This window comes from Euleptes europaea, chromosome 17, assembly GCF_029931775.1.
Source record: "Euleptes europaea isolate rEulEur1 chromosome 17, rEulEur1.hap1, whole genome shotgun sequence".
Lineage (NCBI taxonomy): Eukaryota > Metazoa > Chordata > Lepidosauria > Squamata > Sphaerodactylidae > Euleptes > Euleptes europaea.
Genome location: NC_079328.1, coordinates 50,550,320 through 50,614,051, shown reverse-complemented (window position 1 = coordinate 50,614,051; position 63,732 = coordinate 50,550,320). Strand labels below are relative to the sequence as shown.

At 53.1% G+C, this 63,732-nt stretch overlaps 4 protein-coding genes across 5 annotated transcripts; 2 read left to right on the top strand and 2 right to left on the bottom strand.

Moving 5' to 3' along the window:
- Nucleotides 1-5,658: 5,658 nt before the first annotated feature.
- CHMP1A (charged multivesicular body protein 1A) lies at nucleotides 5,659-14,863 on the top strand. 2 transcript variants are annotated; one of them, XM_056862897.1, is made up of 7 exons: nucleotides 5,667-5,745; nucleotides 7,082-7,101; nucleotides 7,737-7,814; nucleotides 10,840-10,986; nucleotides 12,185-12,313; nucleotides 13,012-13,199; nucleotides 14,834-14,863. In XM_056862897.1, exons 1-7 carry the CDS (start codon nucleotides 5,739-5,741, stop codon nucleotides 14,853-14,855), a joined length of 591 nt encoding a protein of 196 aa, XP_056718875.1. In that variant the 5' UTR covers nucleotides 5,667-5,738; the 3' UTR covers nucleotides 14,856-14,863. The 2 variants fall into 2 exon arrangements, with proteins under 2 accessions (XP_056718874.1, XP_056718875.1); XM_056862896.1 differs by lacking the exon at nucleotides 7,082-7,101 and having other exon boundaries at nucleotides 5,659-5,745.
- A 4,631-nt stretch (nucleotides 14,864-19,494) lies between these two features.
- DPEP1 (dipeptidase 1) lies at nucleotides 19,495-32,215 on the bottom strand. The gene is made up of 12 exons (XM_056862401.1): nucleotides 31,970-32,215; nucleotides 30,717-30,738; nucleotides 28,976-29,042; nucleotides 26,891-27,023; nucleotides 25,776-25,908; nucleotides 24,719-24,869; nucleotides 24,308-24,377; nucleotides 22,695-22,871; nucleotides 21,382-21,466; nucleotides 21,222-21,297; nucleotides 20,206-20,341; nucleotides 19,495-19,665 (listed from the first exon to the last, which is right to left on the bottom strand). Exons 1-12 carry the CDS (start codon nucleotides 32,213-32,215, stop codon nucleotides 19,495-19,497), a joined length of 1,467 nt encoding a protein of 488 aa, XP_056718379.1.
- LOC130489159 (sulfotransferase 2B1-like) lies at nucleotides 32,214-42,613 on the top strand. The gene is made up of 6 exons (XM_056862894.1): nucleotides 32,214-32,352; nucleotides 34,725-34,933; nucleotides 35,365-35,491; nucleotides 38,337-38,431; nucleotides 39,854-40,034; nucleotides 42,498-42,613. Exons 1-6 carry the CDS (start codon nucleotides 32,214-32,216, stop codon nucleotides 42,611-42,613), a joined length of 867 nt encoding a protein of 288 aa, XP_056718872.1.
- A 4,292-nt stretch (nucleotides 42,614-46,905) lies between these two features.
- LOC130488762 (D(4) dopamine receptor-like) lies at nucleotides 46,906-49,129 on the bottom strand. The gene is made up of 2 exons (XM_056862400.1): nucleotides 48,055-49,129; nucleotides 46,906-47,210 (listed from the first exon to the last, which is right to left on the bottom strand). The coding sequence occupies exons 1-2, from the start codon at nucleotides 49,127-49,129 to the stop codon at nucleotides 46,906-46,908; spliced, it is 1,380 nt and encodes a 459-aa protein (XP_056718378.1).
- Nucleotides 49,130-63,732: the final 14,603 nt, after the last annotated feature.

Here is a 63,732-nt window from a genome sequence, read left to right as displayed (position 1 = left end):
CTGAGGAAATGAATGCTCAGGCAGACAGTCCCTAGAGGATTTTACAAGGTCAAATCCCCATCCACAGGATTGCTGCACGTATTTATTTATTTGGCTTTCTCCCCCGTGGGGACCCAAAGTGGCTTACACTGTACTCCTGTCCTCCATTTTATGTTCCCAACAGCCCTGTGAGTTAGGTTAGGGTGAGTATGTGACTGGCCAAAGGTCACCCAGCAAGCTTCCATGGCAGAGTGGCGATTTGAACCTAGGTGCTATACAACACTCAGAAATGTGTAAAGGTTTCTCAAGTACAGTGATCCCCAAAGTGGCACCCATTTGCTTCTTCCCAAAGCAAGATTTTGAGGTGCGAGTTGGGATTTTTGGGTGGGCACCTAAAATGTAGTTGTATGCATGCTGGGCTGGGCCTTATGCCTCAGAAATACCCCTGCCCCAACTTTATGAATGCATCCGTGAAAACACTGCTTTGTTATCAACAGGGAATCATAAAGCATTTACTAAACATATTTATTTGGAAGTGAATATCCTGCTCCCACATTTACATCTGGCTAAGCTCTGCCACCCCCCTCTTCTTCCACCTGCCTGTACAGCAGTAGTGGTGGGGACAGTTATACCAGGAAAGGATTCATTGGGATGGACTCCCATTTATTGAGAGGGGACGAGGACTGTGCTTCTAGTTTTCTTTGGCGGCGCCTGCCACCATCAGCATGGCCGACATTCTGGTGGGCTCTCTCACTGCTCTCCTGTGGCGGACTTATAAGCATCTATTGTGCTGGGTCTTGAGTGCACAGTATAGGGGCCATAGTCTTCTGAATCCCGGATGGTTCTAGTCTCAGGGAGTTCGTCACCAATGGTGGTTGTCAGCTGTTCGTTGGAGGGCGCACTGACCACGATTTTGGGAATAGGCCTTTTCTTCTTTCCAAGTTTATCAGCAGATGCTGCAAGAAAGGGAGAAAGGGAAATGTGCATCTGCCAACAGGGGAACAGAACCCGCTGGTTCTTGCCATCTCAGGAATCTAAGGCTGAAGATGGCTGTGAAGCCCTTCTTCTCATGCAAACAACCTTCCCATCTGATCCCACACGAGAGAACTGGATATAGGATACAGAAAGCAGCCTTATCCTGAATCAGACCCTTGGTCCATCAAGGTCAGTGTTGTCAATTCAGACTGGCAGCGGCTCTCCAGGGTCCCAGGCAGGGGTCCTTCACATCACCTACCATCTGATACTTTTAACTGGAGATGCAGGAGATTGAACCTGGAACCTTCTGCACATCAAGCAGATGCTCTACCACTGAGCTACAGCTCTCCCAAGCAATAACTCTATTTCATCAAATGCACAGAGGGCATTAAAAGTGTGTATGTGCGTGTGCTTGCGTAGAGCACTTTAGAACATGTGATTGACACATACCTTCTAAACTAGAATGTGGCAGCGACTTCCTTGGTTTGGACGTCGAGGGCTGGGCCATGCCCTGGTGGGTGTGTGCATTCTGCTCCGGTTTGACTTGTGGCTTGGAATCTTTAATCTTGCCAGTATCTATGCCTGTGTGAACATGCACACCTAAGAAAAAGAAAGAACAGAAAGAAGAGACAAGACTCTCTGTATTGTTGCAATAGCCTTTCCCAAGGACCAGCAGCCAGTTAGAATAGAAGAGCCCTGCTGCAGCAGACCAAGAGTTTCTCTAGAGAAGCCCTCAGGAAGCCCCCAAACCTTCCTTGTCACGTGGTCCCGGGGGGGGGGGGCTTGGTTGTTTATAGCCCTTTTCTCCATTGGTGGTGGCAGAAAGTGCTGTCAAGTCACAGGTGACTTACGGCAACCCCGTAGGATTTTCAAGGCAGGAGACATTCAGAGGTGGTTTGCCATTGCATCCCTTGGCATAGCAACCCTGGACTTGCTTGGTGGTCTCCCATCAAATTATTTATTAGGGCTGACCCTGCTTAGCTTCCAAAATTGGATGAGATTGGGCTAGCCTGAGCCATCCAGGTCAGGGCTTTCTCCATTAATCCTTTTTTAAAGGCCTAGTGTTAACTCATTGCCAGCCATGCTTTTAAGAATCTGCTCTGAACTCTTCGTATTTGCACACTTGTTTATTTTATGTAGTCTGTCAATAACATTCGAGGTACCCTTCATCATATAGAGGAAACTCCCTCACTTGTTAGAGGGCTTATGCAACTGATGGACTTGACAGAACTGAGGTGGTCAAAGGGTGACAGCTACGACTGCCAACTCCTGGACGAGAAATACCTGGAGATTTTGCAGGCACAGCCTGGGGAGGGTGTGGTATGGAGAGGGGTGGGACCTCAGTGTGGCATAATGCCATAGAGTCCGCCCTCCAAATCACCCATTTTCTTCGGGGGGGACTGGACAGTGTCGGTGCTTCCAGGTGGCCTCTTCTCACAGTGACGGTGGCACTGACTGGAAAGGGAGAAAAGAAAATGGCAGAAGGAGTTCTGAAGTCCCTGACTGGGTCTGTGCCACCAGCGCCAGCCTGGGTGATTTACCTGGCACAGCAGTTAGTAGCGACTGGCATGAGGATTGGCTGCACTGTGATGCAGCCAGGCACACTGAGCCTTAGTTCCCACAAAGAGACGGTGAAGTGATCCGCCTGTGACTGAGCTGTACCTCGTCAGAATGCTTGTGGGGGCTTGCAGGATGGAGCGCTGCACCATTAAAAGAAATCCTTCCACATACAAAGCTGGGTGCCAGGCAAAAGAATTCTGTTTTTCTATAGGCAGACATTCGGTGTTTGTTTTGTATGGAGGCACGTTTGTTTGGATGGGCCTGCTCCTGCCGTCTGAAGCAGTACCTATAAGAAGCTGCAATCATCCAGGAAGATGTTAATTATCTTTCTAATAAACATGTAACTTTATTCAGGAGAAATGAAGGGAGGAACACAAGGGCCTACAGGAGTCCTTCATAGCAGTTCCTCTAGCCAGCTTATCTATCTATTTAATTATATTTCTATCCCGCCCTCCAAAGCAGGGCTCAGGGCAGGTCACAATTCAGCAACAGCATATTACAATTCCAACAAACCAGCAACAATAATTTACAACCATAGTCTAAAATTGGATTACATTCCAAGTTCCGTAAATCGTATGTACAGATGGCGCAGCTGGTATACAATCTAGAAACATGAGTAAAACCTGGACTGCAGCTGCTCTAGATTCTGGTATCCTGGAACTAATATAGAACATGAAATGGATTGCCGAACATTACAGTACAGTCCACATGCAGGTTTACCATCAGCTCCCTTGCTTGAGATCTAGGCCCGATTCAGCGTACCTGACACTTGAAAAGCCTGCTGTCTGAAAGCTCCAAGCAGTACGGATGGTGAAAAGGAGAGAGCTATGCCAAAACTGATCTTCAGTAGGGACAACATAATTTAGAAAGGGCCCCAAATTCAAAGAAGTCTGAGAATTGTCTTTTGTCTCAGCCTCTCATGAGCCAGATGGGGAAAACCAGGCAGAGAGTATTAGCTGGGCTGGTGTGAATTTGTGTTGGGAGCCACCCCAAAAAGCTGCATCTCTGATATCCTGGTCTGCAGCATGTCTACCGAGAAGTCACTCCCCTTGAGCTCTGTGGGAAAGCATGCTCAGGATTTCAACCCGAGTCTCGCTTGGAGTGGATGCTGCTCAACAAACCCAAAGGCCCTGACTACTACCGTTTCCCCCTGGCTTGGCCTCATTCTGCTCATGGCAGCTTTATCTTTCCGCTGCATCACTTTGTTAAGAGGAATGAGAATGCTTTACCTCCTGCCCCTTCTTCATGCTTGCTGTGAGACCGCCCCATAGATGAGCCAACAGGCCTTACCCCCCCTACATTGGCCCTACTACATCTTGTTGCACTGCCTGGGTCCTTTTGTGACTCAGCACCAACCAGTGCCATCATCATCAAAGAAGAGGCACACCACATGCGACTGCCCAAGGAGGGACTTGGGCTCCAGAAAGACCCTGGACACACTCGCTCCTCTCTCTCCATCCGGAAAGTTGGTGGACCCTCAATGGTGAAAGACTGGAATGGTTTTGGGTGGGGGCTGGACTGTCCTGGGTCCCCTTTAGAGTCACGGGGCTCCTTCCCACAGAGTTAACTTGAACAGGGAAGAGCTGGACAGAGAAACAGAGCCAGTGAAATTTATTCTAAGCCATTACCAGTGCAGGGGATCCGCAGAATGGGTCATGTCATGTAACAGCTATTTCCTTTTCCTGCAGCTGTTTTAAGACTGGAAAATGGAAAGCTGAATCATATTAGCACTACCAGGCAGCCCTGGGCTTTCAGTTGTCAGAAAGTACAAGTTAGATTTATTTTGTCTGTTTATTCTCAGCTCAGTTCCTGTATATACCAATTTCAGCCCACCCCACCCCTGCCATCCAAAGGACTCAGGGTGGGTTTATATTAGACTTGTTTTATTGAGAGTTTGAGTTTTTAAACACAGTACCTACATCCTCCAAACCATCTCATAGACTAGACTGGACTGAGAGAAATTGAGCAGCTGAGGCCACCCTGTGAGATTCATAGCTAGGCAGAGACTGGTGATTTTTGGAGGTTTTGCACATGCCTGCCACAGGCCTTGGTTTAAAGTGTTCTTTAAGTGTTCTTTAAAAGTACCTTGAACTTTCTGGCATTCTTGTTAGAATGGCTTGGATGTTGCGAGCATGTTGGGGGAGACTCAAGAGGCCCACCGGGAGTCACGGAACAAGTCAGCGGACTTCCTGGCTTCCATAGCCCTTCTTTCCGAACTGCCAGTCAGTGGATTTCAGCTTCGAGTGCTGTGCATCAAAAAGCCCCCTGTAATTAGAAGACCCGCAGTCCCTCTCTTTGCCTTTTGTGCTGGTTTTCTACTCGCAGAAGGTGCTTGGCCCAGGGAACCTTCTGAGCCGAGGTCCTCCCCTCCAGCCCATTGTGCTGTGGCGCATTCCGCCACCTCGGCGTTCCACAAGGCCTCGGAGGTATTAACCAGGCGTGTTGTGAGGGCAGAACAGGGGAGATCCTCGGAGGAAGGAGGGCAGGGTGGAAAGGTAACGCGGGGACAGCGGTTTTGTCTGCCACCGGGTGTTTCGATTCCCTGCCCGTCTGGCTGGCGGTGCTTGAATGCGACTTTTTTGTTCTCATCCTTGATGCGCTGGAGTGTTCCCGACGGGGAAACCGTATTAGCCTGAAGCACACAACCAAACAGGAGTCGCCCGCAGCACCTCAGAGCGCCGGGGGCTGCTTCCTCTTTCGACCGGGCCTTGTTTTAAACCGGCCGGTCTTCGTCCCATCACCTTGCCGTTGTTTGCAGCTGTTAGGGTACACGTGTCTGCATACCTGCACGGACGCGTCCTGTGCAGGCCCGAAGCCAGCTCAGACCCAGGAAAGCTCGTGCTGGACTCGGGTTTAACGCTTAAGGCGCCGCGGGGCTCCTCTTTTATTCCTCATTGACGGGGGCTCATTTCTTCGATGGGTGGGAAAGGGGGGCTAAACGAAGGACTGGCGCCGGGCCTGGCGCATGCGCCGTCTGGCCTTATTCTCCCGGAACAAAACACACACGCGCCGGCGCCCCGCCCTGGACGCCTGACCGGCCCCTTTTCGGCCCCTCTGTTGCTATAGCGACCGCCAGAGGCCCGGCCCGCGACGGACGCCTTCCCGGACACGTGACCGTTCAGTAGAAGGCGACGGAAAGACGTCATGTTCGAGACGACCCGGAAGTGGCATGAACGGGAACCCGGAAGTCCTGGTAAGGGAAGCGGGCAGAGACTCCGGCCAGGATGGACGGTGAGGGAGCTCCTTGCGGGGCGGGGGCGACGTCCTGTGGTCCGGGGGGGCGGCGGCCCTGCGGCCAGCGGGTGGGGAGGGGAGAGGACTGGGGGGGTGAAGCTAGGCATTGGGGCTGCCCTCTTCCAGGTGGTGCCTGGGATCCCCCTGGAATGACAGCTGAGGCCCCCCCCCCGTCCGCCCGGAGGAAGCGGCGCCTCCGACACGTGAACTTGGTGGCCTCGCATCCCCCGCTGAGCTCCCTCCTGTTTCCAAACTCTGACCTTCGCGGGGTGCCCACATCTCCAGGGATTTCCCAAGCGGGAGTTGGCCTCCCCGCGGGTTGGGCGTGGCGCAGTGATGCCCGTCCCGCACCTGCCCGAGCCGGCGTGGCGTAGTGGCGAAGAGCGGTGGTTTGGCGCGGTGGGCTCTGATCTGGAGAGCCGGGTTGGATTCCCACAAACACTGGCCTGAGATCCTCGGAGGAAGGGCAGGATAAGATCAGCTGGATTCGGAGTCTTCAAAGGGGCCTCCCCCACCCCACTGTCATGGTGCGACACTTCCTGTTCCTGCGTGCCAGGCAGGTGACACCACCTGGAGCTATTCATCTGGGTGGCAGCCGTTCTGAAGGCAGGGCAGGGTTCTCGGGTCAAAGGTTGCCCTTTGACTGTACTAAGAAACAAAACTCTGGCTGGAGCTTTTGGTTTCAAGAGAGAAAAAGTGTGGCAGCATTTTGGAATCAGGCGAACTAGTCTCCTGAAGCCAGAGTTCCACGCTTGGGCTGGTAGTCTGTTGCCTGAGAAAACTATTGTTGCTAGTAGTAGTATTTGCATTTTTATTTTGCTGTTTTTTCAAGGCAATTAATTTATCAGTCCCTTGCCAATGTTATCCTCACATCCACCTTGTGAGGGAGAGGGAGAGGATTTGGACCTGGGGTCTTCCCAGTGTTAACTGGAATGACATACCGGCTCTCTTGGTTCATAACAGGCGCCAAAAGTTATCCTCCAGCATGGTGCAGCTGCTTTTCTGGAATGGTAGGGCTGGAAAAATATGCTGATTGTTCGCACCCAGTTTAATGTTTTCAGGAGTCTGCTTTCTGTATAGCACTGTGTGTGTTTCACAGTTCTACATTTTAGCACTGGGTTCTAAACTTGTCTGACACAGATTTTTCCAGATCTGTGGAAACTGTTACAGAAAGGCACACAGATTGGATCTCTTTGAGGCAGAAAGGTTGTGTGGGGGGGCATTTCATCCCCACCTCCCCACCTTAAGCAGGCTTCTTCCTGCAGAAACCAGAACACTCAGTTCCCTCTCTGTCCTGGCCGTCTTCTAACTGCCTTCTTCTTTCTCTTCACAGACACTCTCTTCCAGTTAAAGGTGAGTACAGGCCTGATTACTTGCCCTCTAGCTAGACCTGAATGCTGTGATCCCCCCCACACACATTGGGCTTGATGGGCTGCTGGCCAGGTTATTCCATCAGGGCTGTGAATAGGGCTCTGCTAGCAGAGTCTGGGGCCGGGGCCACCATGAGTGAGTGGGGGCTTTGTGGAGCCTGAGGGCCTTTCCATTGTGCAGTCACTCCCTGCAGGAGGCAAGTCTCTTCCCCTGCATGAAGGGTCATGGATCTGCAGAATATCACAACCACAGCATGGCCTTTCTGTGAGGTCTCCAGTGCACACAGGCAGCAGGAGTGTTGCTTGGGATTCTCAGCCCTCTGGCGGGGAGGCAATGGCCCCTTCTGCCACCAGTCTTTACCTGGAGGGCTATGCTCTCTGCCCCCACCCAAGTTAAAAAGGGAAACTGGCACTGTATAAAGTGCTTTTCCACCTGAGCCCTGTTAATGCCTGCAGTTGGATATGCCCCACAACCTGGTAATTGGGGGCTGTGCCCTCTGCAGCACCAGCTGCCTCTCTGTGTGTCGGCCTGGTGCAGGATGCTTGGTCTCTGGGGGCTGCGGGAAGGGAGGCTCTTCTGCAGACCTCCGTAACTGCTCACTGCATCCTTCTCTCCAGTTCACAGCCAAGCAGTTGGAGAAGCTTTCCAAGAAGGCGGAAAAGGACTCCAAGGCTGAGCAAGCCAAAGTCAAGAAGGTGATGGAACCTGACGCTGGGGAGGAGGGTTGCTGCCAGGGACTGTCCTGGAAGGCATCGGGATTGCTACTCTCTTTGAACCTCTCCGTGGCTCACCATTCCTTCCTGTGTCAATGTCAAGCTTCTAGTCCTTTGCATCTAAAATGTGCTGCTTTACCTTTCTGTATGCTTGTCGCGGTTCGGGCCGTTAAGTGCCTACACTCTTAGAATGTACCATTTACTGAGAAATGGAGTTATCTTATTCAGCGAGACACCACTAGACCGGAATCAACGGTTCCTAGAAACTTGTTATTGCTTCTAGGACATCTCTTGAACACGCCAATAAATTTATAATAATGGACAAGAGTAGAAGTATATAAAAAACACATTTATTTACATTATACAATATATGCTTTTTGGTTGCAAAGCCTTAAAATATCATATAAGGATAGACATCATTAGTCTTAAACATGTTTATGTAGCAAGTAATCATTCACATTCTCTATGCCTCCATAAAGGAGTATCTTAGTCAGAATATACTCATAAAGTATCCTTAGTGCAATGCACCTTCATTCAGAATATAAGGTTACAGAAATCCTGTCAAAATATGGTTAATTCTTTGGAGAAAGATTTGGTTAGAAACATCCTAACTTAAATCATTCAAAACATCATAACATTTCTGTACAGAAGACACACTATACCTTGCTGTGTCATCTGTGTCATCTGGAGTCCTTTAAGAGTCTAAGCTCTATGAGAACATATGAAGTTATCCCAGAGTATCTGTATTTGCTAAGTCTTGAATCCTTTAAAGACTTCTATTAATATTCTTAACTGATCATCATTAAGATCAGGCATTGTGTATGTACATGCTATGCATGCTCTTTCTAGTTTTAGACAGCAATGCTGAATATATAAATACTATGTGTTAGCTTAAAGCTATTTACAGTCTCTTTGACTGTGCCAATCTGTGTATGTGCATTGTGCATATCTCACAGAGTACAGAGAGTCTCCTTTCCCTTCTCTGGTCTCTTGCTCTGAGGAGGTTCAGAAGTCCCTCTGTTAAGTAGAGGACGTTCTGACACAATCTCAGAGGTCTAGCTATTAGCCCTGTATTCAGGATGCTTCTTAGCATTGGTAAGCCAAATAGGCTTAGTCTGTAAGAATCCATAAATCTGATGGACTCTCAGTGTTCCAATACATGGAAAGATCACTGCACTTAGATTCCTATTCAAAGAATAGGAATTCTAAGGGTCTCTATCCTCTTCTAGGAATAGAGCAGTCTCACAAGAAGACTGTAAGATATGTTGAAATATCCAGATCTTGATACTTCAAGATATCTCTGAGAACTGCTGTCCACGCAAGAACAGAGTTTCAATGTTTTACATCTCAAGCCTTTTGAGATGGAGGTGCTACACCAGACAGCTGCAGTCTGCCAGCCATAGAACTCTAAAGTGCCAGCTGTACTGTGGCTGGTATTTATACAATTTCTAGACCCATTAAGAGTGTTCCTTTATCCCCTCTTCCTTATCCTTCAAAAGGGTACCTTTATTCTCTCTTATCAGATACCAGGAGCTTAGTGGCATCTGCTCCTGTCTTATGTCCTTATATGGATTTCCTTTTCTTCCAGTCCTCTGTGCCTAAAGTATAAATACTCATTTCTGAGTTACATGATCACGTTACATATTTAATTTCTATACCATTCTCTTCGTTAGGACTATACACATTAAATGAGTCTACTTAGAAATCTGTAGCACAACATTTAACTATATAACTGATGAAACACAATTATTGTTTACATTTGTCACTTTGTAACATCTTTTAGTAACTGACAGCCTTGGGCAGATTACAAAAGACAAGAAAGCTTGTTACTCTTATCTTTGAGAGAACGTTAATGCCTTTAAGCTATATTAAGCACAATTTCAGCTATTAATGCACTCTTAGTACATTAAGATATCTTAAGACCTTGAAAAGGCCTTTGAGATTCTGACATCTGGCAGCTGAGTCAGAAAGGTAACTTTACGCTGCCCCTTCAAGGGAAGGTGCTCAGCTCTGCCCCTTCAAGGACAAAGCCAGAGTAACTTTAGTAGTTAGCTTTGATAGAGCTAACCTTGAGAGTAGTCTGTCAGCCTGACACAGAGCTAGCCTGTCAGCATGACACAGACTTTCATTTATACATTACACAATCCTCTATAGTGGCTCTATATGGAATTAATTCTGCACATGTTCACAGAAATACCATGATTATGTCATAGCCCGACACATGCTGAACTTGGGGTGCTTGGGTCTCCCCCTCCTCTTCCTGTCTCCCCCTTCCAAGGTCCATCTCTTGAGCCATTGCATTCCTCAAACAGCCCAGCCCTCCCTGTGCCCACTGTTGCCGTGTCACTCTCCCTCGAATCTCTGCTTCTCTTCTGTCTGCATCCTTTGGGCAGGGACCTGTCTAGATTCTCTGAGCACTCCTAATCACCATACAAGAGACAGCAGCAGAAAGATGGGGGTGCATACAGAACCCTTTCCATTTGTTCATGGGAAGGGCTGCCGGAAGGCCCCCTTGGGCAAGTCATGCTCTCTCAGCCTCACCTACCTCACAGGGTGTCTGTTGTGGGGAAGGGAAGTGATTGTAAGCCGGTTTGATTCTGCCTTAAGTGGTAGAGAAAGTTGGCATATAAAAACCAACTCTTCTTCTTCTTCTTCAAGCCCTCATTCCAGGTTGTTTCCTGAGGCCCAGGCAGTTATTCTCAGGTTTTTAGATGGGCTACTAGATACAGTGTGTGATATCTAAAGTTCCTTCCCAGGGATGGTGGACGGACACATTTGAAGCTGCCCAGTCTCAGCCTCTGCAGGTGCCACAGTGGAAGCATCTGCTCTGTCTTGCTCTCCGGGGGCCTGTTCCCTCTGGTTGGTGCATGAACAGTGAAGGCTTGGGCCAGAGGGCTGGTCCTGGCCCAGAGGGCTGAGCTGCATGTGCAGGGAACTTGCAGGTGGGCTCTTCTGGCTTGGAGCTGAAGGGGCTTATCCTGATCCTCTTTGCCTCGGTGCGCTTCAGGCTCTTCAGCAGAAGAACGTGGAATGTGCCCGTGTCTACGCAGAGAATGCCATCCGGAAAAAGAACGAAGGGGTCAACTGGCTGCGCATGGCTTCACGAGTAGACGCAGTAGCCTCCAAGGTTCAGACAGCGGTGACCATGAAAGGGGTAAGGAGATCTGTTCTGCAGCCACTGCATTTTCTTGCCTCCTTTGTGCTGGTAGATTTCGTCTCTCTCCTGCTCTGAAGGGCTGCAAGGAGTTGCCTTGTGCAGAATCAGGACAGTGTCCCATCTGGCTTCCCTTAGATGAACAGCTGCTCTCAAGCAGGTCTTTGGTTCATTGTCAGATAGAGCTCATGACCTCTGGGCACAATTGTAAGCATGTGCTGAACCCCTGAACTTTGCCATAGAATCATAGAGTTAGAAGGGACCACCAGGGTCATCTAGTCCAAACCCCTGCACAATGCAGAACAATCACAACTATTCCCCCCCCCCACATCCCCAGTGACCCCTACTCCATGCCAGAAGATGGCTGATGCCCTCCCTCTCATGATCTGCCTAAGGTTACAGAATCAGCATTGCTGACAGATGGCCTTCTAGCCTCTGCTTAAAAACCTCCAAGGAAAAAGAGCTACCACCTCCTGAGGAAGCCTGTTCTACTGAGGAACCCCTCTAACTGTTAGAAAATTCTTCCTAATGTCTAGACGGAAACTCTTTTGATTTAATTTCAACCCGTTGGTTCTGGTCCAACCTTCTGGGGCAACAGAAAACAACTTGGCAACATCCTCTACATGACAGCTCTTCAAGTACTTGAATAACAAGATGGTTATTATATCATTTTCTTAGGCTCCCGGGTCACTTATAGAACCCCCCTTCCCAGGTATGGGCAGACATTAGGACTGCCCCCCCTGTTTTTCTCCTTATTGATGTGGCAAAAAGAGAAGTTGGGAATGTGAGCAGAAAAGGCCCCTGGGCTCAGTGGCTAGAGCTGGGTCCTTGGTAGGCGGGTTGTGGTCTGCACCCCTGCTGTTGGCCATCCTGTCCTCATGGTTCACTGCAACCTTGTTTGACTGGTGGTTCATGAATCTTCCCTACATCTGGACTCCCAGGATTGGGCATGATTAGCTGATCCCAGCCTGGGGGGGGCGGGGCGGGCAAGGGCCCCCCGTGGGTGTGCCATGTGCCTCCACATCTATCTCGTTGTCTGCTTTTCTGGTTTCGTGCATGTTTCTAGCCACCTCCTGGCCTGCACAGCCACTCCTGTGGGCATGCTGCTTGAGTCAGCTTTGTGTGCCAGCTGCTGCTCTGCGTGGAGGAGCCCCTGGCTTCCATTGCGCAAAGTACATTGTGCAATTGTGTGCTGCAGGTGACGAAAAACATGGCCCAGGTGACCAAGGCCTTGGACAAAGCCCTCGGCGCCATGGACCTGCAGAAGGTCTCGGCTGTGATGGACAAATTTGAGCAGCAGGTGCAGAACTTGGACGTTCACACTTCGGTGAGTAGGCCTCAGGGGTGGGAGGAGGGGCTCGGCTGCACTTTGCTGACCTGGGTGAGCAGAGGGCCCCCTTCGTGCTGCCAAGCAAGACCCAAGCAGGCCCCTGCCAGAGGCGGTGCTCCCAACTCTCCCCTCCTGCGATCACCTCACTTGCTGCGAAGAGATCCAAACATCTGGAGTAGGAAATGGATGACGCCCACCTTCCCTCCTTTCTCCTTGTGCCACCCTTTCTACTGGACTTGCTTCCCCACAGCACCCATCTGGTGCCAGCTTTCTCTCGCTTCCTTTGCCAGCCACCTTTTCCACAGTGCTCTTGGCAGGGTCCTTCTGTCCTGCTCCCCTGCAATCTCATCTCCCTGCCCATTCCTTTTGCCCCCTCCTTCCCCACTTGGTTACTTCCTTTGTCTCAGTTTTTCAATTCTAAGGCACCCCACCTGCAGTAAACAGACCCTGTGAAAAGCCATGGGCATGTATGGTGCTGCAGAAAGGAAGCCACAGTTGCTGGCACCGTCTCCCTTCTCCTGGCCTTGGAGAAAGGGAAGTCTGTCTTCTCCACTTCTGTGCCAGAAGGTACACATGAAACCAGTCTGCTGCTGCCTTCTGGGAAAGCACAGCATGATGAGGGGGGCGGGGGACGGCTCTCCCCCAGGTTGGGGTTTGGCTGCATCTCGTCAGCCGCCATCTTGCTTCCCTCTCAGGTGATGGAGGACTCCATGAGCTCGGCCACGACGCTGACCACGCCCCAGGAGCAAGTGGACAGCCTGATTGTGCAGATCGCGGAGGAGAATGGCCTGGAGGTCATGGATCAGCTGAGCCAATTGCCCGAGGGTGCCTCGGCAGTAGCAGAGAGCTCCGTGCGTTCCCAGGAAGATCAGCTGTCACGAAGGTACCTCTGCTTGTCAAATATCAGCACATCTTTCCCCAAGAGAGGCGTGGCCTCCCATCCAAAGAGGAGGGACGTGGCCCAGCCACGGTGAGAGCCACTGTAGTGGAGTGCTTAGAGTGTTGGGCTGGTGTGGGAGAGACCTGGGTTTACCGCCCACTCTGCTATGAAGCTTGCTGGGTGACCTTGGTCCAGTCACATACTCTCAGCCTAACCTACCTCACAGGATTGTTGTGGGGAAGGGAGAGACAGGTACAACTTTCTTGGAGGAAGGGTGGGATGCATGTGTACTGGATGGATGGATTCTGATGCTGCCCTCTCCTGGCAGTCCTGGGCAGGCAAGAGTAGCCATGTGCCTTGTGTCTGACAAAGGCAGCTGTCCTGAAAGGGCACCTCATCTCAAGAAGAAAAAAGAAATTGGGTCTGGTCATCCACCAGAGCCAGAGGCTTTTAGATGGCTGTTAGCATTTTCCTCCCTCTGCCTGTAGCTGATCCTGCTGTGAGGGTTGAGTCCAAAGCGGGGGAGTTCACCAGTCAATCAATCAATCTTTATTTTACGGTCATTTAACCAAAAATAGAACACATCTAATCAAGTGTAACATAAATTTGTAATAAAACAGTATCAGTCAATCGAAAAGTCCACAAAATAAAATATATCAATAAAATCCCATGTCTAAAAAGGTAAGCAAGCTAGCTTCTAAAACGTTTATCTATCAGATTGTACCTATTTATACATTGCATCCTTTCGGACCTTATATATAGCAGCACAAAATTTGGCCACACATCTCGAAGTTTGTGTGTTACTATCTTCCAGTAGTCGTTGGATACAGATTTTTTCAGGTAGCCCTGTATTATTTCTTAGAGTTTCTTGAATAGTCTTAGATCTTAACTCATGATGGAGAGGGCAGTATAAAAAGACATGTTCACAGGTCTCAATTTCTTCACCATTGCACGGGCAGACTCTCGCGGAAAGAGGAATTTTTTTATATCTGCCTTCTAGGACGGCCGATGGCAAAGCTCCACATCTGGCTAATGTGAAAGCCCTTCTAAATTTGTTCACCTCCTGTGTCATCAGATATGGGGCTGCCGTCATCAGATGTCTGAACTTCAGTGAGGCTATAAAACCAGGGGACCTTGCGAGGTCATGCTGTCTCTCAATGTCTTCCACTCTCTGCCTTATTACTTTTTTAAACTGATCTCCGCTCAGTGTCAATAGATCCTGGGGTGAAGGAGTTCATCAGTCTCTGCTGTTCACACTCAGCGCCTGACAGTAGCAGATCTGTGCCACGGAATAGTTTTAACTGTCAGGATTAAAGGTACTCAAACTATTTAAATGACTGTCCATCCCACCTTCATGTGGTGGTGAGTTCCATATGTTAACAGGATCTTCAAGGAAGAAAGACCTTCTGATGCCTATCTGGAACCTGCCGGGTATCCCCAAGTTCTAGTATTATGGCAAAGAGATAAAAGTTCCTCTCTCCACTCCCTCTTTCTAGCATTCAGTATTTAACAAATCTCTCTGTGATGACCTCCAGCCTTTTCCTCCTCAGGCAAATACTGCAACCTGCTGGCGGTTTGGGTTGCCCCATTTAGTATCTGCTCCAACATTTAGTATCTGCCCTTTCCTTCCTCTGCAGGTTGGCTGCCTTGCGGAATTAACCCTCCCTGCTCCCATGGACTGCTGCTTCTGCCTTGGCCATGTATGATTTGTGGGGTCCCTGTGAGAGAGACCCCTGGCCTTCGGTTCCTTCTTCCTCCTCTTTGGACTGGTCCCCCATTCTGTGGGCGTGTTGTGAGACCCCCACTAAACGCTTCCTCCCATGGTGATGGTAGTGCAGCCGTCTCTTATGCAGCAGAGACTAGCGGCAGGCTTGCCTAGACTTGGGGGTGGGGGGCAACTTTGCTGGGTTGGATTTTCCCCGTAGAGATTCTCCTTTCACTGCTGGCTTCACGTCACGTTCTTCTGCGTGGGGGGTGGGAGGAACTGGATCCCAGAAACCTGTAAATGAATTCATGCACGGCCTTTGTGAGAGTGAGTGGGCATTCTTCAAAGGAACGGGGACCTGGTCCGCACAACTTGCCTGCATGTGTAGAGGCAGGCGTGGCACGTCTCTCCTCCTGTTGCTCCCACTGGTGGTGTGTGGGGGTCAGGCCACTTGTCGGTGGTGTGATATGCCCCCGCCCCCCTTTGCCGGCAGATCTGTTCCCTGCCTTGGATTTACACACACCGTTAAGTGACCTTTGCAAATGATTCTCATCCACTTGCTCATGCTCACGTACATGCTGCCTCTGCACGCTCCCCTCCCATAAGCTGGCATTTCAGCTGGGTCCTACATCCATTTTCCTTAACAAACATCTCTATGAGAGGGATGGGCAGCCCCCCCATACGCATCTCTGCTCTGGCCCTTTCCCTGGGGCCTCTGCTCTTAGAGAGGCTGGTCTGTCTCTTCCTGGACCTTTGTTCCCTGCTCTGGTCAAGAGGACTTGGTAGCTCTGAACAGAGGGAGGCTTGGTGGGCTTTGGGCACCAGCCCTGCACACAGCTGGGGTCTTTTCTGCCCAAGTGGCCATGAGAATCTCTTTGCTTGAGAGGTCAGCCAAGGCAGAAGGCTGGGCAGGAGGGGGGGATGAATGTATCAATCTGTTCTGTTGCTGGAAACTGGAAAGAGGCTCTTTTTGCTCCCCCCTCCCAGTTTCTCAAGGGCCTTGTGCCTTTCCTGCTCCTCTGTCTGCCCTTCCTTCTGTAAAGGTGTGGGGGGGCAGGTGTGTATCATAGCCTTTCTCAGTCAATGGAGTGGCATGTTCTCCAATTCTTGGGAAAGTGTTTGCCTTGGCCTCTTTCTTTTTTTTAAAGAATTAAACTGAGTACTGTCAATTCCTTGATGTTGTTTTAAATAAATGAATAGTCTCTGGAAATCACTGGTGGTGGAAAGGCTTATATATTGGGGGGAAACCCCCCCCCACACACACACACACACAAAAATCAGTTGAGAACTGGAGAGGGCAGGAGGGAACCCCGCACAGAGTATCAGGGATTCTTTTTAACTTGGTCCTCACCAGTCCAGAATCCATGTCCCAAACTGCAGTTCCCAGATAGGGCTGAAATTTAAGAGGCACCCGTGGAGCAAGCGAGAAGCAGTCCCTCTCATGGTGTATTGTCATAATGGATGTGCATCGTAGGATCCAGCCCATAAGCAAGGCGACATGGGTTGTGCTGACTCTTGCGCATTCCAAGACCAACCTGGGCAAATTCTTACCATTTGTGAAACAACCCTTCATCTGTTTAGGGGGCGGAGCGGTTGTAAGAGCAGCAAGTCGTTCCCCCCCCCCCCCCCGTCAAAGTCTGGACACGTTTTTTGCAGTAAGTGATTTGGCCACTGGAGGGCTCCTTCCCCCAACAATGCCATAAACAACCCTTTCATTACATGCCAGACCCAAATCACAGGTGCGCCTTGAAGAGCCTGGGAGACGGCAACACACCTGTCAGGCCACCTGCCTGTATGGCTGCTTCAGGTGCATTTTCAAGCCGCTTCCTGTTCTTTGCTCACAGCCACCTGCTGCAGGTATTATGGAACAAGTGTGACTTTGGCTCCCTGATGGTTTGCCCCAGGGTGCAGGAGCCTTGCACAGACACTGTGAAATACATCTGCCCAGAAGGCTGTCCTTGGGGGCTTGGGTGCACCAGGATCACATGAACACATGAAGCTGCCTTATAGTGAATCAGACCATTGGTCCATCAAAGTCAGTACTGCCTGCTCAGACCGGCAGCGGCTATTCAGTCTCAGGCGGAGGTCTTTCACATCACCTGCCTAGTCCCTTTAACTGGAGATGCCAGGGATTGAACCTAGGACCTTCTGCATGCCAAGCAGAAGCTTTACCACTGAGCTGCAGCCCCTCCTTAACAATGGCCTGGTCCTGGGGGTGGGGACTGACCCAGAACTCGGCCCATCAGGAAAAAGCCGGTCTGCACAGGCTGGCATCCATGAGGGGAATCCCACAGACGTGAATAACGCTGCTGCAGTTCTTTACGTGTTCCTACAGAAGCCCCAAACCCACCGCAGCAAGAAAATCCTGCTGGAAGCTGGTTTTCAAAGCACTGGAGTTCTTCTGGAGTAGATGTTTAGAAAGGGAAAAGGAGGGGCTGTAGGGAGGCCAGGCTCCTGAACCCCGGGTCTGCCAAGGCCTTTCGTCACAAGGAAACGAGGAAGAGCACAGAGCAGGGCTCAATGGGGAAATGAGGGAAGTAGTTGGGAATTTCCTGTGTTGTTCAGGGGGTTGGATTAGTTGACCCTGGAGGTCCTTTCCAGCTCTATGTTTCTGCAAAGCTAACACCGATACTTGGGGTGCCTGCGTTATAGCACCTCACCAAACAATCAGGCATGGCTGGAAAGGTCTTCTATCATGGTGCCTGTTGCTTCAGGTGAAAACGGTGGGTGGCCATCAAGTTTCCTGCCTATAGTACAGTGGGGGCTATCAGGAGGAGGTCTCTGACCTGGATAGCCCGGGCAAGCCCAATCTTGTCAGAACTCGGAAGCTAAGCAGGGTCGGCCATGCTTAGTACTTGGATGGGAGACCTCCAAGGAATACCAGGGTCATGCCTTGGAGGCAGGCAATGGCCAACCACCTCTGAACGTCTCTTGCCTTGAAAATTTGGCTGCAACTTGACAGCACTTTACATATGCGCGCGCACACACACGCATCAGGAGCAGTTTGGGCCCCGTTCCTTTCCAGCAGTTCCAAGAGCTGCTAACGTTTGTACCGCAAGGCCAGCCTGCTGTTGAACAAAGAACCTTCCTCTCTGCCCCCTTGCTGGTGGTCTCACAGCGCTTGCTAGAGGAGTTCAACCACATCTCTAATCCATCTTCTCCCCCACCCCACCCCTGGGACCGAACCTCTCCCATGCCAGGGCCTCTATGCCAGCCCGCTGGCAAGCACGACAGGAAGCTGGATCCCTCCCTGCCTGTTTGTGCAGGTGCCTTCTGCTGCCTGCACGGCAAAGACAGGCTGTTCCTGAAATGCCAGCACAAGCTGCTAATGAGCCACTTGATTAGCCAATTAATTAGCTAATGATGAATGCTTGGGCAAAGCCTGCGAAACGGGACACTCGGCTGGCATTCGGTGTCTCCATCTGTGCCTGGAGACGGGGCTCCTTGGCATCGCACCGCGAGGAGGAGGAGGAGGGCATTGGACTGGGGACCTGGCCTTGAAAGGCAGGCTTCTGCGCTTGGGCTGGCTGGGTCCCCTTCCTTCTGGAGAAGCGCTCTCTCCTGAGCCAGTGGGACTCCCTGCTCACAGCTTACCAGATCTCTGCACCCTGTGCTTGAGGTCAGGGGTGGATCTAGGTCTTGGAGGGCCCTCCTCTCACCACCAGGCCCCTTCCAGCATGTCCTTTCATGATCACCCACCTGCCCAGGTTCCTTTTGCCCACAAACCCTCCCACATGCCCTTCCTCCAGTGGCGCTGGGCAGTGCCACGGTCTGTTGTTTCCAAGAATGCCTCCACTCTGACCATCTGCACTCCCTTCCCCAATGATGTGGGGCGGTGCCTGTGTCAAAAAGCACAGGGTGGTGGCGTGCCCAGCAGAAGGCAGGGAGAAGGGCACACGGTCAGGTGGCCGGTCAGGAATGCAGTCCGCAGGTCAGCGGCAGTGGGCCCCACTGGACACTCGGGGCCCTGGCCTCTGCCCCCCTCCCTCCAGGTATGCTGGTGCAGGCTCTGCTTGAGGTGCCCCACAAGAGGCTTGGAAAAGGAGCCCTGCCTCTGCCCTCGGGGGCCTGCAAGGCAGCTCTTGCCCCCTACACTGGGTCTTGAGAGAGATTCCTTGATGAGAGGGAACATCCTTCTAGGGACAGTGGGTGCTACCTTAAAAGATTTGGAATGGGGAGAGACCTGGGTTCGCATTAAAACTCAGCCTTGATGCTCACTGGGTGGTTTGGGGCCAGTCACCTTCTCTCAGACCAGCCTACCTCACTGGGTGGCAGTGGGGATAAATGCGAGGAGGGATATTCTACCCACAGCTCCTTAGAGGAAGGGCAGGATAACAATGCAGTGGATATATCATAGACATGAAAATGATTTAATTTGGCTGTCAAAAATTTCTTTCGAACTTAAAAAAAAACACCCATCACAGCGCAATCAAAAATCCAGCAAAGAGGAACAGAAGAGCAGCTGGTTTTCCTGAATTTCCTCGCACAAGAAGTTATGGTGGCAAAAGTGTTGCAGTGCTGGCTGGAAGAAGAGATGCTGCCTTCACATCACAACCTGCTCGGCTGTTGCTCGGTGCATTGGGGGGGGGCCTTCTACAGGAGCCATCCAGCCAGGAGAAAGAGCGCCAGCAGAGCAGGCAGGGATCTGGGATGGTCTGCGCTGGCAGGGTACCCATAGCGGGTTCGGCATGGCCCCTGCAGCTCCTCAAACGTGATGGGCACGTCATCAGGTGGGACAGCTTCAGAAGACATGATGTCCCGCACCTGGGGAAGGAAAAGAGCCAGGTGATAAGCGGGGCTGGGGGAAGGGAGCCAGTGATGCGCAACCTGTGCTGCGTGCCTCTTCATTGGCAGGGGCTCAGCGCAGAGTCAAAGAGAAGAAGGGAACAGGAGGCTGCCTGGGCACGGGGGGTGGGGTGGGAGGCAGAGTAGAACCAGCCTTTGCGAACAATGGAAGATGAAGAGGAGGAGTTTTTTATATGCTGACTTTCTCTACCACTTAAGGCAGAATCAAACCAGCTTATAATCACCTTCCCCTCCCCTCCTACAACAGACACCCTATGATGTAGGTGGGGCTGAGAGAGCACTTAATAGAACCGTGACTAGCCCAAGGTCACCCAGCTGGCTTCGTGTGTAGGAGTGGGGAAACAAATCCAGTTCAGCAGATTAGTCTCCGCCGCTCATGTTGAGGAGTAGGGAATCAACCCCGGTTCTCCAGATCAGAGTCCACCGCTCCAATGGAAGCTCGCCAATCCCACCTTCTCCCCACTCCCTGCAGTTCGAATCTGCTGATCTCTGCCTCACCCGCTCCACTTCCCGGAGAACTCGCAACAGGTTGCCTGCCAGGGTGCCTCTCACGTCGCTCTCCGTCCAGTTCCTCCGCAGCAGCTCTGCGACCAAGTCGGGGTACTTAGAGACATCCTCCAAGCCAACCGGAACTCTGTGATTCCAGAGAGCAGCAAGGTGAACCCCGGGAGCGAGAGCCCAGTCTCCCTTCCCCTGCCCCAGGGAGCCCCAGGAGGAGGGAAGACCCCCTTGAGCACACCTGGCTTTCATCACAAAGATGGGACACTCAGCAGGGGACTGGCTGCACCAGTGGGCACTGATGGGGGTGCCAGGAAAGAGAGGCTGCTGGGAGTCCCTCCCCTGGCTCTTCGGTTCTGCCCCTGTTCCAGTTCTAATGCTCGCTGCGTTTGTTCATCTCAGTTTTTCGGAATACCACCGCACGGTTTGCCCGCTTATACTTATTATTTGACAACTCCTTGTCTTTCTAGAGCCTTCTGTTTAGCTAGACTGAATGCTAACCCCTCTGTGGTTATGCAGGGCAGAATTCTGAATATACCATACCCAGACAGGACCTGTCCTTGCTCTCCTGGCTCTATTGATTCATTAGCTCCTGCCCTCTTGGAAGGCCGCTTCTATGAGGAACTTTGATCACGTTATATCTCTCCCCTTTTAACATATAAAGCTAATGCCTCTGTGTCTGACATAATGGCTTTTTTATTAAGAGACAGGAATCCCAAGGCTACATTGTCAGTGGCAAGATTTATCTCAGTCCTTATATTCCTCAAACATTAGATTTCCGCTGCTCAAGATCAATGGATCAAGGAGCTTCTTAAGGGATAAAGGAAAGGAAAGTTCTAATGCACCTGTAAGCCCTGAGAACTACCTGTCCTTTGCTGGGCCTTCATCAGGCTGTCCTAGGGCTAAGTCTCCAGGCGACACAGCACCCTCTCCCAGGCCTGAGTGATCTCTCAGCACCAGCCTTGCCCAGGAGGGGTTGGCTATCTGACAGGGTTAATCCCCCCCCCCCCGGATACCTGCCAACGCCATCATAATCTCCTCCAAGTCCGACAGCCTCAGTCCCGGCAACGTGCTTGATGTAGTCCATGTGATCTGTTGGCAGGAGCAGCAGCAGTTCGAGGAGTCCATGGGGGTGCTTTGCCCCCCCCCGACCTCCTTCCCCACTCTCCGACTTACCAGCTACCTGAGAAAGGGTGGCCTCAGAGCTGCAGGACACATAGTCATTGTAGAAGTTGACCATCACGAGGCCGTGGGTCTCTCTCTAGGGGGAGAGGCAGAGGGGCAAGTTCAGGAAGAGGAGATGCCCAACAGGGGGCTGGCACCCTGAGTGCCACGGCACCCTTTCCCGCCCCTTCAAGGCACACGTTCTGGTTATGGTTATGGGGACCCAGCTCCACTTCCCATCCCGATTTCCACCCAGCCTGGCTGGTCCTTGAACAAGCTGCCATGCAGGGTTCAAAAGTTTTCCATATCAACCTAAATAGTGTAATGCCCAGATATAAGGGCTGGTATAAAATACTATGTACTCATATGCACACACATGGAAGCTTTGGGAGCGTTGGCATCCACGACTGTGGGTTGCCACCAGCTTACACTTGCTTGCCTGGTACTGCCTCGTACCAGTAGAGAGCTCTGAATTACCTCAATCCTCAGGAATGTGGTTTCTGGTTACTAAGCTCACAAGATCAAGCAATCACTTAGTGACGCCTTCGGGCAATATCTATAGGCTATGCTAATTAATGTGGAGTAGACACCTAATGTGCATTGGTGCTTTTGTGTATCAATCTGCTTGTCAGCAGCTATGGGGCTGCCCCATTCGAATGCATAAATGATACTGACTTCGTTGGGGAGTAACCCTGCATCTTATCTGTGGTTATTTCACCCCAGTTCTGTGTTTAGCTAAATAAAGAACTGTTGCTTTTAACTTAACCTCCTCCTTGTTGTCTATCATTGGCCACTATAAGACAACCAGGCATTTCATTAGGTCCGATTAAGAGAGCTTTATCTGCTTTGCATCATCCTTTCCTCCAGAGAAAGCGAGTTGTTCCTGGCCTTTGTGTGCTCTAAAAATAGGGTTGCCAGGTCCCGCTTCACCACTGGTGGGAGGTTTTGGGGGCAGAGCCTGAGGAGGATGGGGTTTGGAGAGGGGAGGGTCTTCAATGCCATAGAGTCCAATTGCCCAAGCGGCCATTTTCTCCAGGTGAGTTGATCTCTATCAGCTGGAGAGCAGTTGTAATAGCAGGAGATCTCCAGCTAGTATCTGGAGGTTGGCATCCCTATCTAATACTCAGTTGCAGGTCTGCAAATACAGGCTGGGAAAAGGAAGGAAATGGGTGGGCCAGGTGAAATCAAGCTGGGAGCGGCTCTGCAAGAAGAGAGCTGGGGGTTCTTTCTCATGGCGGGGAGGCTCCTATTCCTCTGAGCCCCTCCCACCTGTGCCTCTGGCACAAGCCCACCCCCACTCCCACCCCCACCCCAGCCTTGCTCACCACTCTGCGGAGCACATCGTCTGGTACATTGCGTCGGTGGGGGCAGATCGCATAGGCAGAAGAGTGGCTGAATATCACTGGTGCCCTGGAGACGTTCAAGGCGTCTTTCATGGTCTCCACGGAGACGTGAGCCAGGTCCACCATCATGCCCAAGCGGTTCATCTCCTTAACCACACGCTGTGCCAGAGAGGGAAAAGGGAGGACTGGGATGACCTTGCTGTAGGAAGCAGCACCCTCTGCCTAAGATTGTACTGGGGGGGGGGCTGCGTAAGGGTATTTATGTGGGTGCTTTTACAACTCACTCACAATATATACTTTTAAAGGCCAGCTTGAAAACTGGGTGGACTTGCCCTGAGCAATGCCATTTTGTGAACCCGCCCACTCTGTGTCAGTCAAGCATGATCCTGAGCAGGCAAACCAAGAGGGATACTGTGGAGATCTGGAGCAGGGGTCCTCAAACTACGGCCCGCGGGCTGGATCCGGCCCCCAGAGGGCTTTTGTCCGGCCCAGGGACCGAGAAAGCCAGTCCCCCCCCCTTGTCCCCTCCCCAGAGCTTTTCTGGGCTTCCTGGCCGCATGTGCCCAGCCAGAAGCCTCCCTCCCGCCCCAGTCGCCCCCTTCCCTGCTCCCTCTCCAGCCCAAAACCCCCTTTCCTGGGTGCATGAGGCGTCTTGCTGCCTCTCACACCTCCCAGTCGCCCCCTTTGACCTCTCCCTCCCTAGCCCAAAACCCCTTTCCTGGGCGCATGAGGCGTTGTGCCGCCCAGTCGCCCCCTTCGGCCTCTCCCTCCCACCGTCCCTGGCCCAAAACCCCCTTTCCTGGGCGCACGAGGCGTCTTACTGCCTCACTGCACCTGGTCCTTCGGGCCCTCCACGATGCAGCCCAACGTGGCCCTGGCGTTCCTGTTTTGGCCGCAGTCGGGCAGCGTTCTCACAGCTCGGGGCTCTCTCTCCTCCCAGGGGTATCCTTGTGGCCTGGAGGTAATTGTAGGGGCCCCTTGGGGGGGGGGGAACTGGGCATATCTCCAGGAGATATAGAAAAAGACTTGTGGCCATTTATGCACGGGAGGTTTTGCCTTGGATTTGCCGCTCTCCAGATGCACATTTTCCCCATCCGAATTCTCAGAACTCAAAAGTAAGCTCCCCCAACCCCCGGGCAGAGTTTGGAGAATTCGGATGGGGAAAATGTGCTTGGCCTGGGGGCCTCTAATGCAGTTAAGACGGCCCTGTCGACCCTGGCAAGTATTTGGATGGGAGCCCTCCAAGGCATACTAGAGTCATGATGCGGAGGCAGGCAATGGCACACCCCCTCCGAACTTCTCTTGCCTTGAAAACCCCACCTGGGGTTGCCATAAGTCCAATGTGACTCGATGGCAAAAGAAAAAAAATGTGTGGGGGGAGAGAAAGCGCTGTCCCCACGTCTGGTCCAGTGATTTTTCTCCCTAGGGAGCTCTGGAACTTCCATGTCGTTAGCGCAAGAGTGGAAGCCGAGCAGAGACTCCAAGCGGCAGAGCAGCCCTTCCTCCAGGGGCCCTTCTCCCAGCAGAGCAGGGCAGAGCTGCTTCTCCGCTGCCTGCCTGCCAATCTGCCTTCTTCCTTAGGGCCTCCAGCTCACCTTCCCAAAGTCAGACAGCCCGTGGTGCTCCGGTTCCTCAGCTTCTGTGTCCACCAGCCAGTTATCAGCCCTGCCAAAGGAAGCACACACCCTATAAGGAGGGAAAGAGGCGCAAAGGAGCGGCAGACCCTTCTGAATCTCCATCCTGAAGACACCCCACCCCTCTGCCTCCTCCTCTTCCCCCGAGGGCTGACCCATGCTCCCCTACCCTCGCCTCCAAGACCAAAAGCCCACGCACATGACTTGCGCACGGGGTGCAAACCTGCCTTGCCCCTTGGACATGGCTTTTCAGATGCACGCGGATGGGCTGCGCTTACTCTGTGGCAAGAGAACTGCACTCTGCACAGGCTCAGGGGCATGTGCATCCCTTCGCCACAAATAACCCCACAACTTAAACTGGCCTGGCCTTACCAGGGAGTGTTGCAACTGTGAGTGAGAGTCATGTAGCGGACCCCCAACTGGTAGAAGGTGCGCAGGACGCCCAAGCTGCTATCGATGGAGTGCCCGCCCTCCACGCCAATCAGGCTGGCCACCTGTCCGGTGCGGAAGGCTTCCTCAATCCCTGCAAAATCAAGTGTTTCCTGTGGGCACCAGACCAAGCCCAGTTGAGAGAAGGGGCAGGGCGGTGGGGGTGGGGGAGGGAGGCAAACCACTGTCTTCTTGCCTGGGCTCTGCCGCCCTCCCCCCATTGCTTGATTAATCATGGAAGAGGATGCTTGCCACGTCACTAGCGGATAGAAGTAGGGTTGCCAACCTCCAGGCGGGGCCTGGACATCTCCTGGGATTTCAACGGATCTTCAGGCAACAGAGATCAGTTCCCTTGGAGAAAATGGCTGCCTTGCAGTTGTGAACTCTATGGCATTCTACCCTGTTGAGATTCCCCCCTCCCCAAACCCCACCCTTCTCAGGCTCTGCCCCAAAAACCTCCTGCTGATGGCAAGGAGGGACCTGGCAGCTCTACCTCTGCCTCACCACTGGCCAGCGTGGTGTAGTGGTTAAGAGCGGTGATTTGGAGCGGTGAACTCTGATCTGGAGAATCGGGTTTGATTCCCCACTCCTCCACATGAGCGGCAGAGGCTAATCTGGTGAACTGGGTTCATTTCCCCACTCCTGCCAGCTGGGTGACCTTGGGCTAGTCACAGCTCTCTCAGCCCCGCCTACCTCACAGGGAGGGGAAGGGAAGGTGACTGTAAGTCGGTTTGAGTCTCCCTTAAGTGGTAGAGAAAGTCGGCATATAAAAACCAACTCTTCTTCTTCTATGAAAGGTGCCCTGTGCATAAACTGGCAGCACTGCCAACCTTTCACCTTCAGGGGGCACCCTCATCATAGTTGATATTGGCATAAAAGCCAGGCTTCCGGGTGTGTGGCCTTCTAAGTGGGCAGGAGGCGGTGTGGCAGTGTGTCTGAGATGGAGGAGCTGGCAGCCTGGGATGCCCTCCTTCCATCAGTGCCCCTCCCCCTCCCTTACCTGCACTGTCGGTGACACATGCAAGAGCTTCTGGGTATTGAAGACACATGCGATGGATGACGTCTATCTGTTCCAGGGTTCTTTTCACGGCATCTTTGTTCTGGGTCTCGCAGGGCACGTAGGCTGCCCAGAACTGGGCACAAGAAAGGGAAGCAAAAGGAGAGCCTCTGGGGTGAGCTACAAATGGGACTTTCTGCATGCCAAGCAGATGCTCTACCTCTGAGCCACAGCCCCTTAAACTTGTGAGGCTTAATCTCTAGAGAGCAGGACATCTAGATTAGTAGCAATTGTATTAGTTTGTGTGGTTTGGAAGTAGGCAATTGCAATGGTTTAGGAAAAAGAAATATCCCTGACCCGGATAGCTCCAGCCCAGCCTGATAAGCAGGTTCGACCCTCAGGACCGGCTTAATCCAAGGGCACACTACGCCGTTGCCCGGGGGCCCCACAAGCATAGGGGCCCCATGCTAATCTATGTATGCTGTGACTTGCTGTCAATGAATAAATACTGTATTAAACTATAAATATTATAAACTATAAATATAATTGGTTCTTGTAGGTTGTCTGGGCTGTGTAACCGTGGTCTTGGTATTTTCTTTCCTGACGTTTCGCCCGCAGCTGTGGCAGGCATCTTCAGAGGAGTAACACTGAAGGACAGTGTCTTTCAGCAACACACCTGGCTGGTGCTCGGCACCTGTGCGTGAGCTCCACAGCCATTGGGTTTGCTGATATGATGCCCTGGCATGACCATAAACATGCCCTCTGATCTGGGGGAGACGCTTGTCCTTTGGATGTTAACAAGTATTACAGTCAGCTTTGATTAAGAACAATCTGGCACATCTTGCAAAGACAGGAAAGTCTGTGCAATGGTTGAGGGCAGGAAGTAGACACACAGCAGATCTTGGCCTACAGAGTTATTCTTGCAGTGTGCCCTGACAGCCAGGAAACAGCCTGAATGCATAGCAAAAGTTTCCTTTCATTTCACTTTTTGAAATATGTTCTTAAAAGAGCATGTGTGGTTAAGAAACCTGCAAAATGTCTGATTCTGAAGAGTCCCATGTGCATCCCTTCTGTATTTCTGTGCCTCCCCTCTGTTACCCTTTAGGACTTCCCCCTACCTGTGCCCCCACATGCCCCGTCTTCAGCTTCGGGAGGTTGGTGTGGGTGCCTTCGAGCTGAGACAGGTTAGCTGCCGGCAAGGAGAGCTGGTTGTTGAATCTGCTGAGCATCTGCCAGGGTAAGTCGTTATGCCTAGAAGCAGCGAGGGTAAGAGGCTGAGCAAGAGCTGGGTGCTGGCTTGCCTCGCCTTCGGACAAATGGCAGCCCCCACTGGGTTGGGGACCATCAGCTGCTCCTGCAACTCATGATATATCAGACACCTGCCAAGTTATTCCAGAACAGAGGAGGTTGTGGTTCTGGTGTGTGGATCTAGATGCATCTCTCTTTGACATATATGCCTCTTGTGGTGGTGGGGTCTCAGGTAGAGGTCTTTCACATCACCTGCTGCCTGGTTCTTTTAACTGGAGATCCCGGGGATTGATCCTGGGACCATCTGCATGCCAAGCAGATGCTCTACCACTGAGCTACAGCCCCTCTCTTTCTGTCTAAGGAATGGATGGGCGACCACCAAGGAAGTCCAGGGTCACTATGCAGAGGCAGGCAATAACAACCACCTCTGTTAATTGCTTGCCTTGAAAACCCTACTGGGTTGCCATAAATCAGCTGTCACTTGACGGCAAAAAAGAAAAGTGGCATTTGGAAAAAGAGAGGGTAAACATTAAGCCTAATGATGGGCTCTTTTCTCCCCGTGATGTGAAGGCTGCTTCCTGTGTAGTCTGTGTGGCTTTTTACAGGTATAATTGGGTCCTTATGACCCTGTCTGCCGTGCTTTAGGACAATTAAGCTGTGCTAAAGTCTAATTAAACCTCTTGTCATATTGCCCCCCCACCTATAACCTTTGCATTTTGTTCTCTTCCCTTCCAGGCTCTTTCTTGGCTGCTGCTACTATTCTGGCACTCACTGGTTTGAACTGCTTGCTCAGAGAGGGCGATTTCCTTCAGGTCAGTGTCCTCTCTTGTAAATTAGCTTCCAAGAGGGTGGAGCCTGCCACAGTGGAGAACATGGCCCAAGATCTCTGCTTTTGGTGTCTGGGGGATACCAGGGCCCACTCCACGGACCCAAAGGAGAGGTCTTGGCTGCTCTCATCTCCCGGGGCTTCTCTCTCTCCATTTTGTATGCTGCCTTGCGAAGGGTGCGCTTGCTGAGTTTGCCCAAAGTCAAGACCCCTTCTGCCTCATCCCAGAGCCTGCAGGGAGGTTGCCAAGCACTGGATGATACCGTGGACAATCACCCAGTCCTTTCTGTCCAATGATTAACCTGCTGAGCAGATCCACCCTGGTGCAGTTGACAGCCAGCCAGAGCTAAGGAGCTGCAGAACCCAAGGGAGGAAGAGCGGCCGTGCTGGTCCAGACCCTGGGCGAGGTCCATCCAGCCCAGCCCCCGGTTCTCACAATGGCCACCCAGATGCAGACAAGCCCAAGGCTCACCCCGTTGTGGCCTCCTTCCCCCGCCCCAGCACTGGCATTCGGTGGGCTACTGCCTAGGCGGCTCATAGCCAAGTTGAGCAGGCTTGGCTTTGGGGGAGTCTGATCCAAGCAAGGGCTCTTTCAGATGGCCAAAGCCCCATGAATTGTAGAGTTGGTCACAAGAGCTCAGGACTCTGAGAATCTGGGGGACTGGCCATTCTAGCCCACGCCAAGTACCACCTGCACCTTCCCTTTCAGCTGGACTCCTGCTTCCTAGCAAAATAATTTCTCTCTGCCTCTGAAGAACAAGGATGGCTGGCCAAAGGAAACTCTGCTGAGGCGCCAGGCATGCTGGGACAGCTGGATTCGAGTCCAGCAGCACCTCAGAGACCAACAAGATTTTCGGGGTATACGCTTTCAAGAGTCAAAGCTCACTTCATCAGATACCAGGGGAGTTGGTGTGCCTTGGCTCAGCCTGGCCCACACTCACTGGGGCACAACGGTCATCTGGACAGCTGCCACCTGGGCCAGGTCTACATGACCTGGGCAGAGTCACACCCTGAAACTTGCCCCATGGGAAAGGATCCATTGTGTTGAAGCCACTCCCGACGCCGCACTCCCCAGTCACCCCGACCCACCCCTCATTCTGAGCGGAAGGCATGCCCGAGCCAGTCTTACCCGTCTATGGCAGGAGTTGTGTTCATGAGACTCTGGGCCTCCTGCCAGAACTGGTCTGCAGAGCAGAAGAAGAGGCCTGAGAAGAGCAGGCAGCTGAGCAGCAGCATTCTGGCGAGGGGCTGTTCCGAATGCGGGAGAACTCCGAGAGGTGATCAAACTTTTCCTGCAAGGAGATCCAGAAATGGAACTCCAAAGAATCTGCCTCCGGTTCAAAGTGTGATTGTTACCTTCAATTCCTGTCCCAAGCTCCACCATGCAGGTGTGGACTGTGGGCTGTGCATAACACCTGGAGGCCAATAAATAACTGCTTGGGAGGAGCCAGGATGCAATTTCAGCGGGCAGCATTCCCACCGCCTGGTATGCAAGGGTGAAAATGACGGATGGGGTTTTGGCCTCCTCCTCTTCAGAGGGGAATGTGCATTTCAAGGGCGGAGCCACAGCTTGCTTTTGGGGAGACAAGAACAAATGAAGCTGCCTTATCCTGAATCAGATCAAGGACAGTATTGTCTGCTCCAGCTGGTAGCTGCTCTCCAAGGTCTCAGGCAGAGGTCTTTCACATCACCTACTACCTTGTCCTTTCAACTGGAAAGGGACCTTCCTGGGACCTTCTGCATGCCAAGAGGATGCTCTACCACTGAGCCACAGCCCCCTGCCAAGATGTGAGCCAGGGCCCTGGACTTCTTTGCCAAGCACCGCTGCAGCTAGGCCAGAGTGTTTGGTGAAACAAAAGGAGGAGGAGACGGAGCATCTGTGGCGAGCAGGCTGCTAGCTGCAGAATGAGGAAGACACTTCCCAGAGAGACCCCAACAGCTGGCCTGGTCCTCCGACATCTCCTTCTCGCCTTCCTGCCTAGAGCGCAAGGGTTAGCGTGTGCGCGCCCTCCCTTCCTGTCCTGGCATTCCAACCCCCCTCTGCAGAGTCTGGCCCGAGAGGTTTAATGCTCCTGTTCCTGGACCCTCAAAGTGACTTCCAATCCACAGCGCATTTGAAACATAACTGTCAGCCATGAAAGCGTCGTGTTGGGTGCATGAACTCCAAGCCTCTGACAAAATGGACTCTTCTTCACAAGCATCTGCTACTATAAATGTGTTTTTCTTGAAGATGCCTCAAGAATCTTATGTTACGAAATGTTTGTGGTGCTGCCCACTGTAAAGCACTAATTTGTGCACTTGTTCACATCACACCAGAGGCTTCCATTTGTACAAGCCCAGCTGCCTGGCATGAATGACAACAGATCCCAGCAGCCAGGCAGGTCAGGTGCCAACCAAGCTGGCAGCTTACATCATCAAAAGAATCATAGAATCATAGAGCTGGAAGGGGTCACCAGGGTCATCTAGTCCAACCCCCCGCACAATGCAGGAAATTCACAACTACCTCCCCCCCACACACCCAGTGACCCATACATCATGCCCAGAAGATGGCCAAGACACCTACCCTCCCTCTCATGATCTGCCTAAGGTCATAGAATCAGCATTGCTGACAGATGGCCATCTAGCCTCTGCTTAAAAACCTCCAGGGAAGGAGAGCTCACCATCTCCTGAGGAAGCCTGTTCCACTGAGGAACAGCTCTGACTGTTAGAAAGAATGGATCAGACTGGTGGTCCATCTAGTCCAGGATCCTGCCTCACACAGCAGCCAACCAGTTCCTCTGGAGGGCCAACAATAGGGCACAGAGGCCCTAATGCTGCCTCCTGGCACTGGGATTCAGAGGGTGACTGCCTCTGAGCATGGAGGTTCCCTTTCGCCACCATGGGTTGTAGCCACTGATAGACCAGCCCTCCATGAACCCATCTAGTCCCCTTTCAAAGCCATCTATGTGTAAACGGCCCTGACCCGGGTAGCGCAGGACAGCTCGATCTCGTCAGATCTTGGAAGCTGAGCAGAGTCAGCCATGATCAGCACTTAGATGGGCGGCTGCCAAGGATGTCCAGGGTCACCACGCAGAGGAAGGCAATGGCAAACCACCTCTGGACATTTCTCTTCCCTTCTAGGTTGCTATAAATTGGTTGCAATTTATCGGCAAAAAAGGGGGGGGCAGTAAATGAACCACATACATGCTCATCTCAGAAGGGCACCTTACGAGCGCCTTTTCTTCCCTGGGCATCTGGATGGGGGGAGGAGTCATAGCTTGGAGTGATGCTTTGCAATCTGTCCCAGCAGGTGTCCGTTAAATAGCTGTCAAGAGGGGGTTGGGTGGCAAGACCCCTCTCTGCTTAAGGCCTTGAAGACCCATTGACAAGCAGAGGATACTGGACCAGAGTGACAGTTCTCCCCTTCTCTTGCTTCCAGACGGGTCAAAACCCTGTAGCTTTGCCCCAAACATCTTGCCACTTGCTGTCAGGCTGTGCTGTTCTCGGCTAGCCTTTTTCATTGTGGAATTATAAGGGGAAATGTGCAAGCATTTTCCCACAGGATCTTCTGGGAAGGAAGGAGGGAACGAAAGCGGCAAGGTTGCTGGAGTTGTCGGTTCATTTCACCTTCTCATCTGTTCTGTCCCACCTCCTTTTCTCCCTTTGCTTCTTTCTTGTTTGTGTCCCTTCTCTCTCATGTCCATGATGCCAAGAGAGAATACCGAGCAGGAAACTGGGAAGAGGTGGATTGTGTCTGCAGCCAGCCCGACGGCCAGGGCCCGGGCCGACCATTGGGCGAACGAGGCGGTCGCCTTGGGCGCAGACCTCAGAGGGGCGCAGAACTGGCCTGAGGGGCGCCGTTTTAAAAATACGAGTTTCTTGAAAAAAATGCAACGGACAATTTATATATTTTTTATTTTGAGATCAGCACCACAACAAGCGCTGTGGAATATAATTACGTACAACGTCTGATAAAAGTTTTTGCGTCTTTCTTTCTTTCTTTCTTTCTTTCTTTCTTTCTTTCTTTCTTTCTTTCTTTCTTTCTTTCTTTCTTTCTTTCTTTCTTTCTTTCTTTCTTTCCCGACGAGACACCTGTTCTTGACAACTGGTAAGCAAGGGAGGCGGCCCAAGCAGTCCGCCTTGCCCGGGGCGCCGACGGTTCTCGGGGGAGGCGACGTGCGGGGAAAGGAGCGCTCGGCGGCGGGGCGGGCAGCCGAAGGCGGGCGGGGCCCCCAGCCGCCCCGACGCCGCTCGGCTTCTGGCCCGGCGGGGCGTCCAGCTGCAGGAGGGGGCCCCGGCGAAGCAGAAGCCCCCCCGCGCGGCTCCTCCTCCTGGGCCGGGCCCCGGGGCGGGAGGAGGCCGGCGAGAGAAGCGCCCTGCGCCTGGCCATGGCCCGCCTGGGCGAGACGCAGCTGTTCGCCGGCCTCCGCCTGCCGGGCCACCTGCACACGCAGCAGTCCCTGCGCGCCGCCAGCGCCTTCCCCTTCCGCCCCTCCGACGTGCTGCTGGTCACCTACCCCAAGTCAGGTAGGGCAGCGCGGCGCCCCCGGGGCACAGGCGGGGGCTTCCCGACGGCGCCGGCCGCGGGGCGGGAGGGGGATGCTGGGGGGCCCCCGGGAAGAGAAGCCCCAGGGGCAGGGGGCGGACTGGCGCGCAAGGAGCCAGCCTGGGCGCTGTTGCCTCCTCTCGGGGCCAGCCCCGCTGCAGCCGCCTCTGCCCTCTAACGGGCAGCTGTGAACCCGCTGCCCTCGCCGCCAGCCCCCCCACCTCCTGCCCACAGTTTGGTTGGGCTGCTTGCCTCCGCATTTTCCCACGACCTGCCTATTTGATCATTGATGTCTCCCTTCATTCCACTGTAAAATAGTAGGATAGATGTAAAAAGAACCAGGAAACGTCTCCAGGTATATGAGGTGGACCCATATATGAAGCAGATCATGAGACGGAGGGCATCTTGGCCACCTTCTGGACATGTATGGGTCGCTGGGGGTAGGTGGGGGGGAGGTAGTTGTGAATTTCCTGCATTGTACAGGGCTTTGGACTAGATAGCCCTGGTGGTCCCTTCCAAATCTGTGATTGGATGATTCTACAACCCGTGGCTACACAGGTGCTGGCCAGTCTGTCCTGTGTACAGCCATCTTCTGCCACAAACTTGTGTGGTGAGGGCATTCTCTTTAAAAGCCCCAAAGGCTGTTTGGGCGGAGGCCCACTGCACCAACTTTGCCAGGACTGTGGCCCATTGCGGGGGAATCTGCCACAGGAAACACAGAAACTTCCACCCCAGCATCCCTTGTCCCCTAAAGGTGCGCCAGCACTGCATTTTCTCTGATGCTGAAATGCATCTTGGAGTGCACCTGCTGGGCCCCCTGTGGGGGGCAGAAAGGCTGGTTGGATTCCTGCTGCTCGCTGGCAGAGGGCAGTCAGGAAGAGTGTGCCCGCGTGCCCTTCATTTGCTGTGTCCTGCCCTGAGCTTGACCTTTGTTGGGGGAGGGCGGGGTCGAAATGGAATGGAAGCGGCTTCACTTCTTCAGAAGTTGGGAGCCGTCCTTCGCACCCTCTTATCTGGACAGGATCTTGGTGCTTCATTTGTGCCCTGCCAGATGATTGAAGGCTTTTGGGCCTCCGGCCTTGGAATGCAGACCCACCTTCTGCTGTGTGTCAGGCATAACTCTTCCACTTGAGTGTAAAACCTCACGCTGGGGGGTGGGGGGAGAGAAATGGCTCTAGTTCACAAAAAAACTCTGCCACCTTCAGCTCCCCGCCTCCCTTCTCAGACTTTGCCGTTTCTCTGGACAAAGCAGGCTCAGCACCGTTTTCCCCCTTCTTCTCAGCCCCCTTGCCTGGGTTGAGCTCAGCATTGCAGGTCACCACACCTGGAAAGCCGCCAAATCAAACAGGTTTGGAAGGAGCTGGGGCCAGCCTGGCCTGAGGCGAGGGAGCGGGTGGGAAGGGGAGAACTCTGCTGAGGCATCTCTGTGGCTCCCCGAGGCTCCCTGACAGCTACTACCCTCCCGGCTTTCTACCGATTCTTACAAGACAAAGAGCATTCCTGCTTGGTGTGTGTGTGTGTGTGTGTGTGTGTAGTGTGGGGTTTTTTTCCCCCATTGTTTGCAACAGGAAATTTCAGCAGTTGCAACTTTTCCTTCCCTGCTGCATGAAGGAGACACCTGGCAAAATCCCCTCTGAAAGATGCAGCAGCCCCGGAGGCATGTGGAGGGACTGGGGGCTGGTTTCAGTTGGGGTGCTGTTCATGCAAAGCCCAATTGGGAGAAGATGCCAGAGTCCTGCTTTGGCCTCAGCCAGCATCCCTTTTGAGTCAGGCCTCATCTGGCTGATCTGGGGGAGGAAGGGGGTGGTGGTGGTAAATCGAAGCGACAGAGGAAACCCACATGGTGTTTGGTTCTTGCTTTTGCTCAGACAGCCCTTTCCTGCCTTCTAATTTGTCAAGCTTTGCAGATCAGACAGATGTCCTGTCTGATCTGTGGGCCTCTGAAGTCTGCATGGGGCTGGTGACTTATGGCTTTGGCTGTCCCCCCACACCCCAGTTGGTTTTTTCTAGCAGGAAGCTGCCCTCCAGGGCAGCCCACACACAGCAAACTGTTGAGTGCAACACAAATTGAGGAATGAAGCTGCTCTATGCTGAATCACAACCTCGGTCCATCGAAATCAGCCTTGTGTGTTCAGAGTGACAGCTGCTCTCCAGGGTCTCAGACAGAAGTCTTTCATGTCACCTACTGCAAGACCCTTTAGCTAGAGATGCCAAGGATTGAACCTGGGACCTTCTGCATGCCAGGCAGACACTCTGCCACTGAGCCATGACCCCTCCCTGAGGTCCCTCTGGGGAGATGCTGGTTGGGGGTGGAGGGTCTGCCTCAGGGTGCTGCTGCTCCCCTCTTTCCTAGGTACCACTTGGATGCAGGAGATTCTGACCTTAATCTACAGCAAGGGAGACCCGGAGCCGGCCAAGAGCATCCCCAACTGGGCCCGAGCCCCCTGGCTAGAGCACACCTACTTCAAGGAGTTTCTCCAGGAGACCGAAGGACCACGACTCTTCACCACCCATCTCCCCTGGCGGGTGTTGGCAACTGCCCTGAGGAAAGCCAAGCCCAAGGTGGGTGTCGGCAGGGCTGACCCTGCTTTGCTTCCAAGAGCTGATGAGATCGGGCTCGCTGGGGCCACTTCAGGGTGGGAAGGAATTATTCAGGAGCCCAACTTGGAGTCTTGAGCCTGGCTCATTGAATGGAGCTGTACGTAGGAGGAAGAGTGAGGCAGTGTGGTTCAGTGGTTGGAATGTTGGACTAAGACTGGGAAAACCTGGGTTCAAATCCCCACTCAGCCACAAAGCTTGCTGGACAACAGTGGGCTAGTCGTTCTTTCTCATCCTAGCTTCCCTCACATGGTTATAGTGAGGATAAAATGGAGCCCGACTGCTCCTTTGATGAAGGGAGGGATAAAAATGTGTCAGGCAGGTGGAGCTGGTGAGGCAGGCAGGTAAGTGGTCCTGGGTGACATGCCCTGTGTCTGTCTGTCCCTCCCACACAGGTGATCTATTTGGCCAGAAACCCCAAAGATGTGGCCGTGTCTTTCTACCACTTCTGCAGGATGGCCAACTTTTTCCCAGACCCTGGAACCTTTGATGACTTCCTCCTCTGTTTCTTGGACGGCACTGGTGCGTGGGATGCACGGGGTGTGCCTGTACCAGCATCATGGTACAGACTCATCCAGAATGGGCTTAATTCGCAGGGCTCAAAAGTTGAAAGGGGCTCAGAATTCGCTTCCTGTTTTCTGGGTGTGGTAACATGCCTCCAACCGCACTTTACAGAAGTAGGGGATAGTTCAGCTCAGGTGAGTTTTATCACCAAACCAACAAAGTCAGCAGAGGACTCAGAAAGAGAGAATTAAGGTGGCCTGGGTCTAGGAATGCAACAGATAAAGAGATACCACTTTTCTCCTGCGGGGTGAATTAGAAGTGAGTTTGCATGAGTATCTTCGCAATTTACAGCACCCATTTCAGAGCATTCCTATCTCAGTTTTTGCATAACAACTACAGTTTGGGCAGCTCTAAATGTTACACTTTCCGTTGACTGGACATGAAATAGATTATAATTAGCTAGATCCCCAACTTTCAATATTCTCCTTAAAAAACTGTCTAGTAATTTTTGTTCTTGGGAGCCTTGTCTAAGTGGCGGACAGAATGACAGTCTTTCCACAGCACAACCTCCATTAGGGTCGCTCTCCTTCAACGCAGTTCAGCACTTCTGTCCGTGAGGGCATCTGAGCGGTGGGTGGGGCTTGTGGCTGTTTTGCGGGGAGGGTCCGTCAGGATGCCGAGACGCTTACAGTGTGGAAGCAACTCTTGCATAGCTGGGTCATTTCAATACACTGCGGTTGTGTGTATATTTGTGTGTGTGGTGAGAGGAAGAGCAATCGACACCTAATCAGTTCTGTGTCCTGGGAAAGAAAACTAGCTCAGATGAACGTCCATATATTTTCACACCAAATATTTACATTTTGACTTCACATAGGGACATTTTTGTCCCTCATCAATTCCCCCCAAAATTGTTTCAAATACTTATATACCACCGTTCCCCAAAAGAATGATCTGCAGGCAACTTTCAGTGCATTGAACGACGCTGTTAAAACCAGAGGCAAACTTCTCTCTGTGTGTGTGCGTGTTTGTGTGGGTGTGGGTGTGGGGTGTGCTGTGCCATCAAGTCGCTTCCGACTTATGGTGACCTATGAATGAATGACTTCCAAATCTGCCTATCATTAACAGCCTTGCTCCAGTCTTGCAAACTCCCTTTATTGAATCAATCCATCTCATGTTGAAACCAACTTCTACAGGAACCTAAAATGTGTTGCTGGGGCATAAGGGGAAAAAAGCAAGTTATAGGAGGCCCCAAAAGAGGCCGCTTTGCCAGGAAAATCTGCAAAGAAGCAGGAAGGGTTTGGCTTGAGACAGCACACCGAGGTGGGGGCCAAAGCAACGCGGGGCCAACTGGGAGGGAGAAGCCCTGGGCTTGGTTTGCCCTTCAGCAAACTGAATTTGGACAGTTGCTTTAGCCATAAGAGCTGCCCCACGTCGCTTCAGATGTCAGGAGGAGGTAGTGGGAGGGAGTTCCAACATTTAGCAGTCTGCCCTGAGGAAAGAGATTTTTTCTGGTGAAAGCATAGCTATGTATATGCTCGGCCTTCCTTTTAAAAGGTTCCAAAATGACTTTTAGATTGCCGCGACAATACGTAAGTGGGTAGAGTCCTGTTTGTGTTCCGAGAAATGCCACCAGAGTTCCACCCAAAAAAGGAATTTGTTGTGTACAATTTCCAGTCCCCAGATCCTCCCCACTTAGCCGAGGAAACTTTTTCTCAGAAAACATCCACATCGCTTGCTGTGGAGATAGACTGAATTTGCACTTAGTGCTTAAAATGCTTTTGGTGAGCATGTGTGAAAACCAGAGCTTTGACCACGCTTGTGCAGAACAGAAAGGCAGTTTCAAATGTGCTTGTATCAGGTTTCTAGATTACGTGGGAGCCCTACAGGAAAGCTGATAACAGCCAACAGTTCCTTGTTAGTCCAAGCCTAGCAAAACTGCACATCGTTTGCAAAGCCCTGGAGGCTTTGGGCTCAATTAAGTAGCAGTTCCAGCCCCCACCCTTTCCTGAAAAGCAGACACCCAGGCATTATTGAACAGCCCCCTCTATGCCCAGGACAATCCCATGTGAACACTCAGAAGTAAATCCCCCTGATCTCTAAATCTCATATATGCATGTTTAGGATTGCAGGCTCAGCTGATACTTGTGAGACCGAGTCCATGTCTTGAACCCATAAATATCGGCAGAGCTAGATTTGAATCCACCAGCACCTTAGACAAGATTTCTGGAGCATAAGCTTTCTAGAGTCAAAGCTCCGTTTTGTCAGACACCAAGGGAGCTTTGACTCTTAAAAGATTATACCCCCCAAAACTTGTTGGTCTCAGGGGGGCTGGATTCAAATCTAGTTTTTCCACTGCAGGTCAGCATGGCCACCCTCCTGAAACTATAACTATTGGCCGAGATTCAAGAGAGCAGCTTTCCATGGCAATGATGGTAGACGCTGCACCTTTGGGACTTCTGCCTCACTCAGCTGACTTGTTAGAAGTATAGTAAGCAGGCTAAAAATATTGTCTACCTGGCTTGGGGTGGGGCAAGGGGTGAGGTGGGAGTCTTTCTAGCAGGTGTCTGTGATTCTTTCCCTCCTCTAGAACTGTCAGATCCCACCCACCCCCTATTCCAGAAGGGAATGTGTATGGAGCCAAAGCCTGCGTATTGTTGTAGAGAGCTGGATGGAACATTTTGCTAAGAGGAGTTCTGCTTGGTGGGCAAACAACGTGCTGCAACCTCAGCCCAAAGGCGGGGGAGGGCAGCCCCTGCTTGAGGGCTCCAAGCCTGGCTGGTGTGAGCATGACATGGGAAGGACTGGGGGAGGGAGTTGCTTCATGTGTCCTTTGGGCCTGATCCAGCTCTTCTCCCCTGCGCAGTGCACTACGGCTCCTGGTTCAAGCACGTCAAGGGCTGGCTTAGCTGCCAGAAGGAGATGAACCTTTTCTACGTCACTTATGAGGAGCTGCACCAGGTGAGCACCTTCCTGTCAGCCTAGTGACTTGGCTCAGGGCCTGGAGAGTAAGCCCAATCTGAGGAGATGCAAGCTTTGAGGTCTGAGTCCGTGTTGCTTAAGTGATGGGTGCCATTGAATTAAGGCATTTTAGGCTTTCCTTAACATAATAGCGGGATGTCACAAAGGTGTTGGTACGAATTGGCTGGTGTCTGTCTCCTTCCCCTGAGTTGCTCCTTCCCTAGTACATTATGTGGAAGTTGGAGATCTTGGGCCCCCCACCTTTCTTACTTGCTTCATACAAGTTTTCCACCCCCAGACAGATTTCTCATGCAAATTACTCTGTCCTAGAGCAATGGTTGTGTAGGATCCAGATGACCTTCTCCATATTAGAATGTTTGTTGAGGGAGGATTCCTACAACAGTTTTTTTCTCAGCTAGCTTCCCCAACAGTTCTGCAGGGCTCAAGAAGCCCAATTGCTTGTTCGGGGCAAAAGGGAACTCCCCTACACCCACCTGTTGCAGCTGTAAATGAGTACAGGTTGGACTACAGTTGGCATGAGTGTCCTGGGGGGTATATATTGGCTAGTGCCTGTGACCTCGCTGGTGAACCTTTCTTTCCCTTCCATGCTTATGATGTCATTTTTTAGTCCTTCATTCTTCTTGTAATTTTTATTCTGTGGGAAACATTCTGCTAGACGCCGGAGCTCCTTGCTGTGGTAAGACCAGGAAGAGTGCTCATTTCACTAGTGTAAACATTTAGTTTTAAAAAGAAAAAACACCGGCAAGGCTAACTACTTATTTGCAGTGAAGCCTCACCAAAAGAAGAGCTTTAAGCACCTTTCTGAGGGTTATGAGTTTACCCTGTCTGGTGTGGGAGGGCACATCCACTGTGGGTTGTTTTTTTTTAAAGGAAACGTTCAGGGTTGGGTAGTCTCTTACAGCCGGAATTGGGATTTTTTTCCTGGTCTGTGGGCCCTAGATCTGCCTTTGAGGGCACTAGAAAAGCTCATGTTAGTCTTGAAGGTGCTGCAGGACTTCTGCCTTATTTCACTAGAAAGGGAGTCTGATCCAACTCAGAGGCCTCATTGGGCTGAATTACTGTCTGCAGCAGTTGGCTCTCTGCCTTTTGTTCCTGGCTAATCCCCCTGCCCTGACTGGGATGGCCCAGGCTAGCCAGATCTCAGAAGCTAAGCTGGGTCTCCCTGGATAGGAGACTACCCTTCAGGGTCACTCCACAGAGGCAGCCAGGGGCAAACCCCCTCTGTTTGCCCCTTTCTTGAAAACCCTCCAGCCTCGCCATATGTTGGCTGTGACTCGATGGCCCTTTCCACCACCAGTCATCTTGGTTCAGTTAGGAACGTCCGTCGAATGTTCTGCCTGCTTGGGCCAAAAGGCCCCCCGGCAGGGGACTCTGTTCATCCTCCCCCCTCTGCCTTAGCAGGACTTGGGGGGCTTTCTGGAGCGGCTGAGCGCCTTCCTGGGCTGCCCTCTGCAACCGGGCCAGATGGAAGCCATTCAGGAGCACAGCAGCTTCGCCTCCATGAGGGAAAACACCATGGCCAACTACACCCTCGTCCCCCATGAGGTCATGGATCCCAGCAAAGGCCAGTTCATGAGGAAAGGTAAGCAGGTGGGGATATGGGGGGCAGCCTCCCCCCGGGGCTGGCCGGAGCTGCCTGTGATTGCTGGGCTCCTTCACGAGGCTTGAGAGTGACTGTAGTAGGGTTGCCAGCTCTGGGTTGGGAAATACCTGGAGATTTTGGGGGTGGAGCCTGAGGAAGGAGGGGTTTGGGTAAGGGAGGGGCTTCAATGGGATATAATGCAAAATCACAAAATCACACAAGGTTGGAAAAGACCATGAGGGCCCTCCAGTCCAACCCCTTGCCATGCAGGATCCCACAATCAAAGCGCTCCTGACAGATGGCCATCCAACCTCTGCTTAAAGACCTCCAAAGAGGGGGACTCCACCCCCCACCCCCCGAGGCAGCGCATTCCACCGTCGAACAGCCCTCCCCGTCAGAAAGTTCTTCCTAATGTTTAGGTGGAATCACTTTTCTCTTAGTTTAAATCCATTACTCCGTGTCCTAGTCTAAAGCAACCGAGAACAAGCTAGTTCCCTCATTAACATGGCATCCCTTCAAATATTTAAACATGGCTATCATGTCACCCCTTAACCTTAATGTTGGATGTAAAAGCCAGACCCAGCTCTATGGCACAGACCCACCAAGAACAGGGACGACTCGGGTTCTTTCTTTCGAAGCAAGAGGTAACTTTATTGTGCTACCAGGAAGAGCTCTGTCTCGAGGCAGCAAAATACAACTCTTCAAAAACATCATGCAACATATGGGAGTATTTATACATTTGTGAGCCCTTTGTCTACCATCCTCTTATCTTTGGTTGTTTTCTACGCATGCCCATGATCTCACCTAATCAATTCTGGGTTTTAGCTTAATTGATACTGGCCAAATGAGATAACGCATGAGAGGTATACACAGTGGCGGACCTACATTTTTGGGGCCCTAAAGTTCGAACTGTTATGGGGGCCCCTTTGCAACCAGCAACAACAGGACAACATCCAACAAAGTCCAAGGGGCCTTACTGCCCTTGCAAGGACCTTGAGGTCGAAATGGTGGAGAACAGGGTGGTGGGGTGGAGTCCTTGAAAATGGGCCATACAGTGACAAAATAAAGCTACAGAACTATTAAGTCTTTCACCAACGAAGGATTTGAGGATCCAGCTGCCCAAATGTAGGCTGTGAATAGATTCTGGCGAGCTCAGTGAGCTGTTACAGCTGGGGGTTCGTGTGCTGCAAGCCCCCGAGAAAATTTTGAAATTTGACCTATTACAGGGACATTTTGAGGCCCTATGAAATGGGTATTAGAGCATATTCTAAAGTCAATATTAAGTACTTCAACCCATTGGCTTATGATTCTATCACTAAAAAAACTCAATCGATTGTGTTGAGAAATTCACTCATTAAAAAAAGTTGCTTCCGGGGGGCCCTCCGGGATTAGGGGCCCTGAAGCTTAATTAGTTTCACAGTAGATCTGCCTCTGGGTATACATCTTGGTGTCATCTTGGCATGCCTTTATCCATTTAAGTAAATGTGATCTAATCCTTGGAGAAGTTCCTAAGCTTTTGTCTTATCTAGTGAACCTCTGTACTCTTGCTGCTCTCTAACTTCTACTTCTTTGAGAAAAGCCAGATACCTTTTGGCCTATGTATACATTTGAGGATTAAACATACATTCTCTTAGATGCTTCAGTGAAGCGTCTCCCATACATTTCTTACACACTTCAGTGAAGTGGTGCTAAATATAAGGATTATAAGGTGGTTATGTGTGGACATAAGGTTATACTTTTAATGTCTTCTCTATAAACTAGAATCAGCTTGTTGCAGACTGGATACATAACTTTTATAACACAAAGTAAGAGACAAATACAAAATGAGAGGTTACACATCCTTCATTAATGCCATAGAGTCTATCTTCCAAAGTGGCCATTTTCTCCAGGGCAACTGATCTTTGTCGCCTCGAGATAGTTGTAATAGTGGGAGATCTGCAGTCACTACCTGGAGGCTGGCAACCCTAGCAGCAGCCCTTAACAGCCAGATATACGTTCTTCAGGGAAACAGCATGACTGTTATGAATTCCCCCCACCCCCGGGCACCAGCAGGTCCTCATCCTCTCTCAGGGGTAGAGTTGCCAGGTCCCTCTTTGCCACCGGCGGGAGGTTTTTGGGGCAGAGCCTGAGGAGGACGGGGTTTGGGAGGGGAGGGACTTTAATGCCATAGAGTCCAATTGCCAAAGCAGCCATTTTCTCCTGGAGAACTGATCTCTATCGGCTGGAGATCAGTTGTAATAGCAGATCTTGAGCCACCACCTGAAGGTTGGCAGCCCTACATAAGCTCCAACTCCCAAAGCAGCCATTTTCTGCAGGGGGACTGATCTCTGTCGCCTGGAGATCAGTTGTAATAGCAGGAGACCTCCAGGTTTGGCAACCCTAGGCTGCAGCCCGTGAGGTGCTGAAGGAAATGGAGGGTTGGGCAAGCCCAGCTTGAGCCTCAGTCAGTTCTTCGGCTTTTAGGCATCGTAGGAGACTGGAGGAACCACTTCTCCCCGCAGCAGAGCGCTCTCTTCGACAAGGTGTACCAGCAGGAGATGGGAGACTGCGGCCTGAGCTTCCAGGGCCTCATGGACTGATGCAAGGCGCCTCTTCTGACAGCCAGATGCTACCTGCAGGGGGAGGCACCCCCCACCTCTGCACCCCCCCCCCACAGCTCAACAGCCACAAATCCAAGAGCTGCCCACTTCCACTGGCAGCGGAGAGCTTTCCAGCTCAGCTACCTTGGAGCCTTTAGCAGGGATGGCTGAAGCACCTGTCCTCTGCGTGCAAAGCTGCCCACAGAGAGTGGTTTGCTGGCCCTCATCCCGGCTCTGCTGTTGCTGTATTCATCTCTTGGGGGAGATAGATGCTGTCTCTTAGGTTTCCTCTTCTTCTACAGGGATTGCCAAATAATTGTCCCAGGGGCTTGCAGTTGGCCTCCCTTTCCCCTTTGGGCAGCGGTTTTTATGGAGCGATTCTGGAGCTGCTGGACTTCCAAAACGTTATACTCACAGCTAGTTCCGCGTTGCAGCAGCCAATACCTGGTTCCTTGCCGCTTCATCCCACCTGGGCTTCATAGCAACCATGAAGAGCTGGCCAGGCCCCTTGGCTTCCCCCCAACCTCTTTGTGGGGCTGGGGGGCATGGAGGCAGAGAGCAGGCTGACCTGCCTATGGAATATCTGCATAACACCCGGCACAGCTGGGGGGGAGCCAGATGTCAGCTGCATGTTGAGTGGAAAAGGAAGCACAAGGATCTCCACTTATCATTCAGGGAGAGCCAAATCATTTCCCCCCCAAGGAGGCTGCTGCACGACACCCCTGCTCTGAATTCTGTTTTGCAGCCAAGCATTTTCGCCTAATGAATGTTAAGCTTGGCGAGCCACTGGCAGGTCCTCCTGGCATTTCTAAAAGCAGGATTGGGGTCCTGTCAGAAGGAGATGGGAGGGAGTTCATCCTGCCACACCTGCCCATGTGGTTTTATCTATTGAAACCACCCCCCTCTGTGCTTCGGTCCTTGTTGGTGGGAGAAAGGCAGGCTCACAAGTGGTTTAAATAAAATGTTTCCTATGAAATATACTCTTTGAAAGAAAAACAAACAGGTATTTTCCCCCACAGAGCCAGCCCCAATGTAGATTTTCCCATCTTTTTAAAATGTTAATCACAGATCTCTGGTTTGACGCAGCACATCTACTTATGAGGAACACGTGGATGTAATTCCACTGCAATAAACTGCTTGCTCAGTGCCGTCTTGTGGGCATCTCAGATGCTGCCAGAACTCCAAGATGGAGGACAAGGGGCTGTGGGGAGGGGCCGTGGCTTAGTGGTAGAGCATCTGCTTGGCATGCAGAAGGTCCCAGGTTCAATCCCCGGCATCTCCAGTCAAAGGGACCAGGCAAGTAGGTGATATGAAAGACCTCTGCCTGAGACACTGGAAAGCCACTGCTGAGTAGACAATACTGACTTTGATGGACCGAGGGTCTGACTCAGTAGAAGGCAGTTTCATGTGCCCACGTGACGAGAGTCCAGCTTCCTGGAGGGGAGGGGCTGCCTGTCAGGGTGGGGTGCAGTTTGGCTGAGGCAGCTCCCGTGGGGCTCATGACTGTCCCAGCGAGTGCCTCATTTCCACGGCATTCTCTTTGGCACGGCCAAACTGACCCACACAGGAACGGCTTCAGATCCCAGAACTGCCCAGCTTGCTTTGTTGGAAGTAGCCAAGCAGCTGATGTCCCATTTGCGGTTCAGGGCTTTTCCAAAGGAACATTCAGAGCCACACAGTGGTGTGTGCCAATATGAACTGCCTGCCACAGCAGCACCCCCAGGTGTTGCTCTTGCGTGGGCACGGCTCAGAGGCACGCCCCATGAGGCATAGAAGGTTACAGAACTGAAAATTTTCTCCCACTCTGAGGGGAATCAGTGGCACAGCGCCCAAAGCCTCAAGGGGCTGAACGGCACACGTATTGTTCTGAAACTGCCCCTGGGGTGTCGGCCTACAATTAAAAAGTCCTGCTTGTTGTGGTGAGGGGACAGAAGTCCAGGAAATGCCCAGAGCATCCATCTCACACACTGGATTGAAAGGTTCTGAGAGGAATGCCTTTTATTTAAGCATTTAAAATGTTTAACTTAGCCCCTAAAGCTACTGGTGCATTTACATACCATGGCCACATCCTTTCAAAATGCCCTTTCCTGGCAGGCTGGTGGGAAGGGCCCTTATCTTTCATGCCGGGCACCTCTTGTGCTGTGGGGGACTTGGGAGGAGCCAAACCTCCAAGCCTCCCGTTCATCAGGTACCCTGCATGCCAAGGAGCGCGGCGCCTGTTCAACTTCAGCATGGAGGTTGTTTTTCAAGGCACAGGGGTGGGACTAGGAAAGAAAGGTGACTGCCATCTCTGAATTCTTCAGATTACTGGTACAGGGAAACCTAGAATCTTCAATTTGACAAAGTTGATAGAAGACACAGATTAGGAAAAGCCCAAAAGTTAATGCAAAAAACCCAAACCTTTATTTTTATTTAAGCATTTAAAATGTTTAACTAAATATCCCTCTCCCCCCCCCCCCCACAAAGAAAAAATACGACACTTAAATATCAGAAAAGGGAAGAGGGGGGAATCTTATCTATACATCTCCAAACTCCAGAAAGATTTTTAAAAGGTCTGGACAGAAGTAAAAAGATGGGTAACTTTAGAGACAGATTTCGAGGTGCAGAACATCAGTTTGAATAATTTCATACTACAATATATTTAAAAACTGGAGGCGCAAAACGGTACAGCTCAAAGCAATTCAAACACATGTGTACAATTTCCCACCATCCCTGCAACCACACTCACCGACTGGGGGAGGGGCAAGGGTTGGAAAGGAAGAGATCAGCTCCTGACAGAGAAGACGGCGGCTTATTTTCCAAAGTTCAGCCCTGGTAAAGCTGAGCCCTTTGCAGCTGGGGGCGATCTAATGGGTTGGCCCTAATGCTGCCCTTCCTCCTGGGGCAGCGTGGCCCATGGCCGGTTAAATTGGGGACGTGCAACATATATCCCTAGCTAGAGACCCCTTCTTTCTTCCCCCACATTCATCCCAAGGTTGGTCTCTGCAAACAGGGGACTGCTTCTCTCCAAACCTAGAAACCCCCCCCCCACACTCTTTAGTCTGAGGTGGAAGTGAAGCAGTCCCCCCAAATAACCTCTCCTCCATGCTATCCTCTACTCCCTCTTCAAGTCATTAAAAACTCTCATATATAAAAATTAAGGCAAGGAAGAGGGAGAGGACGTTGCATTCAGTTAAAGGAGGGCTGATGGTTCTGGAAACGCACCTGCCCTGGTTACAGGAGTCCCACAAGCACCAGGGTTACCGGAGAGAAGAGTAGGTTGCCCAGGGACTTCTTTGCTTCTGACTGCTGGTGGACTTGGCTGCCTTGCACAAGTTTCAAGGTGCCTCCCTGGGGATCTCATGGCATCCTCCTGGTATGACATCTCTGGAACACAGATTCTCCACGAAGAAGAGCATACCGAAAAAGCCACGGCAGCTCAGATCAAATTCACAGCACACTGTTACTGCTTCCTAGCAAGACTCTCTCCCCAGGTCCATTTATCTATCACAGCCAAACAGACAGAGTGGGAAACAGTAAGCTAAAATCCTGCTCTTAAAACCCCGGTGGATGGCAGAGGCTGACCAATAAAAGGACATTAAAAATGCAGCTGTGTTACACTACAGGTCATGATCTTTCCAGACTGAAAATTGTGTTTAGTATTCTTTAAAAATACTTTCCTTCTCCTGTCTGTGGACCTCAGTTGCCTCTCCATGGTCCTGTGGAAAAAATGGTTGCTAGATATCAAGATATATAAAGGAAGGGGGCAGAGGTGCATACAGATGGGTGTTCTATACCGAGCAGCCGAGAGACCAAAGCTCTCGTCAGACTCTCAGTCGGCAGGGATTCTCCTCCCTTGAGGTTTCCCTGCAGTCCTCAGCAATTGCTCCACTACTGCCGAACTCAGCCTCCAGCCACGGCAGCGATCAGATCTCAGCACCCGTCAGAAGGAGCAGTCAAGCCAGGGTAACACCGGGCATAGTTCTCCGCTCCTTGGCCATCTCAGCTCTGAGCAAAAGCTGTGCTCTGGACTCTAGAAGAGATCTAGGCGGAGCACCGTGCAGGCCAGCCAGAGACTCGAAAGCCAACGTCAGCCGACATCGTTGGGTGGAATCAACAGAGGGGTGTCCCATTTCCATGAGGGCCTTTTGGCTGCCGCACCACTCAGGTGCCCCAGTTTCACCAGATGAACAAGGTGTGTGTGTGTGGGGGGGGGTCATTCCCACCCATTAAAGTCTGCAAGGACACATGTACGGCCGACTCAGTGCTGCAATGCATTTCCCAAAATCACCTGGGCCAGAGCCACGCTTGGCTCACAGGGTGGCCTGGGCTTCCTGGGAGAGGACGAGACTGCCGGAGGAGCCACTGCAGGAGTCTTCTGGGGAGAGGTCCAGCTGGTCACAGCCCCCCCTCTGCATCGCAGCAGTGAGGGTCGGGAGGCCGAGGCCAGGCTGCCCCCGCTTGGCTCCGTGGCACAGCCGACGCCCCAGCTTTTGGAATTTGTGCCGGAAGCTCCTGTTGACCCAGAAGTAGACGAAGCAGTTGAGGAACCCGCTGCTGGTGGGCAGCCAGAGGGCCACAAACTCCAGCCACTCGTGGACTCTTTCCCGGGTGATCGCTGGAAGGAAGTGGAAGGAGAGTCAGCATTTCCAATAAGTAGGGATGCCAGCTCCAGGTTGGAAAATTCCTGGAGATTTGGGGTGGAACCTGGGAGGGCAGGTTTGGGGAAGGGAAAGAGTCTCAGCAGAGCATAATGCCATAGAGTCCACCCTCAATAGAATCATAGAGTTGGAAGGGACCAAAGGACCACCAGGGTCATCTAGTCCAACCCCCTGCACAATGCAGGAAATTCACAACTACCTCCCCTCCACACTCCCTGTGACCCCTACTCCTTGCCCAGAAGATGGCCAAGATGCCCTCCCTCTCATCATCTGCCTAAGGTCATAGAATCAGTAGCGTTGCCAGGTCCCTCTTTGCCACCGGTGGGATGTTTTTGGGGCGGAGCCTAGGAGGGTGGGGTTTGGGGAGGGGAGGGACTTCAATGCCATAGAGTCCAATGGCCAAAGTGGACATTTTCTTCAGGTGAACTGATTTCTGTCAGCTGGAGATCAGTTGTAATAGTAAGAGATCTCCAGCTAGTACCTGGAGGTTGGCAACCCTTAGAATCAGCATTGCTGACAGATGGCCAGCCAGCCTCTGCTTAAAAACCTCCAGGGAAGGAGAGCTCACCACCTCCCGAGGAAGCCTGTTCCACTGAGGAACCACTCTAATTGTTAACTCCTAAGCTTCCATGTTCAGAGGAATTGATCTCTTTCATTTGGAGATCAGTTGTAATTCTGGGAGAGCTCTAGGCCAGCAACATCCCCCTCTTCCACTGAGCCACAGCCCCTCCCCCTCCAAGGGCCCTGCCCTCCTCAGGTCCTCAGGGCAGCAAGCTCAGTTCCACCCCACCGTCCACTCACCGTTGTACAGGATGGTGCTCATGCAGGGTGCCCAGCAGATGTAGAAGGCAACGACAACGGGCACCAGGATGCGGGAAGCAGGGCCAACGTGCAGCAGGCGAAGCCTCTTTGGTGGTGCTCCTCTCCCTGCCAAGGCCAGGCCATTACCACGCCGCTGCTGGGAACGCGCTGCCAGCCACAGGCGCAAGTTGGCAAAGGTGATGATCGCAGCAGCCGGGCAGAAAATGGTGCCCACCAACAGGAAGGAGTAGGTGGCACTGGAGGCGTAGTCTGGCTCACAGAGCAGAGCTGCTGCCGAGAAGCGGACCTGGAGCACAGCGCCAGGGCCTGGCACGGCCAGTGGCACCAACAGCAGGGCGGGCAGCAGCCACGCGGCAGCGATGAACAGGGCCACCCGCCTGCAGGTCAGGAGGCGCACATAATGCAGCGGGAAGAAGACGGCCACGTAGCGCTCCAGGGAGACTCCTGCCAGGGAGTAGAGGGAGGCCCCAAAGACGCTGGAGTTGAGGAAGGCCACCGCCCGGCAGCTCCTGCCCGCCTCCTCCTCCGGCCTCAGCGCCAGGCTGTGGTACAGGTTGAGGGGCACCACCAGCACAGCCAGGGCGGCATCGGCGGCGGCCAGAGACAGCAGCACCAGCCGGCTGCTGTGGCTCCAGCCGGACACGGAGGAGGCAATGACCGCGATGACCGTCCCGTTGCCCAGCATGATCAGGACGCCCAAGGCACACACCAGACCGCTCTTGACCACCCGGCTGCCGCAGCCCAGCCTGAGCCCCCCCTTGCCAGGGGAGAGGGGGCTGCTCTCCACAGGGGGCGCCGTCTCTGGGCCCTGGGCCTCCGCCCCACCCTCTGGCAGCCTGGTGCCAGCAGCCTGGCTCAGGGCCGCCTGGCTGGGAAGGAGAAGCCCCTCTCCCGGGCCACCCCCTGCTCTTGGCTGGCTTTCTCCTCCAGGCCCCCCTGGCGGCTCCTTGGTCAGGGGCTCCCCGCTCCCATTCCGCGGCCCCAGCTGCAGAGCACAGGCCCCGGCCAGCTTCAGCAGGAGGAAGCAAGGCCAGAGGAAGCTGACCTGAGCCATGGGGGCTGGGGGGCTGGGGAGGGGCAGGACTTGGCTACTTGAGGGCAGCCTCTTATCAAGCAGAGGGGCAGAACTGGGGAGGGGGCACTTGCAGGCTGCCCTGCAGGGAGGGCAAGGAAAGGGCAGTTGTGGAGGAGAATCGCCCGGTGGCACCTAGAATTCCCCTTTTCTGGCCGAATGTTTACAAAGCCTGAACTCAGGGCCAGGGGGCTTACGGCTCTTGGGGCCAACGGCCTGCTGCTGAGATCCCACCACTGTCTCCTCAGGCAGCCTTGGGAGGAATTCGGCATCCCTTCAGGGGCCAGGAGCAGAGACTTGGGGCCTGATTCTGCAGCGCCTCAAGGCAAGCTCCTTCTCGGGGCTGCGCTTGCCAGAAGCTTCTCCATGGAAGGATCCTTGCAACCCCAGAGTAGGAGCTCTTTGGGGCCTCTGTAGGGGTCTTCACACCCTGCCCGCCTTCCATTGGGGGAGGGAGTGCCCACCGCTAGAGGAGTCCCCGTCTCTTTCCCAGGAGAAGCTCCTCCTGCCTTTAGCACAAATCCAGCCGGTCCCTTTCGCCTCCTGCTGTCCAGGTGCAGTGAGGACCAAGGCTTTGGGCTTGCAACGCTCTCTTTCTGCCCCACGGCAGTTAAAGGCCAAGCAGCGCTGCCAGAAAGCCTGCCGGCAACCCCACTGCAGAGGGGCCAAAGAGCTGCAGATTTGGCCAGTGGCTCCCGTCTGGTGGCTGCCAGCGCACCCCTGGTCCGGGAGCAGCCCAGCCACGCATTGTGGGCCCCCATCCCAGAAATCAGGGCTGTTCTCGTGAACATGCAGACGCTGCCCGATGTCCTGCCCTACCATAGTCTTGGCAGAATCAGGACTCTGCCTGGGAAGCAGCAGCAGCTGAAATGGGCCCTTGTCTGCTGGCTAGGCTTAGGTACAGTGGCCTCTTCAAAGCTTTACTGCCTCTGAATATGGAGGCTCCCTTTGGTATCCTGGTTAATGTGCACTAAAGGACCTCTCCTCCACAATTCTGTCTAATCTCCTGCTAAGGCCATCTGTACTTGTGGCCTCTGCATTATCTACTGGCTATGAATTCTACCATTTAATTATTTTTGAATAAAGAAATACTTCCTTTTGTCTGTCTTAAAACATGCTGCCCATCGACTTCATAGGGTGTTCCTGAATTCTAGCATTATAGAACGGAAGGCTCTGTCCAGTTTCTCCACTCTATGCATAATTATATAAACCTCTATCATGTTCTCCTCTTAGTTGTCTTTTTTCTAAACGGGAAAGAGCCAGGCTCCTTCCTTCCTCAAAGGCCAGGTGCCCCAACTCCTTTTGGCTGCCCTCTTCTGTACTTTTCCAGCTCTGCTGTATACCTCTTGAGATAACAGCAACTAGAGAAGCACACAGTGTTCCAAATGAGGTCTCACCATAGATCTACGAAGGAGCATCACAATAGTGGCGGTTTAATTTTCAGATCCTTTCCCGACAGTCCCCAGCACGGAGGCTGTGCTTTTCACCGCTGCCGCACACTGAACCAACATTTCCGTTAAACTATCTACTACAACCCCAAGATCTCCCTTCCCCTCAGTCTTAGCCAGTTCAGACCCCATCAATGTCTAAGTAAAGCGAGGCTATTTTGTTCCCTTGTGCATCGCCTTATGCTCACTGGCACTTTTCAAGTGACTGCGCTTGTTTTGGTGCGACAGGATGTGATGCTGGCAGGGCTGTGGCCAGCCTTCCCATTCTGCTCCTCCCCACCTGATCTGAAGAAGAAAAGTTGGCTTTTATATGCTGACTTTCTCTCCCACTTAAGAGAGACTCAAACCAGCTTACGATCCCCTTCCCACAACAGACACCCTGTGAGGTAGGTGGGGCTGAGAGAGCTCTAAGAGAGCTGTGACTAGCCCAAGGTCACCCAGCAGGCTTCATGTGTAGGAATGGGGAATCAAACCTGGTTCTCCAGATCAGACTACACCACTCCATCTGCTCACATTGTGCACCTGTGAGGCCATGCGCTGTGGTGCTGCTGAATACTAGTACCTGCCCAACAACATCTATGTTTTGATAGCCCAGTGTCACACCTCCATTCCTGGGCCGCCTCCTTTCTTGTGGCGACAGGTCAGTGGAACTTCTGACTGGCGCTGAGGCAGGGACGGGGTCCGCCTGGTAGAAAGCAAACATGCCCAGACGCTCTTTGACTGCTGCCCATTTGACTGGCAGGCCGCCTTCTTCCCTCCAGCTGCCCAAGGCTCGTTTCTGTGATTCTCTCCTCGGGAGGCCAAGGAGGTCTTCAAAGCCCCGTTACCAGGGACACAAGCCTGGTGTTCGAAGGGGAGTCTTTTCCTGCTGAATGACAACTGGGCACGGCCAGGGATGGCTCTGCCACCGTGGCCTTCCTCCTGAGCACCCACCACCCTGGTTCTGCTGCCGTGGCATCCTTTTCTTTCCAGCTCTTCTCTCTCTTGCAATTCTCATTCATTTCCATGCAGCTTCCCATTGGTTTGGGCCCTAAGCTTGCTTTTTGACAACTTGTGGACTTTGAGGGGTCTACTACAAACCGCTGGGTTTTTGGGTGGGGGAGGGGGCTCCTCTTGGGTGTCCAGCAGCCATGCGTTCCTTTCAAGCGGGCCCTGGACATGCATTTCCATCCGCGGAATCAATCCAGTGATGTTCCAAACATGGAAGCTCCCCGGGGATCTGCTCTGGATAAGGCTGGCCTCTGATCTTCTGGAGGGGGCCTGCGTTTGCTTTCAAGCGCTGCTCCACCTGGGCCTGAAGCCTCTGCCTGCCCGGTGTGGCTGCTCCCTGGCGTGGCTGTGCGCCTTGGGGCTGTAGTGTGGGCGGCTGGAAGGGCTTTGGGGTTAAGTGTCTCTAATGAGGCGGGCCGGATGCCGTAGGGTGGCTGGTGCAACTCCACAGTGTTGTCTTTCCCTGGGCTCCTTCGCCGTGGGGTAAACTGGGTCACAGGAGGCTGAGTGAAATCCTGGTTAGCTGGCTTGTTGAACCTGAGTGTGCAAAATTACAGTCCTAGCACACAGACCCAGTGTGGGAGTCTCTGCTAAGTCGCTCACTTGCAAGATGTGGGCGGGGGGGGGGGGAGACCAACCCAGGCTGAAAGGTTTGCTGGAGCTCCTGTCAGCTGATCGATGCTCTTTTTGACTTTGGCTGCCGGATGCAACAAACTGAAACCAGCCATGAAAGTGGGCTGGTGCACAGTTGCAGTGCTGCCTCACACTGATGAGATGTGCAAAACAAAAGCTGGCTCTCATAAACAACTGAATCCCAAAACTGAAGCTGATGCAAAGGATGCATCTAGTGGGAGAGGGGGAGGTTTGCAATGAAGGTTGCCAGCCTCCAGGTGGGGCCTGGAGATCTCCTGGAATTTCAACTGATCTCCAGACTACAGAGACCAATTCCCTGGAGAAAATGGCTACTTTGGAAGGTGGTCTGAAAGGCCTTATACCCCACTGAGGTCCCTCCCCTCCGTCCAGCCTCCAGCCCCAAATCTTCAGGAATTTCCCACCGTAGAGTTGGCAACCTTACCAATTGCTCTCATGAGGTGGTGGTGATGGTGGAGAGAAATGGTGGGGGGGGGGGAAACCCAGCTGCAAGAGTAGTGGTCCCTCCAGGGTTGCCAACCTCCAGGTGGTGGCTGGAGATCTGCTATCACAACTGATCTCCAGGCGACAGAGATCATCCCCCCTGGAGAAAATGGCCACTTTGGAAGATGAGTATGGCAACATGTCCCATCGAAGTCCCTCCCCTCCCCAAACCCCGCCCTCCTCCGGTCCCCCCCCCCAAATTTCCCAACCCGCAGCTGGCGACCCTCCCGGGTCTCGCCTCTTATTCGGACCACCGACTGCCACGTCCCAAAGCAGCGAGCGACCTTCGGCCTGGCCCAGAGCCTCCTTCGGGCTGGGAGGGGCGCCCCAAAGCAACCAGGGGAGGGGAGGGGAGGGGGAGGACTCCGCCCTGTTTCCATCTCTCCCCCCCCCCCCCGCTCTTTGCGGTTCTTTTCAACGTTTCAGCGGGGTCGGGTCCCACCTTGTCCCACCGAACCGCAGGCGCGGGTCCCTGGGGCTGCTTGCGAAAGACTCCGGGGGCAGCGGGCAGCCAAGACCCCCCCCCAATCAGGCAGGCCCACGCGGCCCTTCCGCAGCAGCAGGGGGGTCTGGCTCCCCTCCGGCCGGCGGAGGTTTAGATCTAGGCACGGATGGCTTCTGGCATGGACAATTCTACGTTGCGTGTTCTAGAGTCGCCAAACCAGACAATCTCTGTATCTGCACGGACAATGGGACCACAAAAAATATTGTATCCCCACAAGCATTGTGAAATTAAACGTCTTAGAAACGTGCACTTTCTCTTTTCTTTCTTTCCCATTTAACCAGACTGGGCCACAGCAACGCGTGGCCGGGTACCGCTAGGGAAATGGGTTGGGGTTCGGGTTCGGGCTGGCCCCTGCCTGCCCCGGGAGGGCGCGCCGGAGGCTTTTCTGACAAAAGGACGTCGGTTCCCCTCGCGGCGATCATTTTGCGCTCGGTCGGGGGCGCGAGGAGCCTTTGGCTGCAGAGCCGTTGGACGCGGGGGCGGCCCCCTCCCCCGTCTGCGCCTCCGAGGAGGGTCTCCGAAGAAGGCCGGGAGCCCCAGCCCGGAGGGGTGTGGGTCTGTGTTGTTGTTGTTGTTGTTGTTGTTGTTGTTAGTTGCCCAAACTTTCCGTCCGCGGCAGCCTTGCAAACCCAGCCGGGGGCGCCAGGGGGCAGCAGCGTCGCCGGCCGCTCCTTCGACCGCAGCCCCGGAGCTGGAGGCGGCGCCGGGTCCGGCTGGCTCGAGAGGGGGATTTGGGGGATGGAGCCCGGGGGGCGGGGGGGAAGGGGAAGGACCCTAGCGGGGAGTCGTGCCGTACAGCCCACCCTCCAAAGCAGCCGTGTTCCCCGGGAGAGACCGGAGGTCTGTGTCGTTTGGAGCTCAGTTGTGATCCCGGGAGACTGGAGGCTGGCAACCCTACGGTGCCCCTCTCTCCTACCATTTGAAAGCCAGGTGCTTAAAGAACGCGAAGGGATCCTGAACTGTGGATTGGCCCCTTCTGCTGAGAGGGGAGAATCCCCAGTAAACACCACTGACTGGTGTGTAGTTGTGTGTGTGGATTTAAACCACACTTGAAAAGGCTGAGCTGCCCCAAGGTGGCTGGTGTCTGTCCTCTGGCAGAGGTGCAGCTGTTCCTCACGGGCAGACCCCTTTCCAGTGCTTCCACCATGGGAGTCCACAACTATTTCTGAACACACACCCCCCGCTCTGCATCTGGCCTCAACTGCCCCTGAATTGCCTCCTCTGGACTCCTCCTCCTCTACCTGCTCAACCCCCCCTTCCATGTCTCTCCATCCTCCCCAGTTGACTTTCTGCAATTTGGCACCTGCTGTGCCCACTCCTAGCCCACCCCCTATAATCACAGGCTGTGCCAGTCAGCTGTGCAGTCAATCCTGCTTGCCCTCTGGGGCACCAAAAGGGGGTGATGCCCTGCCCACACAGAACAGGCATCCGTCTCACCTGTATGCCCACACACACACACCAGGTAGGGGGCGACTGCCAATGAGCACCTTGAGAGTTTGCCTAAATGTGGCAGCTCAGCAGCTCTGCCCCCCCCCTCGTGACTTCACATCTTGCACGTGTGTGTGTGTGTGGGGGGGAGAGATGCCTCTGGCAGAGTTGAATTTGCACCCATCCCTGCAATATGGGAAGCAACAGAGCCTGTGAGCATGCACGGAATGTGTTCTGTCCTCTCCAGGGCTACCAACAGGATTTTCTGGAATGGTACTCAGAAGAAGAAGAGTCGTTTTTTATATGCCGACTTTCTCTACCACTTAAGGCAGAATCAAACCGGCTTACAATCACCTTCTCTTCCCCTCCCCACAACAGACTCCCGGTGAGGTGAGTGAGGCTGAGACAACGTGACTGGCCCAAGGTCACCCAGCTGGCTTCGTGTGTAGCAATGGGAAAACAAATCCAGTTCACCAGATTCGCCTCCACTGCTCATGTGGAGGAGGATGTCAGGCCTCTTCGCTGTATCAGAAACAGTTTCGTTTCTCACAGACTTTTGCTCCATTCCTGCCTTTGGGTTTTTGTGCTCTGCTTTCCTGTGAGACCATTAAAGTCATCTCTTTTGAACTGCTTCGTTTCCTGGTGTGACTCTGTGGTTTTCTGGGGAACAAGTGCTCACAGAGGAGCGGAGAACTGAACCCGGTTCTCCAGATCACACTCCACTGTCACCATGTCTTTGGTGCTCAGGCCTGGCTCCATGACTTTCACAGGCAAAATTGGTTGGTTAACCCAGTGAGTTTCCTACCTACCCTTCTCTACCCCACCACTGACAATTAGCCCCACTGATATGGAATTAAGAGGCAAAGCTTGATGCTAGGAAACTCCGAGCCCCGGTGCCTCTCTCTCCCCTGCATAGAGATGCAACTAGGGGGTTCTTTGGGAGTGCTGGGTGATTTTGTGGGCTGTTCTCCCCCCTGGTGCCCTACAGGGACCACAGGCCACCTGGAGAGGAATCAGCACCTCTGCCTCTTGCTTGAGGTTGCTCAGTACCGGTCAGTCCAGTTCACTGAAGCAAAACGGAGCTATGTTTCTGCAAAGAAAATTGCGGCAGGGTTTATTTCCACTGGTGCACCAAACTCTACAACCCCCACCCGGCGTACGATTCCCTGGCATCCTGAGGGGGGCAAGTGGGTGAGTAGTAAACTGCTTTTTAAAATCTGGAGATGGTTCTTCTAACATCTGTGGACAGGATAGGGCAAGAAACCCGGACCACAAGGAGGCAGAAGCCCCTCACTGCAGAATGGTTCTCAAGGTGTAAGCTGGACAGTTGCCGGGAGGAAGGGCTCCTGGACTGCTGACTGCAGCGGGTGTACAAGCCCCACAGAGGACACCTGCCCGGAGACACCGAGGCCTTTGCACGCTGCAGTATCTGCACATGAATGCCCACACGGGCCTGTGAAATCCCACCCGGTCCTGCTCTCCCCCTGCCCAGGACAGGAAGGCATTAAAAAATGATGGTGACAAAGTGCAGCCAATGTTAAATATTCATCCCAGTGATTGAATTAAACATCCCTGCTTTCCTGATGGCAGCAAAGTGGTTGCCGCCACCCCAGGGAGTCCGTCCTGCCTCTCACCGGTGCCGAGCGTCAGTCTTCCTAGTCCGCCTAGGTGGCTTCTGCTTGTGCCGGCACGGGAGAAAGTGGGGCACCAGTCACACACCCCGTAAGAAGGGGCAGCAGCGCCACTCAAGAGGAGGCTTTGTCTGTATTTGCGAGTGACAGACGCTGAGGCTCCGATCCTCTGCAAGAAAAAGTGGATGTTGAGCTCTTCATTGTCTGTCCTGGAGAAGTCCTTCATCCCCAGTCGTTGGGGGACAGGGCAGGGAGGGACGCTCTGTGGTGACACAGTGGTGAAGGAATGTAATCTGCACATGCTCAGGGAAGGGCCAGCTCAACTAATCTTCCTGTCCCAAGTGGCAAGATGGGGATGTCCTCCCCCTTGCTGCTGTCTAGCCCTGATACCACATGGCCAGTCTTGGAGTCAGGTGGCCTGGGCAGGAGGGGTGGGGGTGTCTCCTCCTGTGCACCCCCGCCCCACATCTCCACAGAGGGCTGCAGAGGGTCTCTCCAGCTGGCTCATAGCATGTGTGTGCGTGCACACGTGTGTCCCTCCTGTGCCACTACTCGACTGCAGGAGGACCCTGGAGCCTGCCTGGGATCTGGTCTGGGAGGCTGCGACAGGTGCCAGCTGTGCCTATTGCGCCCTCTGACGTGGCGCTCCCTGCCGACGGCTTGGGTGACTTGGGCGGTGAACCAGCCCTGGCTCTGTTCCCCTGCGTGTCTCCCGGGGCTGAGCCCCAGTGGGCTGCTGCACGAGTGGGTCTTCCTTTGTCTCCTACCCAGTCTGGATGCTTCCGGTCTTGGGTCAGCTGAGGAGACAAAATGAACTGTGTGGCTGAGGCTGGGATACAAAGGTGTGAGTCTTGAATGAGGTGTGTCCTGAGTCTCTTGTTTATTAGAGACACAATAAAAGCAACATCAAGTGACACTGTTTGAAATGACATCCCTGATCAGCAGATCAGCCGCAACAGGGCGAGGGGGGCAGAAACCTCTGCCAGCCTGGCAGAGCCCAAAAGCAAAAACTCCAGACCTAGCTGAGAAAGGCTCCCCCCCCACCGCACACACACACAAACCCACTGAAAAGGAAGCTGTTTGCTGCTGACTTTTTAAAACAAACAATGGAGCCACTTGGGCGGGCCTTTTTGGAGGGGTTGGCTGTGCTGCCCTGAACACTTCTCTGTTTGTTGCCCCTCTCTCAGGACACGCTGGTCAAATCCCCTTCTGATGCCTTCTATGGGGTGGGATCCTTCCGCTCTCAGGATCGGCCGGGTCTAATCTGGAGGGCAGTGACTCCCCAGGGTCGCAAGTCTTCCACATCACTTGCTACCAGATACCTTTAAATGGAGATGGAACCTGAGACCTTCTACCTGCCAGGCACACACTTTTTGTGGCTCTAAGTGAGCAAGCCTTGGAGTTACACTGAGTGCTTGTACAGCCTTCGTCTACCTTGGCATGGCACGGCAACCCGCCTTTCCTGCAAACCTACGATGGAGCAAGTAGTGAAGCCCGGGGCCTGGCGGGTGCCACCCCTGGGCGTTTGTCTCACAGCTGTGCTGGTGGACCTGTGCCACATCGGGTCTTTCCCTCACCCCTCCCAATGGCATGAGGTCCACGGACAGGCACAAATTGCTATTTTTGGTCCTGGTAACATGCAAATTTGCAGTTTGTCCAAATGACTCCACTCTCTGTGCAAAAAGGAGTCTGGTTTCACCCAGAAGAGCCCCAGGACTGAGCTCCCAGAATCAGAGTGAAGGGGGTTTGCTGCTGATGTGCTGGGGGAGGTTTGGGGAGAGGGCTGATGGGGGGGGTACGCAGCACTACCAGTGTACCCGGCAATCATTTTCGCTCCCCGCCTTAATCACTCTCTGCAATTAGCAATGTTTTGTGTCTCTCCGAAAGCAGCTGGCTTCTGCTGTGGCTGGACTCTCAATGCGGCTCCGGCCACCTCAGCGCTTTGCCAGAGAGGCTGCCGTTCCGGAGGCCACGTGCCGCCATGGCTGGGAGGAGGAGGAGGACACTCCTTCATGGGGGACGGGGGCTGGCAGGCAGGAGAGCTGGCAACGAAGCTCCCACACGCCAAGCCAGCTTGCCCCCGTGGCCGGCTGAAGCAACTTGGGAGGGTGACCCTCTACATTGGTCACTTCCCGTGGGCCTCTGGCCATGCACAGAGCACCTTCCACACTACACTGGCAAGTGACGGCACCCGCGGATTGCTTTCAGGCTGATCTGTGGGGGAGTTGCAGTGGTTCCGTTGCAAGTTTGTTAGATTGCGTTGTGGTGTCCAAATGCTCTGTGTGGTCTCCAGGCCAAGAGGGCCGGCCCACTTCGTGCCGGGCCCCTAAATCTCTGTGGTTGTGGCTCTCCTGCCCTACACGCTGCTCTGCCATATACTGCCCTGTGGAGGACCAGCTGGCTGTGGGTCTGGCATCACTTGGGCCCCCCGGGATCTCAGCCCCATCTTCTGTGGGAGCTGTTCTCGGCCAGCCTCCTGTTCCTTGGATCGGCAGAGTGACTTTGCCTGGCAGGACTGTTGGATGGTGAGGCCAAATGCAGGTGACAGCGGCCCTTCTCAGAGACCAACAGACTCTGCCAAGGCCACGCAATGAGAGCATGGCGGATGCAGGTCTTGGGAGATGGTGCTTAGGGGTGGGAGGGGGCAGAAGGGATGGAGGCTTATCTTCACACAGAAGGCCTTCTGTGCTCTTCCAAGTGTGCAGGTCAATGGCAGCCAGAATCCTGCACTGGCCAGTTGTCCTGGATGGGAGAGATGGTGCTGCTCCTTGGGCCTACCTGCAAAGATGGGGGGGGGTGTCTGAAAAGGGGCTGGCCCAGTGCCCCCAGCTTCCCACACCCCTCCTTTTCTTTTGGGCTGTGGGCAAACATCACCATGGGTCTTCCTGTGAGGAGAACCCATGCTCTGGCGGTGCCCTCTCTGCCTATCTGCCTTCACCCCTGTCTCTTTGGAACCAGGAGAGTGCTGATAGGCCCTTGGGCTCATTAGCCAAGGATGTGTGGGCAAAGCGATGCCCTTGGCAGAGTCATCGGGGCTAAGGGACTCGGTCCTTAAGGCTAAACAAATGTGGTAGGTGTTTGTGCGTGCGCTATATTAGCATGGTGCAGCAGCAAAACCAGAGACACGAACACAAAAGAGATGACTTCGAAGGTCTAAATCTCCATTTTGCTGTGTGCGTGTGGTGGAACATTTCAGCGTGTGCTTCTGTCCACGGCAGCAGGCTTAATCCATTGCTTCAAAAGTGGCTCTTATGGATGAGGATGAGGGTGGAGAGACTTTTCTAGGGGGGTCCTCTGAGCTGAAAACCAATCTCAGCTCCAGGCGGGACCTGCTGCTGATCTTGCCGCTCGATGCAACGGCACTCGGCAGGAGCCCTTTTCTCCAAGCTGCGTTGGTGGTCTCCACAGCCGGGCCCAGCCAAGTGCCCTGGGGGGGGGGGCAGGTTCCGGTCTACAGGCGCACACCCCGAGCTGCTTGCCGCAGTGCGGAGCTGCCAGGGCTGCCGCATTAAGCCGACCTCTTGATGTACTTGACTCTCCTCTCTGCTTCCTGCCCTGCCTGACCTTCCTTTTGTGGTTTGGCAGGTCTGGCGAGCTTCCTTTCTCTGTGGGCGCAAACCAGGAGCTCCTGCAGCCCCGGCTCAATCCCTGCCAGCACATCTCATAGAAGCTCGGTGCAAAAAACCACCTTGCCGCCCACTGCCTTTCTGCACCAACTGGGGGCCCTTTTGGCACCCATCTTTTGCCTGAAACACGGGTCTGTGCTTTTGCTCCAAAAAGGAGCTCACCTAGAAGTCCTGATGTTCTGGTGAGGAACGCAGGCTCAGTGGCTTTGGGGAGGAGGCGCACAGAAGGCTGGGCATGGACAAGTCTTCGGGAAGGTGAATGTGTGATGGTATAAGAGAGGGAGGGCAACGGCCTGGCCCAGGAAAAGCAGCGGCTTAAGCGAGGCTTATCAACATGAAGAGTAGGCAAACACCCCAAGGGCTAACTGGCCAAAGAGACTGGGACAACCGGCCAGGGAGACAGGAAGGAGATACTGAAGGGCCTGCAGCCCTACTGCCCTTTTTCAAGGAAACCCGAGCTTGCCGTACAGGCCATGCGTGTCTGCCCCTCCACCATGAGCCAAAGGCAAGCTTGGCTCTCACTCAGGGGCTTGTCCTTTTGAGTTTCTCCATTTGAGGACAGAGAAGGTGGCCCAGGGAAGGAGACAGACATGAAGCCCCTCGGTTTCTTCTCTCCATGTTCAGCATGAAGGAACTGCAGCCTGTGAAGAGAGAGGTGACCCCGCTGGGCTACACGAGCCCCTCACGCAGGGGTGGCATTGCAGGAGATCACGGGAGGAAAAGGAGCCAGCTCCGCTCCAGCGAGGCGGCCTGTCCTGCGGAGCTGGAGAGCTCCGAGGGAGTCTCCGATTCCTTCTTCCTTAAGAAACATCTGCTTCAAGCAGAGGGACAGGCTGCAGCGTGAAATTCATCAGGCACGGGAGTTTCTATGGCGACGTCTATTATCCCTCTTTATAGGGAGATGAATCAGGAGCTATAAATAAGAAATCTGTAGCAGATTGATCGGGTGGTGGTGGTTGTGGCTGGGGCAAAATGGATGGTGGGGAGTTTCTGCAAGCAGAAGATTCCTTGATCGGTTCCCTCCAATCTTAGAGACGGCCCAGTGGATGGGGAGATGGGCAGTCTGGCAGGAGGGGGCAAGCAGGAAAGCATGTGTTAATGACAGGTTGTGTTTCCTGAGCCAGGTCGGCACAGGTTTGGTTGGCCAGTATGGTGTCCAGAGACCCAGTGTGGTGCAGTAGTTATAAGCGCCAGGGTAGAATTTGGGAGACCCGGGTTTGAATCCCCACTCTGCTGTGGAAGCTTGCTGGGTGACCTTGGGCCCGTCACTCTCTCTCCGCCTCGCCTACCTTGCCAGAATCCACCTTGTGAGAATTATGCTGCTTTGAGCTCCTTGGAGGAAAGGCAGAAGTAAAAACGTGTTAGAGTGTAAATATCTACGGCTGCATGCCTATTCAAACAGCGATGGGTCTCTAGCAAGGGTCTTGGTCCATGTGAGGCTTGTGGGGTCCTGCTGTTGTTGTCTGACTGACTGTTAACAGAGTCAGACCAGCTCTGGCCCCTTTGCCTGGGTCGACTGTGAAGAGAAGAAGAGGAAGAGGAAGAGTTGGCTTTTATGTGCCAACTTTCTCTACCACTTATGGGAGACTCAAACCGGTTTACAATCACCTTCCCTTCCCCTCCCCACAACAGACACCCTGTGAGGTAGGTGGGGCTGAGAGAGCTGTGACTAGCCCAAGGTCACCCAGCTGGCTTCGTGTGTAGGAGTGGGGAAACCAAACCGGTTCACCAGATTAGCCTCCGCCGCTCATGTGGAGGAGGAGTGGGGAATCAAACCTGGTTGTCCAGATCAGAGTCCAGGCAGCTTCTTGTGCAGAGGGCAGAGGGATGGAGAATACCGAGAGGCCGTCTGACGACTGTGCCAGATCTGGTCATCCTTGTGCTGGAAACAAAGGCCGGTGTTCTCCCGAGCATAAACCAACCGTGAACAGTAGAGAGGTGAAGTGTGAGATAACCTTGTTTGCTATGTGGAAACCCCTGATCTGTAGGCTGCCTGGCACTTGTTTTCTCTGCCCCCCCCCCCGTGGTTCCTCCCTGTTTTGCCTTCCTATTAGCCTCTGAAGAGACCTGTGGGCCCTCTGTGCGTGTGGCACTGAGTGTGTGCTGCATCCGCAGAGCCTCTCCTTGGTGCAAACGGCATGCATTCCCTGGTGAACACCCCTGTCCTGCTGAGCCGGGCCAGCTCCCAGGAAGCAGCTTGCAAGCGCCGCGAAGGGGCTGGCTGGGAGTTCAGTGCGGTGGCTGGGGAAGGATCCGAGTGCAGCTGCTTCGCTGGGGACGCGGGTTCACGTGAGCCCTTCCGCTGCAGCAGGTGCTTTCCCATCAAACTTCATCCTTGTCAGCATGAATGCATCTCGCTTCAAGCCCCATTTATTGTTAGAACAATTTGAGCAATTATCCCGACAGTCAGAAATAATCACTTTGTCTCTGTTGAATGGAGCTGTTTGTAGCGAAAGCGCGTTGCATTCGTCGGGAGGGTCAGGCGGGGGAGTGCGGGGACTGTGCCGGCACAGGAGATCCAACGCTGACTGGTTTGCAAGGGGTCTGGACCTCTGGCTTGCCTGCCCCGTGCTTCCTTGGGTGGGGGGGCACCATTAGTCTTTGTTTCCCCCACCGCTATATGGTTGCTGTGTCTACAAATTTATGTCCTCCCCAAGACTATCAGAGCAGGAGGTGGACGGTGTGCCCTGGTTTCCTGTGCTTCCAGTGGTATTTGGATGCCCCCCCCCCCCGGGAAGACAAAATGCTGCTCTAGATAGGCTTTTTACACTGATTCTGATGTTCTCATCAGGTGATACGGAACGGCTTATCTTTCTGATGATCTAAACGAAGGGACCAATCCAACATGAGGTTCTTTGTCATTTTCCACAGGTGGTGTGATCCAGATGGAATTCCCAAGCATTATTTGTGATCAGGAACCGGAAGGAATTTAGTAACTTACTGACAGACAGCATCTGGATTTTACATTTCAGCTGAACATGAAGAAGACAAAAGTAATGACTACTGGGGAATTACTTGACATTAAGGTGGACGACGAGAGAATTGAAATTGTTCAAGGCTTTCTAATCCTTGGCACATTTCTTTCCTATTTTTGCTAAAAAAAATAAAAAAAACCTCTCAGACTGGTCTCCAGCCAGGCAGGACAGTTTCTTTTGAGGGGCAGAGAGCAAGATCTACATAGATGGGCCAGGCTTACAAACATCTTCCTCCCCAGCTGGGCCAGCCTAGATCCACACGATCAGACAAGTGATGGCCAAATCAGTCATTCGGTCTGCCTGGGATCCAGTGGAAGCTCACAGGTGGCTGGGCCCCCACTGGGTTCCCACTCCAAATGCCCTCTTCCATGCACTTAGTTAAGAAGCCCTCTTTTCCTTCCGGGTATCCTGATGCAGGGAGCACAGGGTGGGTGTCTGGGGGACAGCCTCGATAGCTGTAGAGTGGGTTACTCAGACTTTTGTACGTCAGGCAACTAGGCAAGCATGGGTTTTTGTGCATGTGTGCATTGCAACTGAACCCTGGCCCCACAGAAAATAGTGCAGACGTCTAAAGATAAACAAATCCTGCTTTCCCCAGCACTGGAAGCTGGAGAGCCTGGTGCTCAGGGTCCTGAGCAGTGGCGAGAATGAGAACAGCCTCTGTCTGCTCCTGTTGCAGGACTTCCCATGAACACATGAAGCTGCCATACTGAATCAGACCCCCCCCCCCTTGGTCCATCAAAGTCAGTATTGTCTACTCAAACCATTTTATCCTATGCATGTTGTCAGATGAACCTGAAATAAAAGGAAAGGTCTACTCAGACCGGCAGCGGCTCTCCAGGGTCTCA

Excerpts from the sequence above, each read along its gene's own strand:
- CHMP1A (XM_056862896.1), top strand. The coding sequence starts at position 5,659 with ATGTTCGAGACGACCCGGAAGTGGCATGAACGGGAACCCGGAAGTCCT. Across the intron at positions 5,746-7,736 it reads GACTCCGGCCAGGATGGACG|TTCACAGCCAAGCAGTTGGA; the intron begins GTGAGGGAGCTC and ends CCTTCTCTCCAG. Across the intron at positions 13,200-14,833 it reads GAAGATCAGCTGTCACGAAG|GTTGGCTGCCTTGCGGAATT; the intron begins GTACCTCTGCTT and ends CTTCCTCTGCAG.
- LOC130489159 (XM_056862894.1), top strand. The coding sequence starts at position 32,214 with ATGGCCCGCCTGGGCGAGACGCAGCTGTTCGCCGGCCTCCGCCTGCCG. Across the intron at positions 38,432-39,853 it reads CTTATGAGGAGCTGCACCAG|GACTTGGGGGGCTTTCTGGA; the intron begins GTGAGCACCTTC and ends CTGCCTTAGCAG. Across the intron at positions 40,035-42,497 it reads AGGCCAGTTCATGAGGAAAG|GCATCGTAGGAGACTGGAGG; the intron begins GTAAGCAGGTGG and ends TTCGGCTTTTAG.
- DPEP1 (XM_056862401.1), bottom strand. The coding sequence starts at position 32,215 with ATGGCCAGGCGCAGGGCGCTTCTCTCGCCGGCCTCCTCCCGCCCCGGG. Across the intron at positions 21,467-22,694 it reads ACGATGTGCTCCGCAGAGTG|AGAGAGACCCACGGCCTCGT; the intron begins GTGAGCAAGGCT and ends CTCTCCCCCTAG. Across the intron at positions 21,298-21,381 it reads CACCCTTTCTCAGGTAGCTG|ATCACATGGACTACATCAAG; the intron begins GTAAGTCGGAGA and ends TCCTGCCAACAG.
- LOC130488762 (XM_056862400.1), bottom strand. The coding sequence starts at position 49,129 with ATGGCTCAGGTCAGCTTCCTCTGGCCTTGCTTCCTCCTGCTGAAGCTG. Across the intron at positions 47,211-48,054 it reads GAGCACCATCCTGTACAACG|CGATCACCCGGGAAAGAGTC; the intron begins GTGAGTGGACGG and ends ACTTCCTTCCAG.